Genomic DNA, 71,622 nt, shown 5'->3' with positions numbered 1-71,622 from the left:
CATATCCTACAGGTATACACTCATCTACTGCCCCTCTTGACTACATTCATAGTGATCTTTGGGGTCCCTCCCCTGTACATTCAGTTGGTGGAGGGAGGTGCTACTTGTCTATTATTGATGATTACACTAGGAAGTTATGGGTGTATATTTTGAAAGATAAGTCAGAGACTTTCTCTAAGTTTAAATTGTGGTGCAAAGAGGTGGAATTAGAGAAAGGCAGGAGTGTGAAGTGCCGTAGGACTGATAATGGCTTAGAGTATCTATCCTCTGAGTTTGATTTGTTTTGCAAGGAGAAAGGGATGAAGAGGCACAAGACAGTCCCTTGCAACCCCCAACAAAATGGGGTTGCAGAGAGGATGAACAGAACTATCGAGATGCCTGCTTCTAAGTTCTGATTTTAGCAGCAAGTTCTGGGGAGAGGCAGTGTATACTGCTGCCTATCTTATCAACAAGTGTCCTACTACAGCTCTAAAGTCAGAGACTCCAGATTACATGTGGTATGGAGCTCATAGTGATTATTCAAAGTACAAGGTGTTTGGGTGTGCAACCTATGCACATACTAGACAAAGTAAGCTTGAAGTTAGGGCTCTGAAGTGTATAATGCTTGGCTATCAGAAGGGTGTTAAGGGGTATAGGCTCTGGTGCATTGAACCTGGAAAGCAGAAGGTGATTATCAGCAGAGATGTGATATTCACTGAGTCTCAAATTCCCTATCTGAAGAGGGATCAAATTTCTGATGAATCTGACGGGGACTTCTTTAAGGTGGAGTCAGGTGGCCAAGATGTAGGTGGAGTTAGTGATTCTGAGAGTGAGTCAGAGGCTGAAGATGTAGGTGCTTCTAGTCAAGGTGGAGGTACTTCAGTGTCTACTAGAGAGTACCAGATTCCTAGAGATAAAGGCAAAAGAAATGTGGGACCTCCTAAGAAATTCTCTGATGAGGTCTATTATGCTCTATGTGCTGCTAAAAATATTGAGCTCACTGATGCTCTCACTTATAAAGAAGCTATGAGGAGTAAGGATAGAGAAAGGATAGAAGTTATGAATGATGAAATTGAGTCTTTACTCAAGAATAAAACCTGGATTTTGGTGGATAAATCTCAGTTGAAATCTGATGGGAAGGAAAGGAGATTAGTAAGCTGCAAATGGGTGTTCAAGAAATAGGTTGAAGCTACTGATAAAGAAAAAATTAAGTTCAAAGCTCGTTTGGTGGCTAGGGGGTTTACACAGCAAGAAGGTGTGGACTTCAATGAGGTGTTTGCTCCTGTTGTGAAGCACACTTCTATCAGAATTTTGCTGGCTGTGGTAAATCAGTTAGATTGAGAGTTGCAGCAGCTTGATGTTAAGACTGCTTTTCTCAATGGTGATCTTGAGGAAACTATCTTCATGGATCAGCCTGAGGGGTATGTGAAGGTTGGAGATGAAAACAAGGTATGCTTGCTTAAAAGGAGTTTGTATTGACTAAAACAAAGTCCTAGGCAGTGGAATAGAAAATTTGATGAGCAGATGGTGAGTATTGGATTCCTAAGGTCTAAGTTTGATGATTGTATCTATATAAAGATGAAAGGCAATACTCCAGTAGCCTATTTGTTACTTTATGTAGATGATATGCTTCTTGCTGGACCATCTATGGCTGAGATAAATAAAGTCAAGGCAGATCTTATGTCTAATTTTGAAATGAAGGATCTAGGTGAAGCAAGAAAGATCCTGGGGATTAATATTCACAGAGATAAAGGCTCTAAGAAATTGTGGCTGCTTCAGACAGATTATATTGAGAAGGTTCTGAAGAGGTTCAAGATGGACAATGCCAAAGCTGCCTCAACTCCTCTTTCACAAAGTTTCAAGCTATCTAAGGAGCAGGCCCCTAAATCTATGCAAGATGCAAAGCAGATGGAGTCTATTCCTTATGCTAGTGTGGTTGGAAGTGTTATGTACACTATGATCTGTACCAGGCCAGACTTGGCCCATGCTATCTCAATTACTAGCAGATATATGGCTGATCCTGGGAAGGAGCACTGGAATGCTCTTAAGTGGACTGAGGTATTTGAAGAGCACTAGTAACTGGGGTATTGTGTTCAATGGTTGTGATAAGGAGGGTGAGGAAGTAGTGGTGGGCTACTGTGATGCAGACTATGCTACTAATCTAGACAATAGAAAGTCCCAAACTGGTTATCTCTTTACTATGTTTGGAACTGTGATCAGCTGGAAGTCAGGGCTCCAAAGTGTTGTTGCTTTATCAACAACAGAAGCTGAATACATGTCTCTCACAGCAGCTGTGCAAGAGAGTTTCTGGATTCAAGGTGTAATTTCAGAGTTTGGCTTGGATCAGAAAACCATGGTGGTACATTGTGACAGTAGCTCAGCTATGTGCTTAGCTAAACATCAGTATTTCTATGAGAGGAGCAAGCACATAGATGTGAGACTACATTTTATTAGAGATGAAGTTGAGAAGGGAAGAGTGAAGGTGGTCAAGATTGACACCTTGCACAATCCAGCTGATATGCTCACCAAGTCCCTAGGTAGGGACAAGTTTGATCATTGCAAGGAACTGATAAAAGTTTGATGTAAGGTCTGAGATGTGTACTCAGGTGGAGAATTGTAAGAATGGGTGCACATTCAGATCTTAGTTCTAGAAGAGTTAAAGAATGGAAACAGAAATCAAGACTAGAAACTAGCCGTTAGGAGTTAGTTATTCTGTTATGAGAGAGCAGTTATTAGCTCTGATTCTTGTTTTCTTGTTTCAAGTTAGTTAGTGGCAGTTTACCACTCTTATGCCAGATAAAAATAGCTCGGCCCTTGTATCTTGTAGATTTAGAAATCAGTCAATAAAGAGAATAGCCTTTCTCCAAGAAAATCCTCTCTACATTTTCATCAAGAAATCAGTGTGTGTGTTCTCTGTGTGTTTGTGTGTGTGTTTGTTCATGCTGTGAGTGTGTGAGATAATCAAAGAGTGTTAGTCTTGCTGAGTTAACAGGCATACTTTCAACACCAATCACACAAAATCATCAAAACTGCCAAATTCCCAAATCCATGAACTCTAAATTTTGGCTCCAACAAAATCCATCAAATTAAATCTAATTTCATACTTAAACATAGAGAAAATCAATAATTGAGTACTATTTCATCAATGCTTTCAAACAAAGATAGTTCTCCTTCTTATTCATGGGACAACAATTCACTTCAATTATCATTTTATAAACAAGATTAAAGAGCTTAGGGAAGAATCTAACCTCTAATTTCAACTATTTTGAAAGTAGGTGTGAAAAATTCAACTTCTAACATTGAGAAGAACTAGTGGAAATTGGGACTTGGGGTTGATGACATGGGCTGTCGGAGACAGGGCGACTTCGACGGCAACTTCCAGGCTGCAGTGTACGGCTGAACGGAGAGAGGGTAGGGGTAGCGGTGGAGTAGAGAGAGCCGTAGGGAGATGGGAGAGATGAGTTCTAATTTGATTTCTATTCTAAACCTTTTGATGTGGATCCATGTATTTTGTGATCCATTTCCCAAGAATTTACCCAATTTGTAGGTGATTGATCTAATATTTTTGTGAAGTAGATTTTCTATTGTGTCAATAATGCCAACCCAACAACAAATAAGGAAACTAAGATGAACAAAGAAGGAAATAACATTGGATAGGGTGGAAATTGGGATACATAGTCATTGATGAAGCAAGCTAAGGCACTTACAACATAACTAACATGCATCCATGGCTAGATCTTCAAGGGAACCACAAACCTCAAAGCATACCTCTACTTGATCCATGCTTGAACTAGCAATTGATGGATTCAAGCAACCTAAATCTAGGAATTGGATAGAAACCCTCTCCAAGAGGAAACAAAGCTCTCAAGCATCTAATTTCATCAAAATCTAAGAAAAAGAAATGACATCAAGAGGTATTTATACTATGGGTCCAAAAATAGAAAGTTGGCCCACAAAATCTAAAAATCGGCACAATCGCCCGGTCGGGCGTTTTTCACATGCCAAAATGCCCAGCCCGGGCGTTTTCCCTGTCCCCGGGCGTTTTGCACAGTAAAAAACGCCCGGCCGGGCGTTTTTCCCGAAGCTCCCGGCCTTCTCTGCGCGACTTCCGTAAAACCACCATAACTCCCTCATTCGGACTCCGATTGGGATGTGCAAGATACCCACGCGAAGCCGTTTCCAAGACGAAGACAATGGTTGCAGTTTCATAGCTTTCGGTTATCATCTATATAGGACGGTTTTCGGTTGAATCCAGCTGTAGCTGAAATCCTCGACGCACGGCCTACATGATCGTATTATCCTCCCCTTCTTGGAAAGGATTTGTCCTCAAATCCGAGCCTTCTCTATTCCTTGCACCCTCGGGAGGCCCTCTAGCTTTATTGGATCCTTGGCATGTCTTCTCTTTCATCCTTGGGCCCCAATCAACCCATGGTTCACGCCGAAGGGAGGACCCTTGACGTCGAACACCCGTGGTCATATCATTCTCCCCTTCTTGGAAAGGATTTGCCGTCAAATCCGGATTCCGTACACCTATAAAATAGCACGAGATCAAATCAAATATCCATGTAGGATGATTGAGATTAAGACCACTAACTACTCTAATAGAAGTCACCATACCACGACGGTGGACACACTCTAACAAGCTCAAAACTAATACATAAGCTATGTTGAAACAAATACCCAGGCAATCTTTTACATTGAAGTCCCAAACAAAACCATGTGATGCATAGTCTTTGACAAAATGACAATAAAAGATACCAATCCCACTAAACGGCTTGATTGTCATGCAATGAAAACAAGTATTATGCCAGATACAAGCTTCACACAATTTGACTCTTTTTGCCTCAAACATTTCCACATTATCTATACCCATGTCCTTCAACATCTTCACAAAAGATTTGGCATTCTCATCAAGACAAGGCATATACAAGAAAGGGTCCTCATATGGTGCAAAATGGAAAGTTATCAAGAGAGGCCTAAGCACAAAAATCTTATTCTCACGCTCATGCAACGAACAATCATTTTCAATCATTAACACACCATTCTTGCTCAAATAAGAAGTTCTCTTCCATAAATTGACAAACTCTAGGTCAGGATATAGAGGAGGTTTATGATAATTCACATTAAGTTTGCAAGAAAGTGTCTCAACCAACAAACCAAGTTTATTACAAGGGATCTCACTCAATTGTCCCAACAATTTCAAGAAATGATCAAAAATATATGAGCAATGCATCCATATACCTTCATGCACAACATGTAGAGTAAGAACAACATCATGCATGGGGAACTTATGAGAAGCAACATCAAGTATCAAGAGAAATGTTTCCAAATTACCCCCACACAAATGCTCCAACAATTTTAAAATAATATCACAAACATGAGAACGATGCAATTTTATGTCATTAATCACAACACCATCCACAAGAGACATATGAGTGGAAAAATCCTTCACAAAAAGGCCATAGAACACTCCAATCCCATTGAAGGGTTTAACCACTTTGCAATGAAGACATAGCAAACACCAAGTTCTAAAGTCATTATCCACGTTACTCTTCTTGGTCTTACTATCCTCACCCACATACACATGAAGCTCAAAATTACCAACAAATGAAAGCTTAAGCATCTTAGCATACAAGGAAGTCACTCCAACATTCAAGGTAGAAGCCACAAGAGAAATGTCATGTCTCTCAATGCTTGATTTTACCAAGAAAGGATCAATATATGATGCAAAGGTAGATTTAGCATTCAAAGTTTCAAGCTCATGAGACCACTTTTTACACAAGACATCAATAACAAATTTATCAACACAAAGGGGTTTCTCTAATATAATCTCATTCATTTAAACATCACAAGGAGATAAGGATAGTGCACTTGAACCTTGGGCAAGGAGTTCATCCACTTGCCCTCGTTCCTCTTGTTCCTTCTCCGGGTGAGTAGTTTCCAAGCCATGTACAACATGATGCCTCACTTCCATGCCTTCAATTAAATTTCCTACAAATTCATGAACACAAAAAGACATAGAAGAAATGTTAGTGGGTAAGGGTTTAGTTTCCTCACCAAGGGCAAGAGGCAAAGGATCATTTGGTGCCCACCCAAGGTTGACCTTAGAATCTAACAAGCACCCTTTACTCACTTGTGCTTGTGGTTTTTCTCTCATTTGATATTTTTCTTTTCTCTCACCCCCACCACTCTCTCTTGACTTTTGCACCTCACACTCTTGTCTTTTGTCACGCTCTCTTGGCTTTTTAGACTCACATTCACTCTCAAGCCTTTTCTCTCTCTCTCGTTCTTTTTTTCTACTAATTTGGATTAAGCTCTTCGAAGAGGAGACATTTCCATATACATCAAGAGACTTATGTGATAAATGGAAAGAAGAGGGTGTAGCCAAATTACTTGATGAGTTACCTCTTTGGTTTGTGTCAACACCACCATGTGGGTAGGTAGGCCTCAATCGAGCTCTATATGAGACTTCTTCTTCAATTGGCCTCTCAAACCCCTTATGGCTAACTTGATCTCTCACCCTCCTAGAATACCACTCTCCATGAGACTTGGGAGCTCTTTTCCCACTATATCTTCTATCAAGCCCATCTCCATGGTACCTTGATTCATAGTCACCTTTAAAACGGCCACGGGCACCATTTCTTCCCCCAAACCGATCATTCTCCATGTGATTGACTCTATTTCTATCATTCTCCCTTTGTCATCCCTCATACACCACTTCTTCCATCATCTCCTCCGGGGCAACATTAGGTAGATTGTTACCCCTAGAAGTAGGAGTCCTAGATGTGCGGCCTCCCTTCAAGGTGTTGAACTCCTCAAATAAAGTGTTTTGGGCGGCAAGCATGCGGGCTTCGGATTCTTTTGATTGAGCAATGGATTCTTTTGCTCGCACATCCATTTGGATCATCATCTCTTGTTTGAATTCCATCATCATGCGGGCCATCATGCTCACAAGGTCCCCATCGGGTATAGGGTGAGTCATGCTTGTTTCCTCCCCTTCCGCACTTGTCCCCGCCATTTTGTTGGACCGGGTGCGAGGAGGCATAGAGTAAGTACCTACAAATCAAACAAACACTAGGAACTAGTCCTAGAGGTTAGTAATAAAAGAAAGTAGAATTTAAGAAGATGAACTCAACCTTGATGTCCCAAACCCCCCTCAAATCACTCCCCAATAACTCTCGACAAAGGCTTAGAATATTGTGAGAAAGGTGGATTCACTCACACTCACAAATCCAATTCCAAGATTTAAGTGCTTGAGGTGGATCAATCAAGGTATACTCCTTGGTCAACAAAATCAAGAAGACAAAGCCATAAACACATATTAGCAAGATGCAAGTCAAAGAAAAACAAACAAGGGGTGACACTTTTGCTGAAATTTGGCTGATCTTTATGATTTTTTTTGGTATTGATTCCCGCGCCCAATTTGGATGAATTTTGGTGGATAGATTCCCAAACAAGTCTAGATCAAGGGAAAAATGGCCATATATCGTCAGATTTGATGATTGGATATGTTTTGTATGGTTTTCCCCAACTATGCCAAAACAGGGCAATGATGTTAATCTCCACGGTTAACTAGGCAAACGAACGACGTTTTTGATGAAATTTTGCAGGTGCATAGGTCACATAACATAGATCATACCCACCAAATTTCAGCTTAATCTAAGCACAATTGATCAATCCGATCATCCCAACAAAACAGAGCAAAAACAAAAGACAAAAGGAAAAATAACCCAACCCAAAGCAACAATAGATCAAACACCTAGTGGGTACTAGGCTCTAGATACCAAATGATGTGGATCCATATATTTTGTGATCCATTTCTCAAGAATTTACCCAATTTGTAGGTGATTGATCTAATATTTTTGTGAAGTAGATTTTCTATTGTGTCAATAATGGCAACCCAACAACAAATAAGGAAACTAAGATGAACAAAGAAGGAAATAACATTGGATAGGGTGGAAATTGGGATACATAGTCATTGATGAAGCAAGCTAAGGCACTTACAACATAACTAACATGCATCCATGGCTAGATCTTCAAGGGAACCACAAACCTCAAAGCATACCTCTACTTGATCCATGCTTGAACTAGCAATTGATGGAAATCCCATGCTTGAACTAGCAATTGATGGATTCAAGCAACCTAAATCTAGGAATTGGATAGAAACCCTCTCCAAGAGGAAACAAAGCTCTCAAGCATCTAATTTCATCAAAATCTAAGGAAAAGAAATGACATCAAGAGGTATTTATACTATGGGTCCAAAAATAGAAAGTTGGCCCACAAAATCTAAAAATTGGCATAATCGCCCGGTCGGGCGTTTTTCACATGCCAAAATGCCCAGCCCGGGCGTTTTCCCTGTCCCCGGGCGTTTTGCACAGTAAAAAACGCCCGGCCGGGCGTTTTTCCCGAAGCTCCCGGCCTTCTCTGCGCGACTTCCGTAAAACCGCCATAACTCCCTCATTCGGACTCTGATTGGGATGTGCAAGCTACCCACGCGAAGCCGTTTCCAAGACGAAGACAATGGTTGCAGTTTCATAGCTTTCGGTTATCATCTATATAGGACGGTTTTTGGTTGAATCCAGCTGTAGCTGAAATCCTCGACGCACGGCCTCCATGATCGTATCATCCTCCCATTCTTGGAAAGGATTTGTCCTCAAATCCGAGCCTTCTCTATTCCTTGCACCCTCGGGAGGCCCTCTAGCTTTGTTGGATCCTTGGCATGTCTTCTCTTTCATCCTTGGGCCCCAATCAACCCATGGTTCACGCCGAAGGGAGGACCCTTGACGTCGAGCACCCGTGGTCATATCACCTTTTTTTAATTTCTTTTTCTTGTTCTATTAATTATCACAAAGACATGTACTTTTCAACTTTGAGTCACCATTTTCTATTCTTTTTCTTTCTTTATTTCAATTCTCTTCCTATTTTCTATTTTTCTTTTTCTAATATACAACTATTGAAACCAAAACAAATAACACTACTATAACATAATTTCTAATTCTAATTCTAATTCTAATTCTAATTCTAATTCTAAATTTTATCATTTACAAAATTAGGATAATACAGATAACTATGTTTTTGAAGTTCTTGAAAGTTTCTAAAATTTGTAAGGCATGTTATAGTGCATGCTTGAAAGAATAAAATGATTTTTTGATATAGTACTTTCCCAAATAGAAATGAAGAAATTTGTTTGATTGCAAGCGAATTCGATCTATTTTCCTAAAATTTCTCACTATTCACAACACTATTCATGGAACAATTCATCTATACTTTTACCGTGTAGAAAATTACCACGTATTGATTGATCTCTTCATTTGTAGGTGCATGCTTGGGAATTGAAGCTTTCAAAAAATGGAGCACCAACTGTCATGTAAAAATCCATAACTCTTCTTTGTAGTAGCATAGATTAAATACACTAAGTGCGTTTCCCACTTGCAGAGAAATGACTATTATCTGTATATGAATATTTAGTATTCATTTGTGTTATAATTGTACATTGATAATTATTGGATATTTTTTTTATACTTTCATTGCAATCAAAACTCTTTGAGCATATCATTTTCTGGTAAAAGTATTTGATTAGCAACTAAAACCCATCAACGATTTCAAACATAACTAAACAAAACGTTAAATAAAATTAGCATGAGTCAAAAGAAATAATGACTTGATATACAAACCTTTTGATAAACTTTAAACATCATTAAGAGAATGAGGTGTTTCATGTAAAATATCAATATTTACATAATATAAGATCATAATTACATGTTATACATTCAAAACGAGGTAAATCTAGGCCTTAGAATCATACAATTAAATTCCGTATATATCAATCCGACAAAATTAACTATTTGTTTGGCCCTAAACTAACAAAGAGAAAAACTAAGAAAGAAACATGGACAACAAATAAGTTTATCAGGACATAAATCAACTCAAATAAAGTTATTAGTGCATTTTCGATACTAACTCATGTATCACAAGCGTGTGGATGTATGTTTATTAGTGACGCTTATAGTGCATATAGAAAAAAAAAATGCATGCTCTCAAGATAGCGATATGAAAAAATTAACCACAAGTTTGCCAAAAGTCTAATCCATTATCTACTTATGTGGTTGAAAATAAAAAATCGAAATGTCTTGTATTTGTTCGTGATGTAAGCTCTGGTGCAAAAGTATAACTAATTCAACCTAAATTATAGTAGCAAAGATAAATCAACTCATACTACTTTCATTTAGTGTCATTCCCAACAATTCATTCAAAACTTAGTAAATACTCTTAGATTTTTTCTAGATTTCTTTTCACTTCCCAACTTCTTAAATCTTCTTTTTTCCATTCGAATCTTATTTCAACCTCTCTATTTTTTTTGTGCATCCTTCTTTTTCCTATGCACAACTATTTTTTCTTTTTTTCCCCAGAAAAACATATGTCTATATTTTACGTACTACTATTTTTTTTATTTTTCTTCTTTTAATCTGTCCAATTTTTTTTTGCAAAGTATTCTATGCAACATAATTGTAAGTATCTCATTCTCATTGTTTAACTTCTAAAGATAGACTCAAAAACTTAAAATGGCTAACTATTAACATTTAAAGAATAAAGTCAAATTTAGGTGTAAACCTTGCTCAAATATAAGGATGACATAACTTCATCTTTTATCAATTTAATAACTATTGTAAATTTTGACAGACTACATGTAAGTTTTAGAAATAAATATACATAATTGTAGATAAATCACAATAAGTGAATTTAGAGTTTAAATCATAGTGAATTAATTTAAAGTTCAATTTTACAAGGTTCAATGCATGATTCAAGACAAATAATTAATTCACTACTTATGCATGTAAGTTTTATGTCTCACATATGTGACATGTGATAGAATCTTAAATAGAGTTGGATTTTTAATATAATACATAAATTTGGTATATGACACATTTTCCCTAATTAATTAGCTATTGGAATATTATATTATGAATGGGAGGATTTCTTAGTTAATTGGCAAAATATATTTCAGTCAATTAGCGCTAAAAGAATATATGAGTATAGGGATGTATTCATATCCTTCTTCCATATAATGTTCCATTCTCCTTTTTAATCTTGGCCATTTATTTTCTACATCTAATGGACGAAATTAGATGCTGATTTATACTTTTTAATTAATTAAAAAAACTGATAAGGGCTTTTAGGGTAATCACAATACAGACGGTTATGGTAAGTGCTTGATTATCTCAATCCAAAGATTCTACAAAATATTTTTTATCTTCTTCCGGTATTCTTCAATCTTTCTCCATTGCAGAAAATTATACAGATTGCAGCGGTTTTATTTCTCGTGGTCGCCATATTCGAGCAGCCCCGTATCGTGCTGGCCATATTATCGTTTTCGTGTTCTTGAACAATGGAAGAAGGTAATTTTAGACGAATTTATTTTGTGATTAAACTGATTCAGCGTGACTTGAAAAACCTTTGTGGTTTTTTTGTTAAATCAATAAGAAATAAGGTTTTCGCATGGTTTCAGCATTAGTTTCGAGTTCTTCTAGGGTTGAGTGTTTATTTTTTTTCGCAAGGTTTAAGCATTAGTTTCGACTTCTGCTCGTCGTCGCCATATTGGAGCAGCCCCGTATCACGCCATATTATTGTTTTCGTGTTCTTCTAGGGTTTGTTGTTTATTTTGTTTTATGTGCTGCTGTGTTGTAATTCTGGATTTATATAATGTACGAATAGTACTGTGTAATGCATTCTTTCTTATATTTAATGTATGGTTCATATCATATAATGAAACTAAATTCTAATATGCTTGTTGTCTTGATTTTATGTATAGTGTTTGTTATACCTGAATTTTCTCCACAATTGAAGCCTGTGGTTGGTCAGAAGTTCCAACCCCTTGATTTTGCTTTTGCGTTTTATGATGTGTACGCCCGCGCCGTCGGTTTTGATACACGAAAACAAGGAATGAGGAAGGCGGCGGACGGTGTAACTACTTGGTATTCTGTCGTATGCAACAGGGAGGGCAGCAAGAGGTCGAACGAGGAAGACGATGTGAATGCACGATCTGGTTTTACTATTAAACGCAGGCGGCTGTCCAAGCGATGTGGTTGCAAAGCAAGTATATCCTTCAAGTTCTTTTCTGAAGCAGGAATTCCGGGATATATTATTAAGGAGTTCAGAGAGGTTCACAACCATTATATGGTGGAGTCAGAGCATCAGCAGTTCATGAGAACGTACATCACAAATTCATTCTGGACTGTTCCAAAGCTAATATAGGCCCCACACTTACCTTTAAGGTATTGAACGAAATTCTCGGTGGGTTTGAACGTGTCCGTTGCAATGTCGGGGATATTAGGAACACTTCGCGAGACATCAAAGCATACGCAAACGGTTGTGAAGTGCAGATGGTGTTGGACGACATGGCGAAGAAGAAGGAGCTGTCCGATGCGTTCACATATCACTACGAAGTAAATGATGCTAACCAGTTGGTCTCCCTTTTTTGGTGCGATGGTTTGATGAAGAGGAACTACCATATGTTTGGTGATATAGTGGCGTTTGACTCCCCTTACAACACAAACAGCCTGACACAAGTAAATAATGCGTGAATTATGATTTAATAAAGCAAAAACCTCTGTATACAATGCGTTGTAAACTTTATAAAAAATAGCAACACCTTCATGCTCACCTCCAACACCATCATCTCCTGTCTCCTCGGCATTAGGGTTTTCCTCTTCCGGAGAACAACCCTCTGTCCGTTGTTCTTCTTGCGTAGCAAAAGGGTCCGGACACTCAAAGCCATCCAAGACGAACGATGGCCTATCAAATCCTCTGCTTATTGTTTTCTTTTCGTCGTATGCCTGCATCATCTTCTCCATTTCAGCAATCCACTCGGGACTGTACTCTTCCTCGTCTTCCCTCGCTTGTGTTAGTGTTGTCACGATTTCCTCATCTTCCACAGGCTTTTCATCTTCCATCCCTAACAACTTCAACCCAATCTGAAGCCCCAATCGGAAGCACCCATCGTCAAGCAGTTTAATAGGTATCTGCTTAAAATCGTCGACCCACCTTGAAATGTCGTGTCCCATCAAAGAAATCGAAGCAACAAAACGATCTCTGAGTCTCTTCGCCTTGTACCTGCTGGGTGTTCCACTAACATCCCTTTCCACAGCGTCCACTCTCCTTGCTTCCTCGTCGGTAAGATACTGATGTTTGTCAATGCGTCCCTCTAACCGCCCAGTTCCGAACTGATCAAGCTCCACATCTTCCCTTTGCTTGAGGGTCTCCGCTGTCCAACCCTTTATAGTTGGCCAGGCACGCTCGACTCGCCTCCGTATGTGAACCACACGGTCCACGTACGCACACTGACACAAAAACAATGCACAGTAAAGGTTGTTATAATGCAACAGATTGGGTTCATTAATGCAGCAAAAAGTAATGCATGTACTCTAACATTTAATGCACTGACACTATTACCTACCAAAAGAAAGTGGATTGGTCCGGTGAAGTATGCAGTTTCCCCCTGGCCCAGCCCGGATATGTGACTTCCAGAATGGATAAGATGTAACCGCACCAATTCATGTCACTGATAGCCTCCACATCGTCGATAAAGTGTAGTATCTTTGGCTTGCAATTGCCGTCTGACGGAGTCTCCATCAAGGCATTCTCGAGTAAGAACATGAATAGATGCATGAAGATCGGACCACCATCAGTTTCTTCCTTAATCATATTTGCAACATCTGTCGCGTTCAGCTTGTACCGAGACTTTTTACACCGCGCAGCAACCATATCGTTGAACTCGAAGTTTGATTCATATTCTTCTTTGCGTGCAATCTGAATCCGCCCTCTCAGGAAGCCCAATGTAAGGTGGACATCCTCCTCATCTAGTGTTAGGCGGTCGCCACCAGATAATGGAATCTCGCACCGAGCCAGATTTAACGACTTCAACACCCGGTAAGCTAGGTAACCTGGGAACTCCCTGATGTTGAACTCTAGGACAGCGCCGAATCCCAGTTCGATCACGGCTTCCTTCTGCCGGGGAGTCAGGTTTTGTATGCATGATATGAACTCAGTTGGGTTTTGTCGACAGTACAGGTGATCGGCTTTCTTCCCCCTGGGTTTCTTTTTCTCTAAGTCTTCATTGTGTGAACTTGTTGCAGCCTCTTCCTCGGCTAACCTTTGCCGAAGTTTCTGAGCTAATGCTATGGGAATAACATCGTCTACCGCTTGATCAACTCAGTCCGACGGTGCTTGGAGCCTGTCCAGAACAGGTAAAACCATGGTTTAGAACTTATAATCTATGCGTTTAAGTAAGTAATGCATGCCATCTATTTACCAATGCACAGAACTGAAGATGCAATGTACAAACCCAAACATACCAATCAATCACTTGCTAAAGGGATGCATCCAAGAATTTCATGCCAAACTCCCACAGAACAAAATTTCCAACAATAACCTATGCGTTACAGTATGTAATGCATGACATCTACATATCAATGCACAAAACCGAAGATGTAATGCACAAACACAAACATACCAATATATCACTTGCTAAAGGGATGCATCCAACAACTTCATGCCAAACTCCCACATAACAAAAATGCCAAATAACCTATGCGTTACTGTAAGTAATGCATGACATCTATATATCAATACACAGAACCAAAGATGTAATGCACAAACACAAACATACCAATATATCACTTGCTAAAGGGATGCATCCAACAACTTCATACCAAACTCCCACATAACAAAAATGAACAATAATCTACAAAAAAGATGGAATGATGCATAACCTTCATTCTGTTCTGGCTGGCTTTTGTAGGGCCGTTGTCTTTTAGTCATTCTAGATCTGCGCGACGAGAGGGCAAGAATCGGTAAGTTTTCAACCATAACTCAGTGTGGTATCACCCAAAGAATGATGAAAATTGTACATATTGGCCAGAAATCCAGCATACAGTGAATAGAATGCTTACAATACCAACGTCTCCAACAAAAAAACAACTACTTTTGTGCATTACACCTACTGTAAAGTAAAACGATGCAAAACCCAGATCCAAGGAAGAGAACTAATTGTGATAGCAAGGATGAACAAAACCCTATCTCTAATAACTGCAATTTCATCGTTTCCAACAAAATCGAGCCAAACAATTTTGTGAAATATTTCACTTATAAACTAAAAATCGATGTTTAGGAGTGTTTGTGCCTACCAAAGAAAAAAAACAGAACAACACCTTTTTTTTTGCAGGAGATGTTTCGACTTTCAACGATTCAGAGCGCGTAGTGATTTCACGGCGGGAATGGTCCACCAACGTAGATTCCACGGCGGGAATGGTCCACCAACGGAGAGTTCACGGCGGGAGCGTTGGTAGAACTTGATTTCAACTTACTCGGCGGCGGCTAGGGTTTTGGGGAACTGGGGGAGAATATTTGTGAAGAGAGTGTGGATGGGATGGAGTGAGAGAGAGGGGAGTTGAGAGGTCAATGAAAATGCCGCGTAAATTTCAGACCTGCCGTTTTGAAACTGATTGTGTAGTATGCTGTTTTACTGCTTTATCCTTTTAATGCACGAAAATGCACAAATAATGCAACACGGGATCAGATTGGCCCTTCTAATCTAGTCCATCCATTCCATCAATCTAATGGTTGATATTAAGAAGAGAAAAGACACTTAGGGTGTAATAGGACCCTAATGCTCCCCCTATGAGTATATATATATAATGATTTGGTTGCCATTTATGTGTAGCCAATAAAATTAGAATATATACTTTAATTTGCTGTTACTTTAAAGAAACTGATTCAAATTAATTTGGTCAATTAGTCATTACGATTTGATTAAAGAATGATATATTTATGGATCAAATTAGTTAGCAATATTAATGCAAAAGAATCGTCCATATTATTATATATAGCCACTTTGATGGAAAGGGTTTTAAAGTTTGATAATTAGGGTTTGTCATCTCTCTGTCTATAAATACAAGTGTGGTGATCCCATCAAATCACACACATTAAGAGAACACATAAACGAGGGAAAAAAAAGAGAAACAAATCCTTGGAGTTGCACCACTACGCCAGAAAAGGTTCAAGAAAATCGTCTCCTCCTTCCTCAATCGCTTCCGCTATGGATTGCCAAGGTATATCTCGATCCTATTATACTTATGGTTTACGTGAAATACATATTGTTCGAAGATCTTCCTTTATTTATATTCAATTATGTAATCTTGAATATATGATGATAAATAATGTCCAACAATGCATTTTTTACACTAAACTTTTTGAATCATTACGTTAAGAGAATTTATGCATATATAAAAAGCAAATTTTGGACCATTTTTGAAATATTTATAAATTGTGGGCATCAATTGGAATATTTATAAGAGTGCATAATCAATGTATCATTATAAGAAAAAAAAAACGTCTTTTGTGATTCACATTTAAATTCCACAATTGATATTACCCTACCTTACATTATAATATAAAAAAAACATGTCATTATAGCTTTGACCACTAATCAAATTTTAAATTTGAATTTTAGTTATCTAACTTATTTATCATATTTAAAGTGGATGTTTATAAGTTTTGAATTTGAAAGGTAAAAGCATTTTTCTTATAAACGGAGGAAGTGAAAAGTTACGAGAGGCATCTATTTTAAATACGTTGTTAGCTAATGGATGTTTATAAGTTTTGAATTTGGAAGGTAAAAAGCATTTTTCATTATAAACGGAGGAAGTGAAAAGTTACAGAGAGGCATCTATTTTAAATATGTTGTTAGCTAATCTATACGTATATAAAAGACGAGTTTTGGCCATATTTTAAATAATTGTGAATTTTGGGCAAAATTTTAAATATTTATAAATTTTGGATCTTGATTGTAATTTTGTATTTAATTTGTGTATCATCCTATCTTGAATTCAGTCATAATATTGTAACGGCCAATTACTCATAATTGTTTATCATCATACCTTGAATTCAGTCATAATATTGTAACCGCAATCATATTAATGTGGAAATTATAATATTTATGTTGATGAGTGCATAAATATTTAAATATGGAAAGAATCGTCAATTCCTTTGACCATAAAATTTATTTCCTTTTAGCACCCACTTAAAATTTTGAGAATTTAACATAAATTTCTTAATAATAATAACATCGTTGTCTAATTTATACATATATATAAAAGACGATTTTTGAGTTAAATATTGAATACTTAAGAGTTTTGAGTGCGAATTTTAAATATTTATTGTTATTGGATGTTTCTTATCAGTTTTGTAATATCTCGGTACAGGACGTAGATGAAATATTTACATGCACAATTGTTATAAGCAATATATCTTTTATTTCGTGAGAGATTGTGTGAATGTTTTGACATTTGTATGTCTAGGAGCTTGATGCAAATAAGTTTTCTAAACCTTATGAACGAATATATTGTTATCGTAAGGTACAATTTTTTATGCTGCATACTTATATTCTATGGACTCTTTTAGTATTGATAATTATCTCTACTTTTTGATGTATATGGTATTGAAGCATTTAGGCATGTCAAATCGGGTATCCACGGATATCCGATCCGAAAATTTCGGGTACCCGATCACAAATTTCCCAAAAACTACTATCCGATACCCGATCCAAAAATGATTTCGGATACCTGGATACCCGAGTCGGTTATCCAGTCCCAAAAAATTGGGTATTCAGTCCCGATTGGACACCAGTGGTAGAGGGCAGCAACAGTGGACAACTGTGGTTGGGCAGTAGGCGGTGGGCGGCGGTGGACGGCTGAGAGCGCTGCAAGGCTGGGAATATAATTCTTTTCTGTATATGTTAGTAAAACAATTTGGTAGGCTTTTGTTTCTTTGCAAATAAAGTGGTGTAAAATGATTAATTAACTACTTCTATTACTCCCTCCGTCCCAAAGTATTAGACCAACTTTCTTTTTTGGGATGTCCCAACATATTAGACTCATTTCCTTTTTTAGCAAAAAGCATCTATCTTATTTTATTCTCCATCTACTTTTTTCTCTCTTCTCTCCCCTACTTTTTCCCTCTCTCATACTTTACTCTCTCCACTTTAACTATTTAAATATCAATTCCTTATCATATGCCCAAAAAACGTGAGTCTAATGCTCCGGGACGGAGGGAGTACCTATTACCCTAAATTAAGTAACGAAGGAATAAATATATTTAGAAGGAAGCAAAATAGCACAGAAAACAAAGTACGGCGTCTGTTTCTGGGAAACAGCTTGGAGCTGTGCTTGTTTGCACTGTAGAGATGACGAGGGTTTTTGGGATACATTTAATTATTTAATTTTTTAAATAATAAATAAATATATAATTTACTAAATTAAAAAAAAAAAAAAAAATCGGGTAATTCGGGTATACCCGATCGGGTATCAAGTATTCAAAAATCACATATCCGAACCAGATGCCGAAACCCGAAAAATTGGGTATCGGATATCCAATTACCCGATTTTTCGGGTTTGGATATTGGATATTCAAAATCCGATATCCATTTTGACACACGTAGAAGCATTTATGTTGTCAATTAATACAATATGAAATTATGATTGTTGTTTCGTGGTAGACATTAATACAATATAAAATTATGATTATTGTTTTATGACAGGGAATAAAATGGTCATTTAAATTGTTTTACACATCTGCGATTTTTAAACACTTTGTTGATTTATAAAGTTGTTTAATTATATGTTTTGGATTGTTCATTTAAATTGTTTTACACATGCGATTTTTTAACCATGAGATCATATAATTGTATCTGGATTTAGGTAATTAGTTCAAAATATGATATTGTTGTGATGAAATTAAATCGACCTGTGCATCGCACTGATACTAATTTAAATAAAATACTACTCCATGAAAGATCTTTTGTCTAATGTCTCTAAACACGTGAATTTCCAAATTATCTAGATCTAGCTTCAATTTCCTCGATTTTTTTAAACTAAAATTACTTAAACAAAAAACTAAACGAAAATAATAAATATGAATAATATAAGGTGAATAAAAAATTGAAAGTGGTGGTTATGTCACGTGAATCCATTTTTTGTTCGTTTCCGTTTTTTTAGCTGTTAATTATTTTCATCTCCTAAATGATAATTATATTTCTTTGAATAATGATTTAATTAGTAGAATAATTTTTTCGCATTTTTATTTAAATTAGGTATTTATTTTTATTAAAATATATAGTTATAATGAATATAAAAATACTTTTCCCATTAGTGGAAAATAGTCTCATTTTTTCTAAGTTGATTCGTCTTCGGAATTAGTCTCATTTCTATTCATAGAACTTTTTCCTAACTTTTTATTTTTCCATTTAACTACATTTTATTTATTTTTTATCCTCTTAGAGCATCCACAGTCATGTCTAAAAAATAAAAAATTACACTTCCGGCGGCGGTAGCGACATCATGTTCAAACGAGACATTAGGAGTGCGATTGTTTGTTGATGCGTCGCTTGTTCTGACGGCGACATACAAGAAGTGTCGGCCGTTCTAGCAACGTGCAACATTCCAAATAAAATAGATGTAGAAGAGTCAAGAGTCATTTGGTTTGGCTCGTCTTGCCCCCTTTCTCTAGACATACTAGAATTGAGAAAAATGTTTGAGAGATAGTTTGGTTTGATGTAAAAAATTTGGGTGATGAATGAAGGAATGTACAGATGATTGAATTGAGAAAAAAAAGTTTAAAAAAGATGGTCATATTTTGGGAGTGGGGATTTTTTTAAAAAATTTTCTGACTTTTTTCAATAATTTTTTAAAAATAAATTAAATGGATAAAACGACACTCATCCGCGATGTGCTACATGGGCTGGACGCGTATACCTTGTGCCGCTAAGCTAAGCTCACTGCGCGAGCACACTGCCTAATGGTGAGCTTATGCCATGCCGCCAAAGAAAAACAATATTAGACCACCCCCATCGGTGACTATGAGATGGGGGTGGAGCATAAAAGACAAAATAGAAAGTATTAAAAATAAAGCAAAAATAAAATTATCCAACCCAACCCCCATTTTCAAGGCTTGTCAGCCGGCCCATACAAAAGTGAAGGCCAAATGACACATGTCGAATTTTCATTGGTTCCCTGTATTATTATTTTTACTTTTCTTATTTACTACTATTAATTATTGATTATCACTATTTTATTTAATAATGTACATGTCTTAGAATTATAATCTATAAATATGAAATCTAAATACTTTTGAATATTTTGAATATTGTGAATTTATGAAATTTTTATTATTTTAAGTGATTAATTTTAATTTATTTAATTACTATTATTTTTGTCTTTATATATCATTTCAAACTCATGTGAATTATTCTTCCAAACATTCATGTCAGCTCCTTTTCTGAAAAATTCACGTGAACTAGTTCATTTTATTTATGATTAATTGTTATTTTTTTTTTATTTCTTTATTATTTGCTACTTTTTTATTATGCTTCATTTTTTCTATATATATCCCACTAAGCATGCAAAACTCTTCACAAACAAATAACTTTCTTTTCATTCTTGTTTTGATAAATTTGGTTTCATGGATCCAAATTATCCAGACTATCGTCCTTGTTTCTCAAACCATCAAAATTCCCAAAATTATCAACAATTATCAGAATATCCAAACTCCCAATTTTTTTCAAATCCGGAGTATTCACAAAACCTTGAATTTTCTCCAAATTTAAGCCAAATTCCTACATCTACTGAAATTCCCACGTCTGGAAATATCACCGCAATTTGTTCGGAGATGTCCAACAAGCGAACAAAAATCAGAGGAGCTCAAAAAATCTAAGTTGGGGTGTGAAAGAAGACATAGCACTTATGTCTTCTTGGGTCTACGCAAGCGAAGATAGTGTGCGTGGTAAAAATCAGAAGGAAGATACATTATGGCTAAATGTCCATAAATTGTATCATGTCTGCCAAGCAGAAAATCCAGGTGAAATTAACAAAAGAAATATGGACTCTTTGAAGGGTCGATGGAAACGACTTAACGGAAACGCCAACAAATGGGTGGCTGCTTGCAGAGCTGCCAACGCCCGAAAAAGGAGTGGCATGAGCGACCAGGATGTTGAGAATGAAGCTCATAGCATCTACAAAGGCGACGGAGGCAACGGCTTTCAAGATTTGATAGTGTTTAATGAAGTTATGAGTAAACATGAGAAGTGGAGTGTTCATGATGCAACACAGGTATTTCCTGACAATGAAAATTTTGCTAATGAACAGGATGGCAGCTGCTCAAAGAGGACAAAGACTTCTGAATCCGGCGAGTATACTATCCCTTCAAATCCGGAAACTCCCACATCTGGACATTCAACTAGTTCCCGACCTATAGGCAGAGACAAGGCAAAAAGAAAAGGAAAAGGCAAGGTAACACAATCTGATTCTATTAATGCACAATGTGATGCAGATCTTCATGCACTTAGGCTATCTAAAGATAATGAGAACAAAATAGCAAGGGCTCGACTGCAGCTAGAACGTGAAAAGCTGGATAAGCCCTCTATGAAGATGTACCAAAGAATGTTGCTTAAGTTGTTGGAGAAAGAGCACTTGTCCCCAGAAGATCAAGACATGAAAAGCAACCTAACGGAGATTGTGTTTGGAAAATAAATGCTTTTAGTTTGAGATGAGTTTGGTGTGACAACAAGTTATGTAATAGTAGTTTGGTGTGATCTTAGTTGTAGTAATATTTGTATGGTGTGCTTTTAATTATGTAATGTTAGTTTTGTGTGATCTTAATTTACTTCATTTGGTGTGATCTTTGTTTGCACTTTATGTAACATAAATTTATGTAAAATAAATTAGTGTCACAAGAATTTTCTGCAAAAGTAAGTGGGATGTCACAAACTTCAAATTTTACCACATGGATTTGCAGATATGAGTTTGATATCACATGCATTTACTAGTAAAAATAATTATTAAGATGCCAGGAACATTATTTCTCTATCACATGCAAAAGTAAGTGGGATTTCAGAAACATATGTCACATGCATTTTCTGGCAAAAGTGATTGAGAAGTCACAAGCGTAATTTCTTTATCACATGCATTTTCTGGAAAAAGTGATTATTATGTCACAAGCGTAGTTTATTTATCACATGCATGTTCTGACAAAAGTGATTGATATGTCACATGCATTACTGCAAGTATGTCTATCACATGTCTTGTTGGAAATATGAGTCAGATATCACATGCATTATACTACTAAAGTTATTGATATATCACATGCATTACTGCAAATGTGTCTATCACATGTCTAGGTGAAAATATGAATTCTGTGCCACTTGTAAATAGTATTTAGTTTATAAATAGCTTGTGAATTCTTTTTGAAGATAACACCAACTACTTACTCCAATTCCAAAAAATGCCTTCCAGTGAAAACTCATCACTTTCATCAGATTCAAGTTTTGATGATTCAAATACCATTGCACTCAATCAATGGGAAGAACGAGTTTCTCAACAAAATCATCAAATTTATACAATTGTTGAGAATATGTTATCTAACATTCCCAATCTAACTGCAGGGGTCCAAGCTTCTAGAGTAAGAAAAAGGTATTGTGAAAGGCAACGCGAGATTGGTGCTGAGCGTTTGATCAATGACTATTTTGGTCCCAACCCGACGTACGGACCAGAGGTGTTCCGACGCCGATTTCGCATGCACAAATCCGTATTCCTTCGGATAGTAGAAGCTGTGACTGCTAACGATGAGTATTTTCAGGAGAGACGCGATGCTACTGGGAGACAAAGTTTGTCCTCTTTACAAAAGTGTACAAGAGCTATGCGGGTGTTGGCGTATGGGACATCATCCGATGTCGTCGATGAATATTTGCGGATGAGTTCAACGGCGACAAGAGATTCTCTAATGCATTTTGTTGATGGTGTTATTTCATGTTTTGGTGCCACATATCTTAGAAGACCTAATGAACAAGATATGGCCAAACTTCTATTTGTAGCAGATCAACGTGGTTTCCCAGGCATGATAGGGGGTATACACTGCATGCATTGGCAGTGGTAAAATTGTCCTAACGCATGGGCTGGACAATATACAGGGAGAAGTGGAAAACCAACGATCATTTTGGAAGCTGTGGCATCATACGACTTATGGATATAGCATGCATTCTTTGGGACTCCAGGTTCGTGCAATGATATTAATGTACTCTATCGGTCTCCTGTTTTTGATGATGTCTTAGAAGGTCGAGCACCATATGTTAATTATGTAGTGAATGGTCATCAATATAATAGGGCATACTATCTTACTGATGGCATATATCCTGCATGGGCTACATTTGTCAAATCAATCACTTCCCCACAAACTCAAAAGCATAAGTTGTTTGCTCAACACCAAGAGTCCATTAGAAAAGATGTTGAGCGAGCATTTGGAGTCCTACAAGCACGTTTCGCATTTTTGCGACGGCCGTGTCTTGTATGAGATAAGATTTTGATGGGAAAAATTATGATGGCTTGTATCATCATGCATAATATGATAGTAGAAGATGAACGTGATACATATCAAAATTATTATGATGCCACTGAGTTTATTGAAGATACGCATACAAGAGTACATGAAGAAAATGTTGAAGCCTTTTGCTATTCCACTCAACGGATCGGGAGCTTGTCATCATATATGACTAATCGAGCTCAACTCCGCAATAGAGAAGCTCATATTGCTCTTCGAGAAGATTTGATTGAGCACATTTGGAATAAATTTGGCACAAACAATTAAATATGTACTAATGTTTATCTTGTTTAAGCTAGTTTTTTTTCCACTCTTCATTTGTATTTTGGTTTGTTTATTTCTATTATCATATTGTATTTTTTTAATGTGTGTAATTTATTATTATATTGTGCTTTAATTATTTGAATATCTAATATTTTTTGTTTTAAATTTGAATCATATACTTTTTTATTATAATTTGTAGACATTATTTAATATATTTAAATTAATTATAAATCAAAATATTAATATAAAATATATGAAAAAGAAAATATTGGGTTGGGTTGGGTTGGGGTCACTGATGGAAGTAAAAAAGTTGATGGGGGTTGAATTGAGGAGGATAGAGAAATGAATATTTTATTAAAAAGTTGATTGGGGTTGGGTTGGATGAGTGTCATGGATGGAGATAGTCTTAAAAGAAAAAAAAGTTTTATGTAAATATATATACTCCCTCTTCCCATAATAGGAGTCACGTATGGTGTTGACACGAGTTTTAAGAAATATAAAGAATAGTGGATTGGAAAAGTGAGTTTTAAGAAATATAAAGAATAGTGGATTGGAAAAGTTAGTGGAAGATGAAGTCTACTTTTTTATATTAATTTTATAATAGAATGTGAGTGAAGTAAGTTAGTGAAATTTGAGACCTACTTACTATTTATGATAAAAGTGAAATGTGACTCTTGTTTGAGACGGATCGAAATGAAAAAATATGACTCTTATTATCATGCGGAGAGAGTATTATTCAATGAGTAAACTATATATAAGTAAAAATTCTAATCATAATTTTAATGTTTTACACGATGAATAATCATTCAAAAAAAAGAAACATAATCTAAGTTAGCAAATAAATAACGCAGTAACTAATTAGGCTGAGGGCCATTCCATCTGTCCTGAAGCGCGTCTACCAACCAGCCCTTGAAAACTATCGAACCTCGAACTGACCACATCAATTCCTACCCCCAATTTCTCCGCGGGCACATCTCTCTAACCCTTCCCCAATCCAGCCCCAATCCCGCCAAACCCTTCAGCAGCCCTTCATACGACCGCGTCCACGCCGCATTCCTCTCCACCAGCTCCGCCACCGCGTCTCGTAGGCGCTCACTCTGACCGCCTCCAATTTCGGCACCACCGGCGGCTCCGTCAGTCCAATCAGTCCCTAACCCTAATCCCAACGCCTCCACCATGCCGCTCGGCGTGGCTAATTGTGGCACCAGAACCCTAATTCGCCTCGGATTCTCGCATAATCGACCGATGAAATGTCAATCTAGAAGCTCCGAATCTTTGCCCAGGGCGGAAATGGTGAGGATTTCCCCAATTGAATTTGAATGCTAGGGCGGAGAGGGAAATTGGGTGGGAGGAAGAAGTTATGGAGGGCGGAGATAGTTGGCGGAGTGGGATCAACGGTGAGTGTGAGGCACCAGAGAGGAGTCCAGCCATTCAAATGGATGAGATGGGAGAGCCTGACGGCGTACTTCTACTTCTGTGGGGTTGTGAAGGCGATAAGGCCACAAGGAAATTGCTGTGGATTTGGGATTATTATTTTCGACGTATCATTTTTATATACATATCAATCAATTTTTTGTTTCATTCTTTATTAATTTTACACAAACTAGTTTATTCTTATTCTTTCACTTTCATTTGTTTGATTGTCACATTTTCTTCCATTTCATAATAGTGTTACATTTTTTTTTACTTTGTTATTAAATTTCACATTTTCTTTAAAAAATTTCTTTTATATATCAATATATAAAAATATACTAATGAAGAGTTGTTAAGTTAGAGTTGAATCGGTTAAATTGAAATTGTCAAGCACGCTCCGTTCCATAGTAATAGGGGCGTTTTTCCATTTCCGTCCGTTCCATGGTAATAAAGTCATTTCTCTTTTTAGTAAAAGTCAACACATTTCTCCACACCTACTTTACTCTCTCTTACTTTTTTCTATCTTCATCTCTCTACCTTTTTCATTTTTCACTTTATTCTCTCTTTACTTAACGCACCTAACACAATTTTTTTTAATCTCCGGGCCGAAATTTTTTGCCTCCATTACTATGGAACGGAGGGAATACTATTTTCTCTCTTTATTTAACACATGTTGTTTAATGATTAATATTCCCTTCGTCCAACAATACAAGGCCAATTTTGATCGGAAACAGGTTTTAAGAATTTGTAAAAGAAAGTGAGTGAAAAATGTTAGTTGAAGATGACTCCTAATTTTATATACTCCCTCCGTCTCATAGAAATAGGTCGTATTTCTTTTTTTGTTCGTCTCACACAAATAGTCCATATCCATTTATGACAATCTTTTTCTCACTCTCTCTTAGTTTACCAATTACACATTAAAACTCGTGTTAAATCCAAATGGTATATTTCTATGAGACGGATGGAGTATTATATTAAAATGAGAATGCAATAAAGTTAGTGGAATGTGAAGTTTATTTCTAAAAATAGTAAAAAAACAAATGAAACATTTATTGGTTGATGAACAAAAATACTCCCTCCGTCCAGCAATAGTAGTCCCATTTCTCCAAGGCACGGGTTTTAAGAAAGTTTTGGAGTGTGTAATAAATGGTGTGTGATAGTGGAATTTGGGACCCACCTCAATTGTGTTAAAATATTTTCTTCCATGTTGGAAGTTTTATTGGTATGAGATGAAGGTGCCAAATTTGGCTTATTCTACCAAAACTAAAGAAGCTGCCAAATTTTTTTTTTGGAATTTTTATGTCTTGAGTTTCACGGACAGAAAGAAAGAAAGAAAAACTGAATTTAAAAATTACACAAACATTAACAAAATGCTTTCAAATGCTAATTCATCACATTCATTTCAAATCTGTTCAAAATACACTTCCAAAAGTGCTAAAAATACGAGGAGGGAACTGAAATGTTCAAATTTCTCTCTACAAAAAGTTTGAGGGAAATTTGAATTCCAAAAAGTACAACTCCAAACATCAGCTATAAATACACCACCTACACTCATTTAAGACACTCTTACCAACCCCAAAATCTGAGAAACTCCAAAAAAAACTCCCTTAGTTTATGTAAATTTAAATCCCTCAGAGAAATTTCATCATAGGGATGGACAATGGGCAGAGGCAAACCAAACACTTGAACAGCAACATCAAGAACAATGTGGTGCAGTTTCTACTCAAGCACAGCCATGATGGAGTACTTGCAAGAGGGGCTGTAATGGAGGCAGCAGAGACATTTGAGGTCAGTAGGAAGACCGTGTACAGGCTATGGAAGGCAGCCAAGGAGCAGATGCAAAGGGGAGAACCTGCAAGCATGGAAGGAAAGATTAAAGGATACACACATGCTGACATATTACAACTTGATGAAGAAAAGGTTAGAAACTTATCTATTCTTGAGAGAGCTTCATTGAGAACAATGGCTGTCAAATTGAATGTTAGCAATAGCACAGTAGGTGTATGGGTGAAGCAAGGTAAATTAAGGCCACATACGAATGCAATCAAACCTGCCCTCACCAATATGAATAAGCTAGCAAGAGTTAGATGGAGTCTTAGTCAACTTCAGCCACAAATTACTCAAGGTAGAGTTCAATATCAGAGCATGCACAATGTAGTGCATATAGATGAAAAATGGTTCTATATGACCAAGGCATCAGACAGGTACTACCTTTTGCCGGATGAGGATGAGCCATATAGATCATGCAAATCCAAGAGATTCATCACCAAAGTTATGTTTATGTGTGCTGTCAGTAGACCACATTTTGGTATGGATGGGCAGGCAACTTATGATGGTAAGGTGGGAATATTTCCCTTCACTGAAGTACTGCCAGCACAGAGGAAGTCAAAGAACAGGCCCAGAGGGACCATGGAAACCAAGCCATTACATTCAGTCACAAAGGAAGTGATGAGAGACTGTCTTATCAACAAGGTATGCAACTTTTTCCATTCAATCAGATCTTAAAAACTCAACAAAGATCATCATTTAGCTATGTTATTGTTATTCATGCCAGATTATACCTGCAATTAAGGCCAAGTGGCCAATTTGGGCAAGCAAAGACATCTACATTCAGCAAGATAATGCAACCCCACATATAACAGCTATGGATCCAGAATTTCAGGTTGTTGCCAACTCAGATGAATTTAAAATCGAACTGATTTGTCAACCACCTAATTCCCCTGACACTAACATCTTAGACTTGGGATTTTTTAGAGCAATTCAGTCACTGCAGTATGAGAAACCATGCAGCACTGTGGATGAACTTGTGGGGAATGTGTGTAGCTCTTTTGCAGAGCTTTCACCACAAACTCTCAATAAAGTTTTCCTAAGCTTGCAGGCTTGCCTCACTGAAATCCTACAGTGCAGGGTTGGAAATGGCTACAAAGTTCCTCACATCAACAAGGATAGGCTACAAAGAACTGTTGGATTGCCTAAAGTGCTGGAAGTGGAGGAGGATCTTGTGAGAGAGGTGCTGCATTACTTACAAATGCCAGAGAACAATGATGGGTCAATGTATGATATTGGCCCTCTGTCAAATGCATTTGGCTTCTAAGTAAGCCAAAGTGATGGTTATGAAATAGGGTGGACTGATCTTTTTGGTGTGTTGGTCAGGCCATAGTGTTTATGGAATAGGGTAGTCTGATTTTTTTGGTGTGTTGGTCAGCCCCTATTATTATTTGGGTTAGGGTCTGATGTTTTTGTTTTTTTGGTGTATAGAAATAGTGCAAATCTAATGTGATGCAAATATGCAGGATGATGCTATAAGACCCTCAGAAAAATTTCATCATAGGGAATGGACACAAGCCTCCAAACCTAATCAAGGGGTGGCTTTTCACACAATATAAGCACCACAATTCACCACAGCACCACCCAACAACAAATTGCAGCAAGTATAGCAACAATAAACCATCATAAACATCCCTCAGAAAATTTTCAGCATAGGGAACCAATAAAAGCCTCCAAACCTAATCAAGGGGTGGCTTTTCACACAATATAAGCACCACAATTCACCACAGCACCACCCAACAACAAATTGCAGCAAGTATAGCAACAATAAACCATCATAAACATCCCTCAGAAAATTTTCAGCATAGGGAACCAATAAAAGCCTCCTAACCTAATCAAGGGGTGGCTTTTCACACAATATAAGCACCACAATTCACCACAACACCACCCAACAACAAATTGCAGCAAGTATAGCAACAATAAACCATCATAAACATCCCTCAGAAAATTTTCAGCATAGGGAACCAATAAAAGCCTCCAAACCTAATCAAGGGGTGGCTTTTCACACAATATAAGCACCACAAATCACCACAGCACCACCCAACAACAAACTGCAGCAAGTATAGCAACAATAAACCATCATAAACATCCCTCAGAAAATTTTCAGCATAGGGAACCAATAAAAGCCTCCAAACCTAATCAAGGGGTGGCTTTTCACACAATATAAGCACCACAATTCACCACAGCACCACCCAATAACAAATTGCAGCAAGTATAGCAACAATAAACCATCATAAACATCCCTCAGAGCCATTCAGCATACAAATAAGCACCACAATTGGATTAATCAGCCAAACATCAGAAATTTCAGCATATAGCAGTAGAATGCACAAATTCCAGCAACCCACAACAAATTCCAGAGCGACCATCAGTCAAACATTACTAATTCCAACATATAGGGCAAGATTAAGCCTCCTAACCCAAAAGGGGGTGGCTAAATCAACACAAAAAAATACTGTAACCTTAAATACAGACCAAGTCAGAATCTCCGAACCCTAGATAGGGGGTGATTCTTACAAAACTCACAATATTAGAGGAGATCTTTCATGCCGGGCAAGAGAATCAGGAGGAACTCCTTGAACCACTCCTCTTCCTCAACAGGACGCCGCCGCCTCTTCACCCGCGGAGTTTCAGGTACCACAGTGGAGTCGGGACTCTCATAACCCGGCGTATCAGGGACGATAAGCTCCGAATCGAGCATGGTCTCCGGCGTATCAGGGACGATAAGCTCCGAATCGAGTATAGCTTCCAGATCTGGGGTTTCAAGGAACATAGAGGGCTGAGAATCGGTCCACGGAGGGACTTCCACCATCGGCGTTTCAGGAACTACGGTGGACATCGAATCGGCCGAATCTAGCCCATAGATGGGGGATAGGGTTTCAGAGGGTACATAATCTATTTAGGCTAGAGTGGGGAAGAGGAGGAGGCGGCGATTGGGAGGAGGAAGAGGAGGCGGCGTCGAATTAGGGTTTCAACAGAGCGAATTTTGGTGAGCGAGAGAGAGAGGGAGAGTTGTGTTGATGTTAGTGAGCGAGAGAGTGAGAATTTTGGTGAGTGAGAGAGTGAGTATTGGTGATTTTAGGGATAGATAGAGTGAGAGAGATAAGTTAATTTTGGGGGAGGTGGTGTTTTTTAATGGCAATGTAGTAAATTATTGAGAATTGGGAGGGTAATTAAATTGTCCAAATATAGTAAGTAGAACCGGGACTCCTATTGCCGGACGGACAAAAACGGAAAAACGAGACTTCTATTGCTGGACGGAGGGAGTAATATCCTTGTCTTTCCAAGATAAACGAGTCATATTCTTTTTTGAAATGTCTAACTATAAATGAGACATTTCCTTATTTAGCAAAAAATAATAATTCTTCTTACTTTATTCTCCACCTACTTTACTTCTCTCTAAACTTTTAAATATTAATTTCTTAAATCTCGTGTCCATGATAAATATTTCAAATGGAAGAGTTAAAATAGACCACTTATTTTAGTGTCTCAACTTCTGCATGCCAATAAAAGATTCATTAACACATGATAGCTTTCTGAATGACTTAATAATAGAATCTCAACTTTTATAGTGTAACTATTTTGTAATAAAAGTTTGATTAGCAAATGAATAGAATTGTACGATGCATTTGATCTAAGATCTTCAGCCTCGAACGGTAATTGTGTTACCACTATATCAATTCACGCACATAATTATTCTACAATAATTATATCATTTTTTTTATAATAAAAATCAATTTATCTAATATGTATTCTTTTTTAATTCATAATTATTCTACAATAATTATGTCATTTTATTTTATAATAAAAATCAACATATCTAATATATTTTTTTAAATCTCTATTTTTTTTCTCTATCAACATTTATCTACTATACTCAAATCACCAACTTTCTTCTCGCTAACACTCCTCCCTTAATGTCGGTGCCAAAAAATGGAAATGCTATCATTGTCTTGTTTTCACGCAACAGTAGATAGAGAAAAAATTAATGGGCTATTGAGATAAGCAAAAAAGACTATTTTTATAACAAAAAATAATGACCCAAAAAAAGAACCCCATTATTTATGGGGTTGGGCCCGTCCTAATTGAGAATCTATGAGAATAAAAAGACGTGAAGAAAGTCAAGTATAGCAAAAATGGATTTGGATGTTCATGTGTAATAAGGAGAACGATATCTAACAACAATACAAAAAAGTTTAGAAAATGAAGATTCTTTGGTGAAGAGTGATTCAGTTGAGTTTGAGAGATGATGTGCGCAAGCTCTCCAAGACCTGTCGAATTTGGTCCGATATATTGGTATAAAGTGATCTCTGTGCAGCCTCATCCAATCCACACATGGTCTTGGGCCATCCAGAGTGAGAGAATGATAAATCCCTCGACGTTTCTACCGCCTCTTGCTTCAGTTTCGGGACATCAAACACAATTGGCTCGCCTACATGTATCCGAACATCCTTGTTGCACAAAGGGAAAGGTGGCCTTCTGCCAAACATATAATTCTCAGGCATAACCTGCAGAACGCTACATTCGTTAGTTAACTTCATAAAGGAAGTAGTGAATCGTGGTTGCAGATTTCTGGAACAGCTACTACCATAAACAACAGATATAACTGTAACAGTGTGATCAACTTTTAAAGTATTGCCAAACTCTTCCCAAAATTATTTTTAATAGACAACTATGAGAATTTACTTGAAATCACAGTAATTGGCCTAACCCAAGCCCTTAATTTGCTCAATAAACTTCTTCATAGAGAGAAGAAGACCCAATAAGTGTCAAAACCCAAATAAGCTCAAAGTGATCTTCGCAAACAGTCCAGGAAAGTTGTACATAGTATAGGTTGGTAACTTGCTCAATGCTCATGACTTCTACATATATTAAAAATCATTACTCAATCTGCCTAGATCACCAAGCACGAGAAAAAGCAAGATCAAAATTGGCTAACCTTCTATGGTAGTACATCATATTAAATTGATGACAGAAGGAATACCTGTTCAAAACCCTGATGAACTATTGGCAAAACTATCGGAGTGACGGGGGCACGAACAATGAGACTGGCGGTTCCCCACTTCAACCTTCGTATAGGTGCATCTTCTTGATACACTTTTCCTTCTGGAAATGTATGCAACTGTTCATTTGGCATAAAAGTAAAAACAGATTCTTCAGAGCAACTGCATTTTTTCTATATGTGGGAAACATATAATTTTCTAATCATAGCATAGGATCATGGTATTGACAACACAATCATAATTAGTTGTTTGGGTTTACATAGGACAGTTTTCTTAAAATCTATATTCACCAAACAACATAAAAAATGCATGAGAAACGTCTACTCTAAATCACAAGCTTTGATAGTAGTTTATCCTGGTAGTTATCTACATATTGTCATAGTTATTGTGTTCCAAGGTCATGAAACATTTAGTACATAGAATTTTTTTCTGAGCAGATATGGGATTGCAAATAGAAACTATATAATTGAGCATCAATATTTATTAGTATATCAAATGAGTCTTTAATTGATAGTGGCTTAAAATAGTTATCTGGTTGCAGAATCAGACAAAACATGTGCTATCTTCTAGTGTAAGATCCTCAAAACATGTGAAACCACAACAGATAATTGATATAATCTAGCATTGCTATTTACACCATCGAATGGGTGTTTGACTGAAGAAAAAACTCTTAAGGACGGTCACTTAAAATTTGGTAGTTCGGAAAAGACGCAAAGTTAACAAACATAAATGGTTTTAAACACACTAGCCAATAGGTAATGTGAGACAGAAATGAATGCCTTTCCCGAATAGCAAATGGCCACATCAAAGTTTCAAATCTGTGTATTACAGAGGTGAAGAGTAAAATCACAAAACGTTCAAAAAATGTAGTACTAATAAAATTGATAGGAGTGGTAATTCCTACCAATATACACACAGGCTAAGAAGAAACACACGAGCGCACCACATTCTTCCAAAATTTAAAAATAAGTAAGACAAAGGAAAATACCCAAGCTCCATCAGCCAAGCGATCAAGTGCCTCATTCATGTGCTCCTGATAGATTCCACCACCTCTTCTTATAGGAATACATTTCCCTGTTAATTCCACACTCATTGTAACTTCAAGTAACTGTTATTTTAGAAAAGTAGTTTATAACTAGATAAACAAACAAGCAGTATTAAATACTACCTCCGTCCCCCAAAATTTGCTACACTTTTACCCGACACGGGTTTTAAGAAATGTAATGGAAAGTGAGTTGAAAAAGTTGGTGTGATGTGGGTCCTACTTTTAAAGTATTAGTTTTATAATAAAATGTGAGTAGGAATGAGTTAGTGGAATATGGGGTCCACTACCAAAAATGGTAAAAGTGAAGTGTATCAAATTTTCAGAGACGGACCGAAATAGTAAACTGTATCAAATTTTCAGGGACAGAGGTAGTAACTATTAGCAGCATTACTCAAAGATCAAGCAAGTGACCACAATGTAACTCTAATCCCAGTGATGAAGTTTTGCAAAAGGCTAAAGTTAACATAAACGCATTAGATGATTTAAACGGTTACTCTGTTGTGTTTCAAGATCACATATAATCATATATCCATTGAATACAACACTAAAGAAGTTATGCAGAACATATATGAACTAAGTAATGGAATAAAACATACCAAGTCGAAAACAATATGAATAGAGTGGGTTTTTGAAGCATATATCTTCAGCTGCAAGTACCCATCTCCCTAACTCAACATCCGTTATAGGAAAACCCTTGAATCCCCACAATACTGGGTCATCCAACCTGAACCACAAATTATTCAGCTAAAACAATAAAATGCAATTGCAAAATTCACCATTACCCAATGAATAAAAACAAACAAATAAAAATCTTTTCCAATCTCATGGAAATCCCCTATAATTAATCACCATTCTCCGATTAACTTCCACAAAATCCGAAATCAGTACAAAATCAAGACGATGAATTACATGAGAGGATGACTGACGTGGACATGTGATTGCTGACAGTGATAAGGGGGACGCCAGAGGGGCGGTGCCGGACAAGGCGGAGGAGGGTTTCGGCGTTGTAAACGGTGGTGGTGTTTAGCAGATTGGCCACAGCCTTGGCGAATGCTCCCACCGCCATGAAAATCATTTTGCGAGGAACTCCACGGAGGTGATCTCTTCTCGCCGCCCACTCCATACCCTGTTGATTCCGATTTCCGATGCGACCTCAAACTAAAACCACAGATAAAGAGTTATGGGTTTAATCCATCGGTCCAGATTTCCAAAATTCCATATTTTAAAGTGTAAAGGTCAATTTTGGTTCTAAATATATGCTCAAAATACGAATTTGGTCCAAAAATATTCACTTTATGAAAAACGGGTCCATAACATACGAAAACATTGTAGGTTTGGTCCTAAACATACGAAAACGCTGCCGGTTTGGTCCTTTTTTTGACGATTCCGTCAATTTTCTGACGGTCATCTGTGAATTAACAAAATTTTGACCAGATTAGTAATTAATTAAAATAAAATAAAACAAAATTAAAATTTAAAAATAAAATCTCTCTCACATCTCTCTTCCTCACCCCCTCGCCGGCAATACCCAATTCATCACTCTCCCTCATCAATTCTAAAATTTGAGATTTGTAGTTGTAGGCCTAAACCATTAATTCCATCAAATTGCTTCGAATCTCCGACTCTAGTTGTTGATTCGTCAATAGCGTTTCAACGATTTCCACATCCTTCCCCATGATGCAAGGATTCGATAATCCATTCTACGAATTCAGCGGCTCACCCAAACACCTCGCCACCTCCTTCATCGACAGCCTCCTCTCTCTGCACGACCTCACACACTTCGCCGACACCATATTCCTCACTCTCGCATCCCTGGGCGCCGGAACCCTAGGATCGTACTCGCTCATGAATTTCTGCTTTCTTATCAGCGGAATCGCCCAATCCACCACCAACGGCGGCGAATTCACCATATCTAGCTCTGGCGGTCTGGAGAGCTAATCGGAGGTGGCGGGGCCAGGTTGGGGGGCGAGGATTGGTGTGGAGGAAGTTGTACAAAGTACCATTACTCATGAATTCGACTAGGAGGCGGCTGTCGTGGGAGTTGGTGGAGAAGTCGAGGAGGTTAACGAGGGAGGGGCTGTAGAGGGAGGAGAGGATGTCGATCTCATTGTCGAGGTCGTTTGCAGAGGGCTTGTTGGAGTCGGAGAAGTTGGCGGTGGCTAATTGGAGGTCTTTGTAGGTAAATGATTATTCTCAAAGAATTCTTGGGTCAGGTAAAATAGGAACAAAATTTTATCCGTGCACTGACCTAGGGGATCTTGAGAATACTCATCTGCAGGTGTAAATAGTTTAATCGCTTATTCTAAAAAAAAAAAAAATCAAAACAAAGAAAAAAATTAATCTTCCAAAAATATTTTCGAAACACCAAGCTCCTTAGGAAAATTGTTTTGTCATTCATAATCCTCGACCTGGTACTTTGGTGTTTCAACTTTATTTTTGTGTGGTATTGAGAATTGCATAGGGGAGACAAAATCTTGAAGCAAAACTTTTGGAGGGAAATTGGTTGCTTTTCAAATTTCAAAATCCGCCTCTTGAGGAGGCGTACAGTTGCTTACATCACCCTATAACCGTTCGCATGCCTTATATAAAAAAATTAAAAAAAATATAGTTTTCTTTTTCATTTCAAATCGAAATTCCAACCGACATTCTCTATCTCATCTCTCCCAAATACTCTCTCGCAATACCCAATTTCTCTCAAACCCTAACCCACGTTTTACCCTAGTCTTCGTGAAATCTGTGCAGAAAAGGCCATGGAGAAGGTACAAGCTACCACTTTAAGGATGGAAAACCCCACCACAAGGCCGCCTTCCGGCGATTCGTCTAAAAGGCCGACGGATCTGACGGCACAGCCACCGGTTCTTGTGCAAGTAACTTTTCCGATGCACGATATACAATCCGAGTGGCAGGCGTCCTCAGTTCTAGAACCCACCGCCGCAGAAGACCCTAATGAAGCCGCGTTCTTGAAGGAGTTGGAGGAAAGTTTGGCAGCAAGGAGGAAGCCAAAAGGATTTTTGGCCTATTTTCGGCGATGCATCAGGGAAAATCTGTCGGAGCCGCAGCCGCAGTGCCACAACCGCCAAAAAATCCTGAGGATATGATAAGGCTAATTTCATGCATCGGTTATGTGGTGAAAAACACTTTATTTTACTGTGTCTAACGCAGTTTTTAAGCCAGGTGTGTGAAGGAATCGCTAGATCCAGGAAGAGCTGGAGGCAATGGACTAGCGAAGGAAAGCGAAGGAAAGTGAGCAGAGTTGAAGAGAAAAATGGCTAGGCGAAGGAAGTCCAAAGCCGAGGGTAACGAAGACTATTCACACCCTGCTGGACCCACTTCTATGCCTATATAAAGAGGAGCATGCAACACACAAGAGAGATGATTTTTGCTCTCAGCTCACACACTCACACACACTTGGGAAAAAGGGGAATTCTGGGGTAGTTAGGGGTTCATCTTCGGAGAAAGTTAGTGGTAACACCGTCCTCACGGAGGGCGAAGATACAATCAGTTTACATTCAGTTTTTGCACTTTTATTCCGTCGAAGTTCAACGTTTTGGAAGTCGATTTGGTTGATGGTGTCACACCCCAACCCCTATGACTTATACACTTACTATAAATAAATTCAAAATTTAGAATAAACAATCCACACGTATTATATAATTTCAAAATCCAATGATGAGGAGGAGAAGGTTGACAAAACGCGTCAGCCGCCGACCCTTATAATAACTGTAACTCACATCAACCCACGCATCATTGATATCTTATTCCTGAAAAATATTAGTGGTTTATATGAGCCACAACTTAGTGTATATAAATCTTACCTTTAATTCCACAACCCAAACAATCAATTATATTCTTTAACCAATATATATAACAATTATCAACAAATATTAAAATATTTCCATATAAATATGCATATGTCACTCTGTTCAGTTTATTATTCTGTGATAGTTCAAGCATGGTATCTGCCCGGGATTTCCAATATGCCACTATGATTTGACCCGTAGGTCCCACTGTGAATTGACCAGTAGGTCCCAATATGATTTGACCCGAAGGTCCCATTATGATTGACCCGAAGGTCCCAATATGTCCACTATGATTTCAGATCCAAGACATGACTATCACAGATCCTCTTTAATCAAATGATTCAATTAATTCCAATACCATATGCAAAACATATCTATTGCACCAATCACATATCCACATCATATTTCACCATCAATATCAAATAACACATAATTATATCAGAGCCACATCATATAATTAAATTATTCACTTTATTTAACACCTAGCAAAGAAGCACATAAAACATGTAAAATTAAAAGTGTGATTTATACACACCTGGATAAAAACTGAACTCCTGATTCTAATCTACTAATTTACTCCTCGATCTTCAATCTATTTCCATCCCATTTGTTACATCTCTCGTTCGCTTTTTTTTAAGAACTTTTGTTTCTACCTCCACAAGAAAAATATCACTCGCATGAAAAATATCACTCACATGTATATGTATATAAGGTAAGTTTCTCTTCTGCCGACAAAATCTATATGACTAAAGCGGTGTAAAAATAATAATAATTATAACTTGGCTTATCTTTCCCTATGCTTATCACACGTGCACTACTAATGATATACTATTATTTTATTAACTAATAGGATAAATATAAGAAATTAAGATCATACTATTCCATGCACACATTCACGGTATTACACATGCACACACTTAAAATAAATAATTTAGTATTTAAAGTACACCTACACATACAATTTATATGTGTGTACGATATATAACTATTCAAATAAATATTATAATTATGCAATGATAAATAAAATTATATCAGGATACAAAATGATGCGAGTTTCGGGTTAGGGATGTTACAATTCTTCCTCTCTTTAACAATTTTGTCCGCAAAATTCATTTCTTCCTAACATCTGTTTCTGACTTACCATCTTTCTGATGGTGAAAAACATTACTAAATTATAATCATGTCTCCATAAAGGATAGAATACCATATAATCGTGCTGCATCTTTCGCGTACTTTTCAGCTAAGTGATATAACAAAGAAATCCAACGTATAGGTAAGAAATATGCTAACTTGGTCAGTTTTTCTACAATCGTCCACATAATATCATACGGCCCAATATAACGAGGACTCATCTTACTTTTTTGCTCGAATCGCATGACTCCTTTCAGAGGTGAAACTCACAAAAAGACCATATTAAGACTGAGATAGTAAACCGCAGATCTCTGTCGATATATAAGATAACCATATAAGCGTTCCTACAGATAATGATGCCAAATCTTCAAAGAAAAATAATGTCGCTAATAACAGATTTTGATCAGAATAAAAATCTTAATGGTTGGAGAAGATGATGTCGCTGTTAGTTAGTACTTTAGTTAGTTGTTGTCCAGCTTTTCATCCGTATTTTACCTTTTCAGAAAATGGTCCCCACCGTCAGTTGTTTTCCCAGGTCTAGGTAATTTAGAGGATAGTTTCTTAGATCTAGTGATTGTCCCGCTCGTTCCAGTTTATATGCATGATATATGTTCTGCCTAGATCTAGATGTTAGAGTATCATGCTCAATTACCAAGTTTAGTTTAATTTCCTCAACCCAAAAAAATTGCGTGGCAGCAGCCAACCAAAAATAGTTCCCAAGTCCTTGAATCTTTTTATTGCGCATTCATCTTTGTGGGATCGATCCCTACTTCCCTGTGCTAATTTTAGTATACGTGGTTGAGGGTTTTGAAGAGGTATTCTGTGTGTCCGACGACCGAGATCTTCCAACGATCCGTGAGTTCCTAGAACCTGTGATCTAGTGGATTCGCTGGACCTAGGAAGCTTGATATTACTTACTGTGCACACGGTCTAAACCTAGTAGCTTCAGGATACAACAGCCAAACCCTCGATTCCACACTCGGAGGAAACCCATGCCTTAATTGCAGAGTCTACCCAAGATCAACCACATGCAGAAACTGGGCCGAGCCTCAACATAGAAGAGCACGAGGGCGTTGGTGGACTTGAGGTGGAGCAGGAGGGCGTTAGTGGTTTTGCGGAGGAGCTTGACGGAATGACGGTGGACGATTTTGGGAATGAGGATGCGAGGGAAGGTAAAATTTCTGTGGAAAAGTCTGTTGAGGGGGAAACCCCTATTTTAAAATCTACTGTGGGGGAAACCCCAAGGAGTGCCGAGGGGGTGACCCCAAGTATGTATATTGAGGGGGGGACCCCGTTTGAATCTGTTGTGGGGGCAACCCCGAGATTGTTTGCTGAGGGGGAAACCCCAAAACTCACTGAGGAGGAGACTCCGAAACTATCTAAGGGGGAAACCCCGTCTATGTTTGCTGAGGGAGAAATCCCTGAAAAGTCTGTGGGGGATGAGGTCCCCGTTATTGCTGAAGAACAGGAGCCCATGGAAGAAGGGCCACGTGAGATTGTGTATCTGGTCAATGTGCCAGAGGGAGAAGACTCGCCGATCAATCTAAGGGAGTCAAGAAGAGTGGCGCGAAGGAGCGTACTAGACGTGGTAGATGATGGCAACCAGTCTAGGGGATCAGGATTCCTTGCCCCAGGGGCAGGGAGTGTACAGGAAGGGGAAATGCCTGGGTCAGAAGAGGAGGTAGATACTGCGGAGGAGCGCCGCATGGCAATGGAGCGTAAGAGAAAGGGCAAGAAGGTGGCCACTCCTCGGGTAAGGAAGTCGCAGAGAATCTCTTCCGTCAGGGAAGCAGTGACGCCGCCCCGTGCACCATCTAAAACTCCTGGACCCGGTCATTCAAATGCAGAAAGTGAATCAGAGGAGGAGTCGGAGGAAGAAGAAGTCCCCAATTACAAGCGGATCGAAGTCTGGGTCACCAAGAAACTGTTGGGATCCATGGCTAAGTTTGACGACGCCAGGAGAGCACAGACTTACAAGAAAAGGAGCGCGGTTGGGAAGTTGGCTAAATCTGGCAAGCGTTATGATCCAGAGTCTTTAAGGCAAATTGAGTCAGAGGAAGAGTTCCTCGGCCATATCAAGGACATCGGTTTCGAGTGGTTACTTAAACACAGCGAGCACGAGGTACATGTGGTCACGACAAGGGAATTCTTCTCCACGTTCCGCTTCAAGGCAACCACCGACCAAGAAGCCGATTCGATTTCCTTCTGCCTATTCAATATCGAGCATTTGATGAGTGTCCGAGAATGGTCTCTCCGCCTGGGATCGTTTACTACTGCAGAGGACGAAGAGGGTATATGGGATGACAGGATGTTTGGCCCACCAAGGAACACTGATGCACTATTTATTAGCACTAAAAATACCTGCAAGTATACAGAGTATATATAGTATAGCTAAAGGTCAGTACCGGGATATCGAACACGGGGAAGGCAAACACAAAGTGTCTATCCTTTACTAAGACTCAATTACTATCTGGAAGAACATAAGGTTTTGGAAAACTTTGAAAACATAAAATAATAGAAAGCAATTAACAACTAAATGCGAATAAAACACAGAGACAATCGATAGAGATAAGGGAATCCCAGGGATGTGCGTTCACAGTTATGGTTATACAAATTGTGAACTACAATACCCTAGCACAGTTATTACTTTGATAGGACGAGTCACCTAGCTTATGCTCATGCGATGCAAACGTTGATTACAAGAATAGGGTTGTCAATCCTAACACGTAACTCCAAATAGCTCCTATGACTGTTGAAAAGTCCTCACTCTCAATTAACAGTGCCGTTTTAAGGGAAGCTAACTGTAGCGTCTACTAAGTGGATCTAACTCGCTAGAACTCTCTCACAGTTATGAAGCAAGTTATATTAAATCATACACGACTGTGTCACTCAATCATGAAGTATCAAGATTAACTTAGGGAAGAAACTAAGTAAAAACAAAACGAATATTAAATAGAAAATTGGAGTTGTATAACCAAAGTCGTTACTAACACATCCCTAGAATCCTATGAGTTTAGTTACACATGATGAAATAAGCTAAACACATAGATTGAAGGGAAAACAATTGGAACATAAAACTAAAGCAAATAAAACCCGTAGGTTGAATCCTTGTCGTTCTTGATGTTCTTGAAATCCTTCTCTAACTCCTTGCACAAGTGAAATACTCTAGCTTTTGATCTCTATGAATTATTTTACAAGTAGAAGCTCACTCTTTTTCATGAAGCTTGAGGTCTTATTTATAGGGGAAAGCCAGTCCTTGTTGTAGAAGGAAAAGATCTTCATAATATGGCAAATCTTGGAGCAAATCTAGGGCATCTCGGATTCGCCGCCTTTCTCCAGCGGGCCGCCCACCTTGGCCGGCGGTCGCCGCGTTGGAGTCCAGAGAGTCTGTTTCTCCGGTGGCGGACTGCCGCATGACTTCCGGCGGTCGCCGAGCGAGACTTCTCTTCCAAGCGTATTTTTCTGAGGCGGACTGCTGCATTGCTCTGCCCGCCGGGCGCCGGCGGTTGCCGCACACCTCTGCGGCGGTCGGCGGTCGCCGTCTGACTCCAGATTTCCAGACTTTGCGTTTTGGCTCCCTTTTTTGGCTCAATTATGCACATTTCTCACAAAACACGTCAAAATACCAAAATAGACAAAATACGCAAATAATGGACATGTAGAGTGACTTTGACATAAAAAAATGGACCAAATAATGGCCTTAAAATAGTGCAAAATCCGAGCGTATCAAACACGGCCGAATTCGCACCGCAGACTGCATGGGAGTCTGTCACACACGCCAGGAGCGGAACCTTGAAGACCAGTGTGTTGAATGGAATCCATATTACAGATCACCTCCTCCGGTTTGCGCAAGAATTCATTGGTTACAACTTGATGGGCACGACCAGTTCAAGCCTCACCACCACCGAGCTGTATTTCACATGGTGCATGTCGAAGCGCATCAAAGTCCACCTTGGCTATTGGTTGGCCTAAGCCTGCCACCAAATGACAGCCAACCCTTCCCGCCATATGTATACCTGCCATCTCATGGGCACCTATATTGAGCGGAACTTTGTGATGAAAATTGGGAAGGCAGAGCCCAGTGTGACGATGTGCGAGCCCCCAGAGCTGTTCAGTCTGGAATATTTCTTTAATAAGGGGCTCCTATACATGGAAGGGAATGAGGTGTGCTTCTACAACGTGGGAGCAGCTGTGGATAAGGTGAAGCGGAAACCAGAGGAAGAGGTGGTGAGTGCCGATGTGGAGGAACTAAGGAAGGAGGTCGCCGTGATGTGTGAAGAATTAGGCGGGGATAAAAGGGAGTTGCAGGCTATCAGAGTAAGTATCGATGTCCTGGCCGAGAGATCGTCAGCTCGGAACGAAAGGATGACCGACACGGTCAAATTAATGAAAAGGATGGCAGAATGGCTGGAGGAGAAGGTTTCCCAGACCCAGTCTAAGCCCTTGGTAGCCCCTCTTGCATCGCCGTCCCTTGCGTTAGTCTCTGCGAAGAAACCCCTGTGCAAACAAACCATGATAGCTGAAGAAGAAGCGCCAGCGTTGCCGGCTAAAAAGAAGTTGAAGTTGAACCGCCCCAACGTACCATCCAGGTCTAGCTCCCAAGGGGGCCAGACACAGAATTGATACCCCCGTTGACCAAGTAAATTTTACAATTCAGTTTTTTATTTTATTTTATTTTCTTTCTTTTGTATTACTGTGTTTTATTTGTGCTGAGAATGTTTTAGTTGTTGTTGTGTGCATTCTCCCACTTAGCCCAATCCTTGGTCTAAGTGTGAGAAGTTTTTGTTTAGGTTGAGCATGCTGTTTTTCCATTATATTTTCGCTTTCTCCCACTTAGCCCAATTCTTGGTCTAAGTGTGAGAAATTTATGTGTATACTCAAACTTGATGTTCTTTTTTTATAGTTTTTACTGTGTGTACCAACATAAATCTGGTTGAATCTGGGTGATCGGAGATGGAATTTGCTGTGGTATGTTGTGGATGCCTTGGATCCGGAGTGGATGAAGCGTCCAGAGTTTAGATCTGTTCATGTTTGCATGGTTTGATGTTTAATTTCTGTTTTCGCTTTCACCTCGTCTAGAGATAGTAGATCTGCTTGAGTTTCAGCAGTTAATTGGAGTAATCAGTTTGATTTAGCTTGCTCTGTTTTCATTTCGTGTTTTGCTCTGTATTTCCTCTGCATTTCGTGATCAAGGTTTTTGAGAAGATGAAGTCATTGTTATTTAAGCCTTTAGTTAGTTGATCTGCAGCTTTTCGTTCGTACTTTGCTAATTTTGGGAAATGGTCCCCACGATTTATCCTTCCTCTGTCTAGGTTAGTTTTAGGAAGTCGTTTACCAAGTCTAGTATTGTTTCCACTCTGGTAAATTTGAGTACGTCTTGTTTTCGTCATGCATGTTCCGTTATTCCTGCCTATATCTAGCTGTTAGGATAGAGCATTTTGTTTCCCCAGTCTAGTACTCCCTCCGTCCCGGCTAAGATGACACATTGCTTAGTCGGCACGGGATTTTAGGAGTTATTAGTTAAAGTGTTTAATTGGAGAGAGAGAAGATGAGAGTAAGTATTAAAGTAGAGAGATAAAGAAAGATGAATATTTTAATAGGAGTGAGAAAAAGTGGTTGAGTGTAGTAATTGGAGAGAGAAAGTTACCAAAAAAGGAAATGTGTCATCTTAGTTGGGACAAACTAAAAAGGAAAACGTGTCATCTTAAGCGGAGCGGAGGGAGTAGTTAAATCTCAACCCCAAAAATGCGTGGCAGCAGCCAAAAACAGTGTCCAGGTCTCCTTACATGTTTACTTACGCCTCCATCTCTGTGGGATTCGATCCCTACTTCCTTGTACTAATCTTTTTAGCATAGCGGGTTGAGGGTTTTGAAAAAGCAAGGGGTAAGATTGTGTGCACCAACGACCAAGGTTTCGAGGGTTCCTTGAGTTCCTAGGCCCTGTGATCTATCGGATTCTCTGGATCTGAGAAGTCCGATTTTATTTTTGCCCTACACGTCTCGCTCTTACGCTCTTTTCAGTGATGTATGACTGTACTATGTTTACTGCTTAGTTAAGAATTCAACTCAATTCATAATGATGGACAAAAAGAATGCAGAAACTTAAAATAAGGATGCCCAGACATTACATTAGGATTCAAGGATTGTACATATTTGAAAAGTTACCAGCAAACTGATACCCATGAAAATTTAGCATCAAACTCTCTAGAGTGCCTATTTTATGGAGAGTTTCTCTTTAATTTCTCAAGCAATCAGGAAGAGTTACTAAGGAGATATTATAGTATTGAAAGAATGAAGAAGAAAGTTTTCCATGATGAATGTTTTTCAAATATCAATACGAAGTAAAAGAACACTAATCAGTATCCTTTATCCATCACACTAATGAAGTAAAAGCATGCTAATCAATTTTTTTTATCACATTCTTCACGGTTTATCCAAAGAAATGCAAGCAAATAACATAGCAACAATATAAGATATCAAAGATTGATTAAAATACCTCAAAAAAATTACTACTCCCTTCGTCCCATAAAAGATGTCACACTTGTGGGACGACACGAGATTTTAGGAGGTTTTGTTTTGTGTGTTAAATAGAGAGAGAAAATATAATTTTTATATTAATGTGAGAGAGAACTTTTTCCAAAAATAAAAATGTGACATCTTTTATGGGACAAACAAAAAGGGAAAGTGTGACATCTACTATTGACAGAAGGAGTATTAAACAATTGCCAAACAAATTATATTTGAAACGCAAGAAACATAGAAAGTTCAAATGACTATATGTCAAAGGTCCAGTTTGTTGCTTGATAATTGAAATTTTTCCCAAACAATCAGTTCTAACTTCACCACGAGCTCTTGAATTGATCATGACGCCACTCATTGCTCTTTTTTTTGAACGATTCTTATCAGTTTGACCAACTTTGAAGAATACAAATTGTTTCCAAACAAGCTCATTGTTTTTCTTGTTCTTTTTGCTACTACATGATCTTGCGCTAAAACCAGCATCCCGTATATACTGATTGTAGAATGCAAACGCATCATCTACGGTTGCAAATCTCATTACAATTGCCGGCTTTCGATCATTTGCAACTTGAGGGATATATAGATCATCGTTCGTATTTTCCCTAAAAGAGTTGATATCCGCTTCATCATTCTTTGTAGGTAAATAAATTGTGCAACTTAGTTTCTCAGAATGCATTGAGATAATAACATTCTATAAAATATACTCCCTCCGTCCCGCTTAAGATGACACGTTTTCCTTTTTAGTTTGTCCCAACTAAGATGACACATTTCCTTTTTTGGAAACTTTCTCTCTCCAATTAATACACTCAACCACTTTTTCTCACCCCTATTAAAATATTCACCTTTCTTTCTCTCTCTATTTTAATACTTCCACCCACCTTTTCTCTCTCCAATTAAACACATTAACCAATTACTCCTAAAATCCCGTGCCGGCTAAGGAATGTGTCATCTTAGCCGGAACGGAGGGAATAATCTACATAAAAAAATATAAAAAGTTGTACAATTAATAAAGAAGAAATGAAAGGCTAAAGTAATTACATGAGCATCTTCTTCCATAACTGCATGATATCAAATCAAGAGATAGAGCAGTATTAGTAACTTAAACAAAAAAAACTAATGTCTGTAATTTCTTGATCCAATAAAGAAAAACAAGTCATGTGGCCTTTACTCGTTTATATATGTGAATTTCAAAACCAGAGCTAGTGCAAATTTGACTAACTAATTCTTGACGAGGAAGATTTGAGAAAATTCTTGGAGTGGACGTCGAAAATTTGACATAAATGATCAACAATGTAATCTCAATTTTTTTAGAAAAAAGGCGTAGGGAGCATAATTCTCGTTGAAAAGGTAAATATTAACGTACTGTGAATCTAAGATCTATATTGCGCTAAAGGAGAGTAGACAGAATTTTATATAAAAAAAAAAAAAAAAAATTGTTGACCTGACTGGCGCTCATTCTCCCTCACAAATTGTCCCTTATTTAAAATTATATAGCTTTAATATTAAATACGAAATAAAAAAATTAAATATAACTTTTAAATAATTTTAATATACTACTCCCTCAATTCCATAGCAATAGAGTCATTTTGTCATTTTGGTACGTTCTATAGTAATAGAGTCATTTCCCTTTATAGTAAAAGTAATATATTTTTCCACACCTACTTTACTCTCTCTTACCTTTTTTCTCTCTTTATCTCTCTACCTTTTTCATTTTTCACTTTATTCTTTCTTTACTTAACTCACTTAACACAATTTTTTCTTACGGAGGGAATATTAAAGAGAGCATATGTTTCTCAAATTCAGTTTAGTTGTGCTGATGTCCAAATATTTCTCCCACGATTTGAAATCAATTCAGCGAGCCCTCTTAGTCTTGTATCACCAATGCTCAATTCCTCAACTCAAGCAAATCCACTCCAATTTAACCGTCACCGGCGCAATCCGCTGCTCCTCTTTCTTCAGAAAACTCATTGCTCGTTTCGCGATTCTCGATTTCTCTCATGCGGTGGCCCTGTTGCGCGTCTCTCCTCATCTCTCCGCATCCGGGTGGAACACTGCCATCAGCGCTTCATCCCAAAATCACCCCCCAGGAAACGCGTTCCTCCTCTTCAAACACATGATCCATCACGGCTTCTCACCCGATAATTACACATTCTCCTTTATTTTCCGTGCCTGCGCTCAGTTTTCCGACGTTGTTCCGGCGTTGATGTGCCACACCTTAGTGATAAAATTGGGCTGGGAGCGTCACGATTACGTGCAAAACGGGTTGGTGCATTGCTACGCTAGCTCTGAGTCCATTGAATTTGCGCGGAAGGTGTTTGATGAAAGTCCTGATCGGGATGTAATCACTTGGACTGCGCTCATCAATGGCTATCTAAAGAGGGGTGAGCTCAGGCACGCGCGGGAGCTGTTCGATGAAATGCCTCACAGAAATGCGGCTTCTTGGAGCTCCATGATAAATGGGTATGCACAAATGGGGATGTTTGTGGAGTCCTTGCAAACTTTCAGTGCAATGCTGATTTCCGGAACACAGCCTAATTATTCTGCGATAGTCGGAGCGCTCTCGGCCTGCTCGTATCTCGGTGCACTGGCGCAGGGCGTGTGGATTCACGCGTACATCGATAGGAGAGACATGGAGTTGGATGGAGTGTTGGGGACAGCACTAGTCGATATGTACGCAAAATGTGGATGTATCGGCATGGCTCGTGATGTCTTCGACAAGATTCCATACCGAGACGTATTTGCTTATACCTCTTTGATCTCTGGATTGGCTGATCACGGGGAAAGCAACGATGCTCTGGAGGTGTTCAGAAGAATGGAGGACGAGGGACATCGTCCAAATGAAGTGACGTTCGTATGCGTGCTGTGTGCGTGCAGCAGAGCTGGTTTGGTGGAAGAAGGGTTGAGGATTTTCAAGAGAATGAAAGATGTGTACGGGATCGAGGCGAGGCAGAAGCATTACGGCTGTTTGGTGGATCTTTTGGGACGAGCGGGGATGGTGGATGAGGCGGAGAAGGTGGTGGCGGATGTGTGGAGCGAGGGGGACGTGTGCATGGTAGGAGCGCTAGTGAACGCGTGGAGGGTTCATGGTGGTTCGAGTTTGGAGAAGGCGTTGGTTGTTGATGGGCTGAGTGAGCAGAGCGGGACTGGTGTTCTTGTTTCGAATATATATGCATCTTTGAATAAATGGGAAGATGTGGAGAGAGTGAGGAAGGATATGGCGGAGAGAAAGGTGAAGAAGATTGGTGGATGTAGCTTGGTTGAATTGGATGGTGTGGTGTTGGAGTTTGGTACTGGAGATACCTCTGCTATGTTTTCAACCTCTTAAAATGTAATTGTAGTAAAATACTAATGTCAGTAGAGATTTTTTTTAATCAGTAACATAAATCTTTCTCTGATTTTGAAATTGTTTTTAAGGGTGTGTTTGGGAACATGGAATTGGATGTGTGGAATTGGAATTGGAGCCTTCAATTCCAAATCCAATGTTTGGCACCACAAAAATGTTTGGATTTGGAATTGAATTCTTCCAATTCCACAATTCTAATTCCATGAAATCACAAAAGAATTCTAATTCCAATTCCATAAATTCCATGTAAAAACGGGTTGGAATTAAAAAAACGCGGACCCTAATGGGTCAAAATAGAAACGGGTCATATAAAAACTGAAATATGCAGCACTTTTTCGTTTCTCTCTCCTCGCGTCTTTTTCCTCTCTCCGGCTCTTCGCGTGCCCTAGCTCTTTCTCTCTGCAATTGCGCCGTGCCGTGCCCTAGCCGCTTCATCTGTGTGATCGATTGATGGATAATCAGGTGAAGAATCAAATTCCTTATCATCAATTTGATTAGTTTTGTTTCGTATGTGATGGAAAGCCACGGTGAAGTTCTTAATTTTTTGTTTGAGTTTATTTGAAATTTTGTTGTTACGAATTAATTTTACTTGCTCATCCTCCGATTCTTGCTTCGATTAAGATTAATTGTTGCTAAATGCCAACCCTTGTTTCCCTAGATTTTTTTCGTGCATTGGTTGTCTATCTTGAATTTGTGCGTTTATTAAGTGCTTTTCCTTCCTTTTTCTGCTGCCATTGTTGTGGTTAGTGCTTACTATCGTCCATCCGCACTTCATTTTGGTTAATTTTTGTTCGTTTGTGATCTTAAAGTTTTCGTAAATTCATCCGGTCTACGGAACTTCAATTTCGAAGTTAGATGTTGTCAGTACACTGTTTTTTTTTTGTCTGTGATTTGTGTTGGATCTTTCTCAGAGATTGGGTTTATCGATTCTGATCTTATATGGTATTCTAATCTGATCCTCATTTCTGGTTAATTTTTAAGCATCCCAATGGTACTATTTGTTTGTTGTATATAGTAGTACTTGTATAATTTGGTTTTCAATGAATGATAATGTTGTTTTCTTATAAATGTGTTTCTATAGTTTCGCTGAATGATAGCTTGCGGCGTGCAGCAAAGAACTAGTGCCACTGGTGGATCATCTTGAAGAGGTTCTTGGTAGTAATCATGTTAGGAGGAGTAAGTTATGGAATAATGGAAGTTGGTTTGTGCTGATAGAGCACGAGAGGAAGAGGCCGTGCTGCGTGATGGAGTGCCAGAAGTTGTTCGTTGATGAGTGTATGCGCACACTGCACAGAGTGAGGGTCTCTCTCTGAGAGTGGTGGTGCAGGTCCTCTTCTCTGAGCAGTTTAAGATAAGCAATCCGGTTTCCATGAAAGAGGGTGGGGAGTCACTGTACCAGCCCATGGTGCCAAACCGGAAGACATTTTTGGAGGGAACTCCTCAATCATTTCAAGAAGGATAGACAACGGCAAAGAAGGACATCAACACTCTCAAGTTCAAGCTGGAGACTGTCAAGACCAAGTATTTGGAGCTTCAGAACGACATGGAGACATTGCAACGTGACTTCAACAAGCTGACCAAGCCCAAGCAGACGTCGGCATGAACATCCGGATGGACAAAATTCAACAAAAGCTTACGAAGATGGCAGACGGCAATGACAAAGGATCCCAACTGCCAACTACTAGAAGATGGAGAAACTCCATTCCTTGAATTGCTTTGCTAGTGCTGCTGCTGTTATTTCTACATGTGATTTCTGTTTAGACTGCTTAGAGATGCAATATTGACATGATTTTCATTGTTGATAATAGAAATTAATTATCATTGCTTAGTTATTTTTTTACTTATATAATAAAAACTTTTGAATTTTAGAATATGAAAAAAAAGTAAAAATATGTTATTTATTAAAAAGTAACTATTCTAAAAAGTTTATTTTAAAAAAATTGAATTTTAAATTGAATTCTAGTTCAATTCCAATTCCTTTGTTTTGAGTTACCAAACAAAGGATTTGGAATTATAATACAATTCCGTGTCAATTCTATAACTATACCAAACAAAGGATTTGGAATATAATTCAATTCTTTCCAATTCAATTCCATAGAATTTCAATTCCAATTCAATTCCAATTCAATTCCAATTCCGTTTCCTAAACGGAACCTAATAGAAATTTTAATATAGATTAATTAACCCACCCACTTGGTGGGTTAATTTAAACATCAAACATAAAAAATGGGGCTGGCCCGAAAACTAACACATGCTAAATACATATTTTAATTTATATACCGAACAGCAACTAGACCTAGGAAAGTATTACTCCTAACATAACTACCAAACGGGTATTACGTCATATATATTATGTCTAAAATTCATTTTCCTTTAATAATGACGTGTATTAAGCCTTTAATCTACCGAAAATTTCGGTTGATTTTTTTTCATATTGAATTTTCAGTAAGATATATGGTATAGTTGTTTTAGTAAGGTTTAATATAGGGCTGCAATTTTTGACATGATACGATAATCCAACACGAATCCACACGAAATTATTGGGTTGGGTAAAGCCTTATTGGGTTGACCCGTTAAGAACGTGATAATTCCGGGTTTGGTTCGGGTTGGATGAGGGTTGGGTCGACTTACCCATTAAGAAATAATATTATTATTTATAAAAATATATTTTACTTTAATTTGTTAGTTTCTTACAAATCAGATTTTAATCGTACAAAATAGATTTTAATTGTGTAAATTATGTTGAAAAATAAGGTTTAATAGTGTAATATTAGATTTAATCGTGTAATATCAAGTCGTAATGGTGTAATATCAGATTCGGGTCGTTATCGTGTCCTGTCAACCCAAATTATATGGTGTCATTAACGGGTTCGTGTCAGATGCGGGTCGTGTTCGGGTTTGAAGGTAGCAGGTTGGGTTAGTGTTCGAGTTTAGAGTTTTCTTAACAGTTCGGGTTATGCCTTATTGGGTTGGGTCGATAGTAGGTTGACCCGATAACGACCCAATCTGCATGATTTGCTACCCCTAGTTTAGTATTAGGAATTGGAATTTACCTATTCTTGACGGTAATAATATAATCAAGTTCCCTCAAAAAATATCATCAAGTAAATCAGGAAATATAATTTACCTGGAAAAATATACATTTTAATTATATTTTATATGTAATTTTTTAACATATCGGTCCTAACGCTAAAATTGACCAAACTACGCCAATCTAGGTAAAAAATCTTCAAATTTATTGATGTTAATTTTTTATACCATAATAATTTGCTTAAACAATGTTAAATTTTTAAGGTCCAAAGTAAATAAACCAACCTAATATTGAAGATTTGCTGCATTTGCACGTAGAATAACGAAGTTTCATTATCTTTTCCTTTTTAACAAAATATAAGCCATAATTAAATTACGAAATGTAAGGGTAGCTGAAATAAGAAATGGATTCATTACCAAAAGGGAAAAGAAACGGATATATAATAGGATCAATATTCTCATTTATACTTGGCAATAACCTTCAAATTTTTCTCGCCAATATTTAAAGTAAAATGGCGACTCCTCTGCAAAATATATTGGTATTTATTGTTTTGGCATTTTCTTTAGGTTTTACAAGTGAATTAGAAGCTGCCAAAATAGTGTATGTGCCATGGAGCTTCTCTACTGTTCAAGCAGCCATTGATTCTGTGCCATCAAACAATAATAATTGGATCGTCATCGATATCAAGGCTGGGATTTACAAGTACTTTCTTTTCTCAATTTGCGTTTTTAATTATTAATTGTATTTGTGTTCTTCTCCTTTTAATGATTTTTCATCTTTTATTCCATGGTTTCTTGTTTAGGTTAATGTGTTATATTGGTGCTAGGGATAGAGCTAGGCTTTGATATTCGAAAATATAATTCCGTCCATCGAATTAGTACTCTCTCCGTCCCAAGAAAGATGACCCCTTCCTTGTGTGTCATGGGATTATATGCAATTTTAGTATTAAGTGGAAAGAGTAAGGTAAAAGAGAGAGAAAAGTATAGATAAATGGGCATCTATTTTTAGGAATGAATCATCTTGATTGAGACAGACTAAAAAGAAAAGTTATCATTTTCGGTAGGACGAAAATAAAATTGTAATTTTGTCCACCAATAGTTACAATCGTATCTCCATATGCAATATGCAATGGACGCAGAAATTTGTTTCTGGTAGGGCCTACATATATATTCTGAATTTTGATTTTAAAGTTTTGAAAATAATTTTCATATATATTCTTTTGATGATACATTTTTGCACGACAATTCACATAAAATACTGGAAATTTAACAATGTAATGCTAGTAAAAAAATGAGCTTGATAAGGGCTTAAGCCCCTCGTTATCACCACGTGTGTTCGCCAATGCATATGTATATATATCAAGAAATTAGAACTAATTAAAATCACTGTATTACTAAAAACACGTAGAATATCAAGCAAGGTTTACCAAGCATTTCTCTATTCTCCAATAAAATTCATTGTGTGTAAGTGTGTGTTATGTGTGCAGTGAGAAGGTGACAATCCCTTCAGACAAGCCATTTATTCATCTAAAAGGAGAATATGGAAAAACTTCAATTGTTTGGGGTGCAATCGACTCTATATTCGATTCTGCAACTTTTGATTCCTTGGCTGATAATATTCTTGTAACGGGTATCAATTTTGTGGTAAGAATAGGAATTTAATTTATTTCAAATTTGTTACTAGTGAATGACTATTCTATTCAACAGAACTCCTACGATTGTCCATTGAGAAAGGGCGGGAATCCGGCGAAGATAGCGTTGGCGGCGAGGATCGCCGGCGACAAATCGGCTTTTTATGATTGTAGTTTTTCAGGGTTTCAAGATACATTGTACGATTACGATGGCCGGCATTATTTCAAGAGATGCAACATCACCGGAGGTGTTGATTTTATATTTGGGAATGGACGATCTTTATATGAGGTACCAAACCAAATTCTAAATTTTTATTTAATTTTTTGCTTGATTGAGTTTTTTTTCTTTAATGAAGTATATACATGCATGATGATTTTACTTTTCTAAATTGTCGAATTTGTTAAAAATTATCTTCATTCTTTACTAGATTGAACCTACTAAAGACCAAATTGTTAGAGATCATATATACCAATAGTGTGCTTGTTTGGTAGCTTAGATAACTCAAAATGTACTCCCTCTGTCCCATTAAATATGCAACATTTGGGAATCGGCACGGGTTTTTATGTAGTATTGTTTTGTGAGTTAATGAAGATAGAGTAAAATAAGAGAGATGAAAAAGTAGAGATAAAGATGTTTTCATTTTATGAAATGTTTCATTTTTAATGGGACAAACTAAAAAGGAAACATTTCATTTCTAACGGGACAGAGGGAGTATGAGTTATCTGGGTTTATTGAAGTGTTTGGTAGATAAGATGGTTTATCTATATGGCCCATGTTTGGCTCTTAGGCCCATTGCAGCCTACCAAAGCCGGTAATAAATTAATTCACTTGTCTAGTTAATTCATTAGCCGAAAAGGATGGCTTAACATCTCATAATTTTTATCTTGATTCTCATCTTAAAGTTCATCTCTCTTTAACTATCGTGTGTTATCTTAACATGTCTAACAAATTAGCATAAAGAATGCCCCTTCCAATTTCTTTTTTTTTTCTATTGTCAAATTTGTTAGAAAATTATATCCAAACATTATACACTAGTAGGACTAGTTAATGATATGTTTCCCATTGCTGTAGGACTGCACCATATCAGTGGATCCTGATTCACAGCTAGATGACAACTTTGTAGGTTACATCACTGCTCAAGGAAGAGAAAATCCAAATGATAATACTGGTTTTGTTTTCAAATATTGCAATGTGATTGGAAATGCCAAGGTGTATCTTGGGAGAGCTTGGAGGCCTTATTCCAGAGTCATATTCTACTACTCGTATCTCTCAGATATCATCCTTCCTCAAGGATGGGATTCTTGGAATAATGATGTGTAAGTACTTTTCCTCAATTTCCTATCATTCAAAATTCCTAGATATTCAAAATAACGATGTTGAACATGCTAACTCTTCAAATACACAATTATATATACATATTGTTTTTTGGTTTCGGCTTTGTTGCTTTTGTACTTGCTGTATGTCGTGGCTTTGTTGAGTTAAGGTGTGCTCTGTTTTGCTATATCATTTCTTTGTTTTGCTAACGGTGTTGCTGGTGTGCCTTCTTTCTCCTTGGTTGAATTTTTGCTCACTATTGATTTCATGTTCGTGCATTTTGTATGAAATATGTGACATTTTTTCAATTCCATTATTGTTGTATGTGATGCAGATATAAGTTAACCTTCGTTGAGGAACAATGCCGTGGATTAGGTTCGGACAAGTCGAGCCGAGTGAAGTGGGAGAAAACATTAGGCCAAGGGGAGTTGCAATATCTAACAAGCATTTCTTACATTGATAATGAAGGATGGCTGTCCAAACTACCTTCTTATTAACTGATTAATTAATTTTAAGAATTTCTAACAGTTCATTAGACTTAGGTAGGTTGTGTTTTTGAGACTTTAGTTCCCAATGAATTTTTAATATTGTGGGTAGCACTTGGATATAGGAGTAATCCTATTTCAAGTGCACTACATTAGTACCATGTTTTCACCCTGTTTTCACCCTATTTTCACATATTTGTCATTAGAGGGCATATGAGTTTGTTACTATACTTTATTATTCAAAATGTATTTTTTCACCCTCTTTTCACATATATATTTGTTCTTTGATATTTCACAACAATAACCCTTATAACTACATTTTATAGTGGTGTTTCACAGGCAATTAATTTGTATAGTGTGTGGTAACTGGTAATTATATCATTCATACAAAATGTTTTACCATTATTTCAAACTAATCCAAAATATTTTAATTTACATAAATCATATAAAAAATTTCATTAGTATTTTAAGTCAAAACATTTCATTTTAACACCGTTAATTTTAGTAACCTAATAGATGAGATATATATATGAAAAAAGAATATCACTGTTTACCATTAAATTAGCAAATATTAAACTGTTCAACGCTATGATCTTACAAAGGAGAAATGATGAGTGTGTTTATTAAAATTTTGAAAATAATCATATCAACTTCTTCCACATTAAAATCCCACTGTAGAAAATAGTAATACTAAGCTCATAACTTATTCCATATACTACCTACGTCCAAAAAAATAAATAAGTTTTACCATTTTGGACCGTCCACCAAAATTAGATTAATTTTAAAAATAGAATGTTTTAAACCAATACTAATCCAACACAAATGTAAACCCCACAGTCTACTAATACTATTTTCATCATATTTACTTTACCAATTGTGTATTAAAACTCATATTATTTACTTTTTAGACAGAGGCTTAAGAATGCAACCTAAAGTATATATTCCTTGAAAAGAAAAGCAATGAACAAAATTTTAGCAAATGCAATGTACACCCTCCGTCCCAAGGAAGATGACCCCTTTCTTGGGCGGCACAGGATTTTATGCAACTTTATTTTGTGTGTTAAATGGAGAGAGTAAAGTAAGAGAGAGGGGATAAAGTAGAAATAAAGTGGTTTTCATTTTAAGTAATGAGTCATCTTGATTGGGACAAACCAAAAAGGAAAGTGGGTAATCTTTAATGGGACGGAGGGAGTATTTAATACTTGGCTTCCTACACAAAAGCGGCCAAGTTACAAATTAAGATGAACATATTTGTCTAAACAGTGAGCGCAAGATTATATTCGAGTGGATCAATGGCTGAAAAGAATTGTTTCAGTGTTCATCTTCTTCTTCAAGGTGATAAATTGCATTAATTCTCTAATTCTTTTATGATTTTTCTGAAAAGTTGGATATTTAACAAACTTAACTAGTACATTAAAAATATTTAAACAGAATGTATTAACTTAAAGCACAAATGAAACATTTTTATAATTTATGTAAACTTAATTTTTTTATACCAATTTAAAATATTGGTGGAATATTTTATTTTGTTTAATGTATTTTCTGCCATAAGCTTTATTAATTACATATCGAAAGTAGCAAGTGCAAATTTGCTGCACTAAAAGAAAATGCTCGAAGTAATTTATAATGGTATTTCACTTTTGGCATAAAGTACGTCATGAATAAAACTACGCCACACATTACTGGTAGTATTTCACATTTTCGACCTCGAATTATTTGATGAAATAATAGTAGATAGTAATATAAGTAAATTACTAAATTAGGGGCGAGTAAAATAATCGTAATTTGGAAATATGATTAAATTTTAAATTCTATCTAGAATTTTCAGATTTTTGAAACGGACTAGATCTAAATTTTTTAAAAATTTAGTTGTTTGGATCGGAAATATATTTTGTATTATAAATATCAGGTCATTAGCTTATAGCATCATATTTCAAAACTAAGACTAAATTACGCCTTTAGATTTTCTTAGATTTTGAGATGAGTAGATAGGATTAAACTTCACGAATTTCAATAAATAATAGATAAAATAACAATAAAAAGGTAAAAATCATCATTCTTTTATCATATCATAATTTTCATGGTTTTTTGATATCAACATAGTGTATTACAAATATCAACACAATAACATGCGTATTTCAACACAAGGGCACGAAAATATCAAGACAGTTTTATTGATATTTTACATGCATTATATTGAAATTTTTGATGCATTTGTTTAAAATATGTTTATCAACAGATACAAAAGCTAAAATAAAAATGATCAAATTTCATTATCCGAATGTCGTCGGAACATATGCAATTGATATCTCGTTAGAATCTTTATAAAATGCAATGAACAAAGTTCCAGCAAACGCATTAGAAACATAAATCATTTTTCGGTCAAGGTCGAGCATCATAACACATCATATCAACAAAGTCGAGCAATTCACAACCACTTAAAAAGCTATACATTGCAACACATGGCAATCTCTTTCACTGTAAAACACATAGTATATCACATACTCATGGAATAAAATAATACTTTCAAACACACTTAGAAGGAATTTCGTGACTTAAAATGATGCTCAAACCGATAAATCGAAAGCTCTAAAAAGTACTTTAGTTCGAAAAGCTCACCTCGTTCGTTTAATTTTCTGAATTTGAATTCCTTATTTCGACTTCAGTTTGTTCACGGAGAATCCCTTCCTTGAGAATTACTTTCCCCTTCCTTGAGAATTACTTTCATCACCTAAAACCTTTGCTTGGAGATGTCGACTGAATTCAAGACCGATGCTGGCACCATCGCTGCAGTAACTCCTTCCACCATGTCCTTTGCTTGGAAGGTGTATATAATTCCTGTCCAACCCCAATTAGTTTGAGGCCTTTTGGGAGTGACCCAAAAACAAATCCGTGCGGGCTTGACTCAAAGCGGACAATATCAAACTAATGTTGCAGTCGACGATACTAACAAGTGGTGTCAGAGACCAGGTGGCTTTGGGTCTTGCTTGGATGAGCCCCGGTTAGGGTCGGGCCCAGAAAGACTTGAGTTAGAGTCGGGCCCTGGATGACCCAGGGACCAGGACTGGAATGACCCATGTTCGCGTCGACTGCGTTCTCGATGTGGTCTCGGTTTGAGGGGAGGTTTGTTGGATACAAACCCATCTCACGTCGGATGAGTAAGGAAAGTTGGAAGGTGTATATAATTCGTATCCAATCCGAATTAGTTTGAGGCCTTTTGGGAGTCACCCAAAACAAATCCGTGCGGGCTTGATCCAAAGCGGACAATATCAAACTAATGTTGCAGTCGACGGTCCTAACAAGTGGTATCAGAGCACGTGTGGCTTTAGGTCGTGCTTGGATGAGCCCCGGTTAGGGTCGGGCCCAGAAAGACTTGGGTTAGAGTCGGGCCCTGGATGACCCAGGGGCCAGGGCTGGAATGACTCATGTTCGTGTCGACTGCGTTCCAGATGTGACCTCTGTTTGAGGGGAGGTTTGTTGGATACAAACCCATCTCACATCGGATGAGTAAGGGAAGTTGGAAGGTTTATATAATTCCTATCCAACCCCAATTAGTTTGAGGCCTTTTGGGAGTCACCCAAAAACAAATCCGTGCGGGGTTGATCCAAAGCGGACAATATCAAACTAATGTTGCAGTCGACGATCCTAACACTTCGGGAATAGGACGACCATTGCGGGCTCTATGCCCAACCAAAGTTTTGCTCCGTCAAGAGCAACAGGATGGATTCATTTCATGGACCAAGCTCGGGATCTATAGCACCACGAATGATGCCACCCGCCGAGAAGCCACCAGAGTTTGGAGGATAAGACTTCAAGAGGTTGCACCAAAAGATGTTGTTTTATTTAACAACATTAGGCGTCGTGAATTTTCTCACAAAAAACGATCTGCCTGCGCCAAGTGATCGAGAGACAAGGATCGAGAACATGACCGATTATGAAGCTTGACGAAAAGGAGATTATCTTTGTAAAAATTTCATTATAAGTGCTTTAGATGATAGTTTGTACAATATATACTCCGTTGTAACCATATCTAAACAAATGCGGGAAAACCTAGAGAAGAAGTATCGTACTGATAATGCAAAAGAATTTTAGTAGCCAAATACTTGAACTACAAAATGGTCGATGATAAACTCATGTTTTAGTCGGTATAATTGGTCCGTTGAGGTTCTTAATGTTGAGTTTTGATGCTTGAATTGTCGATTTCCAGCCAATTATCCTATCTTTTGGAGTTTCATGTGTTTGTTGAGTGTTCTAGGATAAATAGATGAAAAAGAGGAAAAAATCCGGCCGATTGTGCAAAGGAGGCAGCAGGGCCTTCAAAGGCTACACCCGCCGGGTGAATTTCACTTTTATAAATTCTACCCGGCCGGGTAGGACTTTATGACCAGAAAGGGGCCGGAAAATGACACCCGGCCGGGTGAATTTCCAGCACAAATATTCCACCCGGCCGGGTACTGCAGTCTGACGCGTCTGAAAGCTGAAAACGCGAATTTTGAAGTGGAAAAATGAGAAGAAATGGCTAGGGTTGGTTTTTGACGAGATTCATTCTACCTTACCGCCTCCAACACTCACACACACCTCCAAGAACACTTTGAGAGAGAGAATTGAAGATTGAAGACTCCGGATCGGAAGATTGAAGACTTCATTCCATAGATTCGTTCCACAGGAGTTCTTAGTATCTATCTTTCATGTTTTTGTTCGGATTCTTTGTGTTAACCTTAGTTTTCTCCATGAATGAGTAGCTAAATACCCTTCTTGTAGAATTCTTGGTGATGATGCACTAATTTCATAGTTTTTATCCAATTAATTTTGTCCTTACCTTGCTCTTGTAGTTATTTGATTATTCTTGGGTTTATTCCTTTCAATTGCTTGATCACCACTTGATTGTGTAGGATTAATTAGATTAATCGGGAGATGAAATAATTAATCTGGAAATAGGAATAATTCACACCTTAATGCAATAAAACTCAGGAGAGTTGAGGTTTTGAGTGAGGTCTTTGACCTAATCGAGCTTTTGGGAGTTAGGGGTTTTAGGATTAGAAGGGGACTTCCATCCTAGCACCTAATCTACAGGTTTCTCACCTCGGGAGGGGGTTTAATCTATAATTGTGGTCGACTTAATAACTCTAGGGACACCAAAAGGTAAGACAATTTGATTGGATAAGAGCTTGGAATTGTGCACCGGATCCTTGAGTTCTACAATCACCGTGAAGGTGGCTGCGCAGCAGCGGCGGCGACCGGATGGCAGTCGACATTGAAGCAGACTGGAGATCCTCGTGAGTCCACATGCAGCAGCGGCGATTGGACAACAAACGCACATCAGCGAGCGCTGGAGACGATGCTGACGCTGACAGCAGCTGTGTGAGTGGGAGCCCTTTGTGGGCAGTTCCCGGACTTGAAAGACGGTCGATGGAGGCAAGAGCAGGCTGTTGTGAAAGCGTCGACGCTCGCGTGGGTCTTCGTCCCGTGACTGCAGATTTCAAAATTAGTTAGGGTTCCCTAAACCCTAGGAATTAGTTTTGGAGATAATCTAAAATTAGTCAGGGTTTTCCTAAACCCTTTAGATATATTTCAAGATATGATTTAGAATAAGTTTTTAATACATCAATTTAATTGGATTATCTAAAATTTATTTATTTTAATTAAATTATGGATTAGTTGAATAATATCTTTGTTTTATGGATTTTGATAGATTTAATTCTATCTAGATAAATCCTAGATAAATTCAGATACTAGTAATTAATTTTATTTTGTCTTATGGATTTATGTAGGATTTAATTCTATGTAAATAAATCCAAGGTAGACTAAATAAATAGTTAATTATATTTGGACTTTATCCTTATTTTATGGATTTAGATATATTTAATTATATCTAGATAAATCATAGATAAATTTGGATAATAATTAATTTTATTGTCTTATGGATTTATATAGATTTAATTCTATGTGAATAAATCCAAGATAGACTAAGATAAATTTTAATTATGTTTATCCATATCTTATAGATATTGATAGATTTGTATCTATCTAGAATATATCTTAGTTGATTTGGATAATTAAAATCCATGCTTATCTTTATCTTGTGGATATTTATAGAATTAATTCTATTTAGAAAATATCCTAGTAGATTTAGATAAGTAAATTAATCTCTATCTTATAGATATTAATAGATTTAAATCTATTTAGAATATATCTTAGTAGATTGAGATAATTATTAAACCAGTAATGTTATTATCATTTGGATTTTAAGATAGATTTAGTTCTATCTAGTTAAATCCTAGTTGAATTAATTAATATTAATTCTAGTTTATCCTAATTTTATGGATATAAATAGATTTACTTCTATTTAGAAAATATCCTAGATAAATTAGGATAAAGATAATACAAGATAATCCTTATCTAATTGGATTTTGATAAAATTAATTTTATCTAGAATAAATCCTAATAGATATGATATATTCTGGTTTCCTATTCTAAGTAATCTAAGATTTGTTTAATCTTAGAATGATTGGGCTTTATCTTCATCTTATGGATTTTGATAAATTTGTATCTATCCTGAAATATCCTAGTATGATTTAGATAATGATAGTCCAAGGTCAGTATTATCTTGAAATTTAGGATTTGATTTTATTAATATAAAGTCTAGAATATCCTAATTGGGTTTAGATGGATTAAATTCTATCGAGGTAAAACCTAAATTAATTTGGATAACCATTATCCAAGATAAATTTATCTAATCTTCTATTTTGGAATAAGATAAGGAATTAATTATTTAATTAAATCTGCCTAGATTTATTAAATAATTTAAATAATTATCAAGTGTGATTAATTACCATGGATTAAATGGATTTATCTGTTTATTTGGTGTTAATATGCTTTAAGTGGATTATCTGCCTTATCCGCTTAATTGATAATTATGCAAAAACCATGTTGATAATTACAACAGTGCGTTGTATACGGTGTCCATAAATTGGTCCATATATGAAGCAGTTTCTAATATTATCGCGACCCACCTTAGTGGGAGCAATAATCCTATGAAATAGCAAGTTCATTAGATTAGACTTCTTAATAGTAAATTGTTTAAACTAGAAGCGTGTTTCTAATATTATCGCGACCCACCCTAGTGGGAGCTATAATCCTGTGAAATTGCAAGTTCGTATGTTTAAACATATTTATAAGATAGCTATGAAATTTTGTTAGTGGCGTACGACCTTCCCTAGAAGGAGTATCAAAACAAAAATGAAATTTCTAGATGCTAATATTTATGGTAAAAGCTTAGGCAATATTTGGCGGCCATGCCACCTTAGTGGTCTCTGGACTATTCGTCGATATTGTGACCAGGATTGTTGGAATCCGAATTTGTATGACCTCCCTAGAGGCGTAATTATTTTGATTTTGGCTGTTGCGAGATACATAAATTGTTTTGTGGTTGTTTGCGATTATGTATCAAGCATAGTATGTGATAAATAGTTTTATTTCTTCTTAGCCAAAATTCTTAATAATGTCTGCGAACCTTAAAGAAATCAAACTCGAGGCCAAAATTATGTAGACTGGAAATGTAAGTGGATAACATTCTCACTGCTGAAAACATAAGGTTTGTATTCACCAATTCATGTCCTTCATTTCCTTGACAAAATCCTATAAAGAAAGTTCAAGAATGCATTTCATGCATGTACTTGACAAGTTCTTTGAGATAGAAGGCCAAACTACTTTCTTTTAAGTAGTAACACACGTCTTGGTTTATATTGATTAAAGAGGGATATCCAATGAGGACGTTGTCCAGATTCTATGGAACATCTAAAAGAGATAGAATGTTTTGAGGAATCTTTTGATTTAGTTACTCGAATAGTTTCTACACTCAGTTCATTGCCAAATGTAATAGGAAGTGATTATATGAAGGTTGTTACTTAAAAGTTGGAAACCTTGTACATGATATTCACTTTATTACTAATAGAGGAAGATAACATGATAGATGACAATTTCGTTAAAGCTACATCTTTCCTATGTCTTAGTTCAATCGAACATAAGACTAGTAATGGAAAGAGGGAAGAGCTGAATTGTCATCAATGTCTGCTGAAAGCAAGAAAGACAAAAAATGTTTTGGTGAAAATGCAAAGAGAAGATACATTGTAAGTTGGATTGACCTTTTCTAAAGAAGGACAATGACTTAGAAAACAATGCAACTTCTAAAGGAGAGATCTTAATCCAGTTGGACAGTTGTTGCAGTGGTAGCTATTTATTTATGCTCAATTTATTGTTTTGTTTTGATGTTAGAGATTTTGTTTTATCGGTACAGTCTTGTTTAGAATGAATTTATATTCAGTTTCTAAACTTGTTTATGATTAAGCGATGTTCGATGTCATTTTATAATGCGTGCATTATTAAGAAATGTGATTCGAATATCTATCATTGTACCATAGAAAAACAAAATATACATCATAGTATCTAAACAATATAAATGCAACAAGAATTGAGTTTTGAACAACAGTTCAACTTCTTATACAATGAATGATAAAGAATTTATGGCACTTAGACATAAGGCCAAGAAAGTACTTAGTAATTGTTCAAACTGACTTTGTCTAACTCATGTGACTACCGAGATTTTGACAACTTGCTTGTTAAATAGCTCGAAAGTCAAGTAAGTCTGGTTGATGCACTATAAGTAAGGATCCTTTGGTGGTTCAAGGGATTTAGAATACTTATAGAGATGCAACATAGAAAGACTAGCAAGTCTCAATGGTCTACACCATGGGAGACGAGCAATGAGTTAAGATCAGTAGTGGGAGTTAAATCCTAGTTGAATACTCCAAGCATTCTTCTAAAGAATGGGATAGTCATATAAGAAGATATCGAAGTCTCTCTAAGACAAGTTCGATATGTGAACAGTTTCACTCAATAACACCTTATCATTGATGGGATATACGCTGGAAACAACGAGTTATATCTTAAAGAAACTACTATAACATCAGTACCTTTTACAACACACGAGTTGTGGACTAGAGGTGAGTCTATTCCAGCACATCTCAAGGTGTGGAGTTATTCCAACACATGTTTTGGAAAAGGTATCCAAGTAATTGGAGTTGTGTACTGAGGTATGTTTTAAGATTGTCCCAATTGATAGAAAAGGTACGGGTTCTATAATCTTCACGGCAAGATAAGTGTTTGTTTACATGAATACTAGATTCTTTGATGAAGATTATGAGAAGAACTACAAGCCTAACAAGAATGATAATTCTCAAGATAATGAGAATATCTATTTTCCATCTTAACCAAGAAGTCATACCATTAGATGCTTATGCACTTAGAAAATCAACATTTGTACCTAAGATTATAAGAGTCATGTCGTAGTGGGAGCGTTCCTTGAGAACATAACAAGTTCATGGGTCTAAGAGAGTTTTTAGACTCAGTTTTAGATCAACTTGAATCTAATCCCTGTAACTACAAGGACGCATTGATTCATTCAGATAATCATTCTTGATAAGATGATAGATTCTGAATAATAATCTAAGATAGACAAGAATGTTTGTAAGACTTGCGATACTACCCATAGACTATTTTAGCCAGTAGGAGCTAGTGGATCTGCAAGTGTAAACATGGATTTTAAAAGGCTAGAATAATGGCTAAAGGGTTACACCTAGAGAGAATCATATTCTCGCCCGCCATTCTGCCTAAGTCGATTTGTGTCATATTGTCTATTGTAGCGCCTACATTTTTAGGGTGTATGCATTATGATTGTCAAGACAGTTCTCTTTGGTAGAAGTCTTGAGGAGATCACATGCATGCAACATCTTAATGGTTATGTGCTACAAGTACAAGAAAGTTAAAAGTGCACTATATATGGTATTCTTGGTACTCTACGATGATGACATCTATAAAAGTTGATAAACAACTCAGAGGGTTATCTAGCGTAGGAAACTTGTCGTCTACCCAGTTTAAGGATGATGGATTTAAGATAAACTAGTTACATTCTAAGCATCTAAGTCATTAGACTGCTAGAAAAAGAATGTTAAGTTTTATTAAATAATATCTACATCATACTTAGACACTTTAGCATTGAAAATTCCAAGAAAAGGTTTTATTTCTCTAGATGTAATTATCTTGTCTCTAGTCAAATGTTTTTCGACACTGAATGAGATTAAGAAGAGTGAGACAACTTCTGTAATTGGAAGTCTCATGTATGCTATGATGTGTATTAAGTTAGATATTAGCTGTGCCATTGACATAGAAGCATGATATCATATTAATCATGGCCAAGGACATTGGATTGGTAAAGAATATACTATAGTACTTGAAGAAGACTAAACGGTTGAAGTGGTCGGTTCTCTGTCCTCGATGGTTTCGCATGTGAAATTGGAGTGTATCCAATTGATCAGGAAGAGATTCCCAACCCAGCTGAGTCGTTGATACGACGACCGAGACCTGACTTCAAACAAATTTCCTCAACCCATTTCTACTGGCTAGTATAATGGAGGTAAGGGTCGAATCCCACGAGGATGGACACGTTTTGATAACTGTGGTGACTTTCCTGGGTGTTTTGGTTAGCTACCACGCTTGGGTTGAGATTTTACCTAGACGGGAAATAATGGTGGTACTCTACTGACTAGTAGGCGGGAAAATAACAGACACGTGGGAGTGTTCGTGAAAATAGGGGACAAGGTGTATCAGAGACATATGGAAAGTAGACAGTTGCTAAAAGAGGAAAGTTAGACAACAAGGTGTATCTGATGGCTGGGGGCTTTCTGACAAGTCTGGATAGTACCTCTGAAAAGTAGGGAACAAAAGTAAAAAGTAACTTAAAAGTAAAAGTGGACCAAATAAAGTTGATTTCGACGTTTTCTTCTTCACCAAGTATTGAAAAAAATCATATGAACACAGACACCATAACTAAACTTCAGATTCATGAATTCAAACTCAAGATCCATTGATTAAAATGCTTACACTTAAATTAAACGGTAAACTGCAAGTTTTACTTCTACTGACTGACATGCAAGGTGGTAATCACGGCTCAGAAAAGAAACTCATGCACGAAAACTTGACTAACTTAGCTACAACTTCAAATCAACAGCTCTCGACAAGAAATACTTAGAAATTGAAAGCAATAACTAAATCTAACTTCCCTAGGCAGAATGAAGCAAACTCAAACCAGAGTGACATGCGAAATAGAAACTTCATAATGTAAAAGCTGGAAATTAACAAGGTACTTCAAAAGAGCAACAACGATGAGTGTTTGAAAAATAACTAACGATGAAAACAAGTAAACTTTAACTAAGAAAGCGATTAAGATTGTTTTTGCCACTCCGGGCGATGATACTACTATACTACTGCGATAACTGGCTGGAAAGGCGAACTGATGACTTCTCCGGCAGACTCTTGAACGTCAAGTGACCATAGCTGTGGCGAGGAACGAGAGGTAAGATAATGCTGAAGGATGGATTTTCTAGAGAGAATTCTACTAAGTATGACTGTCGAGCTTCGCTTCCCCCGCGTGTACGCTTCTCTCTCCAAATGGCTTCTTTTATAGGGAGGCTTGCCCTTGCTTTTAGGGTAGACTTCTCCCGCATTTTGACCTTTTTGCCCTTGTAAAATAATCATCCCAGCTATCCTCCTTCTCCATCTCGAGCCTTTTCTCTGGCATGCATTCTGGTCAGTATCGCACCCTTCTAGTGCCCTTTTCAGTTGCGTCACACGAATCGTCACCTACTGACTTGGATCCTTCAATCCTGCACACTTAAGCAACTGTTTTGCAGATAATACATGTATTTCACGACATACTGACCAGTAACCAAGGCTTAGAATACGACTTATCAAACTGCTCACACTTACCACATGCTTGTCCTCAAGCGTGAAGACAAACAAAAAGAAATAAGTCGAATTCGAGCCTGGTTACTCCCCCTGACCGACTCTACCTAGCTAGACTCAAGACTCTGACGCAAAAGAAAAGAAAACACTAACGACACAAACACATACACATATAGTTAACTTAAACACATAGAACATGCTATATTTTCAACCACCCTTCCCCTTGAGATCAGGTGCAATCCGGCCTTAGGCAGCCTTGAACTTCCGCCGCCCCCCTTTTCTTTTCCAGTCAGTATATCTGCTTGTCAAGATCACCCAATCCTAGGCCAAAAACTGGGTTCACTCAGTCACTCATTCCTCACAGGGGATGTTAGGACTATTTTCTCTCAATGCTAAACCACAGATGTTTCGGACTCAGATCTCACATGCAGCTCCCGAAGGTCTTTAAGGCTTGTAATGGGGCTAGTGGCTTGTAGCGTTTGGGGTAGTTGTCCCTAAGGCTCTAGGGTTCAAAAGCTAACTACTTATTCTATGAGGGAGAACTGTGTGCATTCGGGCTTCTGGCTAGGGCTTCTTCTTCGGCCAGACAATTTCTGACATTGGCCTCCAACTGGTCAGTAGCTTCCTTGTGGCTTCGCCACCCTTATTCCTTCTTCCTCCTTCGTCTTTTTGTGGTCAAGTATCTGCGACCATTTTCTTCAATTTTGTTCTTTGTGGCTTTGCCACCCTTATTCCTTCTTTATTGTTTTTTTTTTGGACCTGGAAATTCCAGATCGATTTTCTCCTTCTTTCTTTGCTTTTCTTTCCTTCAGCTGGTTCCTTTTGTATGTCCTCCTGGGCAGTTGCCTCCTTGTCTTATGCCTTGCACGCACATAGTTCCAGTGGCTGATGGGTTATTTCAGGGTATAAGTCAAGCTAGAAAATGGGGTTCTAAGTGTAGTTTTTTTTTTTTTTTTTTAATGTGAGGGGGGTTTCCTACTGCCTTCAGGGTTTGCTACACGCGGTCACCTTGCCCTAGACATCATGTGGTAGCCTCTCTTCTTTTTTTCAGTATTTAGTGGAAAGTGGTTCCACCTTAGGCCTTTAACTCACCTTTTAAGAGGGCTTTCGTGTCTGACCTAAGGGTTGGGTTTTTCCTTCATACTCGCATCATCTATACTGCCTAGGGGTTACTGGAGGGGGTGGTTTCTGTTTTCCGGCATGCCTTATCTCCCTCAATTCCCCTCACCGTCAGTTCGAGGCAGTTGAGTTTTAAGCCCATTCATAAAACATAACACATAACACATATATACATGTACTGACTCAAATAACATAAAACATAGCACATAATTCCTAGACCTAACAAACCCTTAAAAAAAAACTAACATGTATTGACTCAAATAACACATATATACATGTCATACTGGCCATTTGCTCCCCCCTCTCACTTCACAAGTGTCTGCCCCAGATACGGGCTGTGAAGTGGAAAGTGGGAATGGCTAGTATGACAGACACACACTTATAACAAACACATATTATATCTAAAAACTTCTCACACTTAGACTATGCAATAGGATAAGTGGGAGAGTTTCAGATATAAACATAGATGTACAAAACAGAACAATATATTTACAAACATGATATATAAACATATAAACTCCTCACACTTAGACTACGCAGTAGGCTAAGTGTGAGGTAACATGCTCACGACTAAACACAAAGAAAAACATAATAACATAATAAAAGAAACACTAAAAAAAAAAATTAAAAAGAAAAACTAACTGGTCAGTTGGGGTGGTTCGATCAGATGTTCCTCCTGCTCCTTCGTGGTGTAGGGGTCTGTGCAGGTGGGTCCGTTGGTTCTTCCTCCGCAGGTCCGGGTTGGTTGTCATCGTCCTCCTCTTGCTCATCACCTTCTTCTTCCTCAGGTCCGGTGATTCCAGCTTCTTGTCCTCCATGTCCGCTTGGTCCAGCTTCATTGCTTGCTTTTCCTCTTGCCAACTCCTTTAGTACGCTCTCCATTAGGGCTGTCAATTTCGCCATCTCTGCCCGCGATTGTCTATTCTCCTCAGCCAGCTCAGTCACTGCCCGCTCCAGATTCTCTTGCCTCAGCCTCTGCGCTTGGTCGATCAGGGCAGCTTGCACCTCCTGGCCTTGTTGTTCCCTTCCCCCAGGGGCTTCTCCCATTGGGTAGAACTGGGGTACTCCTTCTCTGTAGTATACCAAGTTGGTGCGGACAAAGAAGGGTACATCAAATAGGCCAGGAGCGTCGACCATGTACATTGGAGACAGGTCCTCTGCCTCTGTTATGATTATGTTGTTGCGCACGAAAGCTCCTAAGATGTTGCAGAGGGACAAGTTTCTGGCTGGGTAGGTGGCTATTAGATGGCATTGGTAGGCTGTCCAAAATCCCGAGTGTAATTTTCTTCCACGCTTAGCACACCACACTAGGTACAATTCTGTCATGGACGTTCTGGCGGCTGAGTTACTCTGCCCCAGCAGGTTGTAGCCTAAGTAAAGCTGCACCAATCTTAGCATGGAATTGTTGAAGTGGGTGGATCTGGATTTTGTGGAGGCGAACTGGCCAGCGTTGGGGTGGGTTAGCTCCTCCCAGGCTTCCTGGGGCTCAAATTCTACATGTCGCCTCGGTACCCCCCTCTCACGGCTTCTCCAGTCTGGACCTATAGCCTCCTCCAGGCTACACATTCCCAATCTGACAGTCCACTCTATCAAACTCATCGACAGTTCACCACCGAATATCCTAAAGGAGATTGACACCTCGTCTAGGTCTGTGGTTACTTGGAACCTAAACGTGGTGAAAAACTCCTTCGCTAATCTTACAGATATCTCCGGGTCCCTATTATCTAACAGCCACTCAAAGCCCAATGCCTCTATACTGGCCAGGAAAGAATCACGAACAGACAACTCATCCAAAGAGGGTATATGGAGTACCTTTCCGCATTTGACTTGTTTGCTACTGTCATCCTTGTCGTCAAATGCGTCCTGAAGCTTTTGGGTGTCGAAGTGCTTTATGTCCTCCATAAGCTCATCAGTGAGCGTTACCCTCCACCGCCGGTACACGATCCTTTCTACCGGAGGGTGGACTAGTTCAAAGTGGTTGCCTGGGAGCTGTTGCTCGTGATAGTCTTCTCCTTCCAGAGAGATATCACTCTCTGAGTCAGAATCCTCGCTGGAAGTGTAGTCTGTGTCACTCGATCTCTCTTTCTCTTCTGGCTCTCTGATCACAATGCTTGCATTGGCAGTGCGCTGCTTCTTCTTTACTTGTTTTTTCTTGACAGGGGCCTTCCCCTTCCTCTTCCTTTCTTGAATGTACTTAGTCTCTTCGACATCCATTGCCTCTGCCTCCTCGTCGGCTTGTGTTGAAGTGTCCTCCTGGGCGGTAGGCTCGGCCACCATGCGGGTACTAGTATCACTCCTTGCTGCCTCCTCCCGACCTACTGACTCTGATGCGAGGTCCAGACCCTCAGCCACCTTGTCAGTATTCTCCTCCTGGTCAGTCGGCGTTGCTGATACTGTCCCTGTTGCCAATTGGGTGTCCTCCTGGCTAGCATTCGAGGGCTCCTCCCCAGGTTTTGTAGGAGTAGTCTTCTCGTCATCACTCGAAACCTCCACTGCATCTGCTGCGGTGTTTGCTCCTGCCTTGTTGGATGTCTACTTCCCTAAACATCTCTGTGACACTCTTTGGGGTTTCTGCCTTTCCGTCTTGGGGTTGTTTTTCAACACTAGCCTCCTCTTTACTGGCTTGGGTTTAGTCACCACTGAGGCTTCCTCTGGATGTGTTTCTGGCTCTTGGCTTTCCTCCTTAGGTTGTTCTGCCTTTTCCCGTTGTTCGTCTGTCCTCTCCTCCGCTGATTTGTGGACCACCCCTTCCGACATTTCCGCTTCTTTTGTTACTTCCTCTTTCCCTACTGCCTGGGATGCGAGGTCTAGTACCTCAGCCACCCCTTCAGGGTTCACCACGATACGATCCCCTTTACCCAAAACCGCTTGAAATTCTTCCTCTGTCATTATCCCTTGCTTCCTGGCCGACTCGTTCAGATCTATCTCCTCCTCCGCTACATCGATTTTTTTCTCAGTGGCCCTAATCTCCTCTGCATCACCTTTCTCGCTCTCGCTTGCTCCCCCTCCACTCTCCTTGTCTTCTTCTCCCCAGTTGGGATCTTGATAGGCGGAAAGAGGGCTGACGTCTAGCGGCTCTGTTTGGTGTATGAGAGAAGGGTGGGAGGGTTCTGCTTGTGCAGCAATTGTTGGGGAAATATTTTCGGACGTTGGAATTGAGGTTTTTGGGGTGGTGGTGGGTGGATTTTCTGTGGTTGTGGTTGGGGTAGGGTTTGATGTCGCCGACACTCCTCCGGTTAAGCCAAATCCGGCTAGGGTTGCTGTCCAGTCTCTGTTGGGGTCCTGTTGGCTTAGAAACGCCGCCAGTGCGTCTAAAGGATCCATCGGCGGAATTTGTGTCGTCGGCAGTGGTTGTGATCGTTGTGGGCTTGGCGGCCTCGATTTGGCTGCTGGCTGGGGTTCAGACGAGGCCCCGCCGGCGGTAGATGCTCGGTTGATGGTTGCCTTCTTCTTTGCCATGGCTGTACCGGTGGTGGTTTGCGGCGGTTTCTTTAGCGTGTGGTAGTTTTTCGGAGTGGGGGTTGCGGTTGTGGGAGAGAGAGTGCAGGTGGGGGTTTGTAAAGTGAAGGGGAGTAGGCGGTGGGGTGTTTTATAGGGTGGTGGGCAGTTGAAGGTTTTGACCGGTTGCAGGCGGTCGTTCGGTGAGACGCTTCGTTTGGGAGGTGGTTGTGCTTGCTGGCAGCCGATTGGACGTTGCTTGCCACGTCCCTGCCTCACGCGCCTCCCAGTCTCTGCACTCGCCTGCAAAGCTGCAACACACCCAAAATTCAAACTTTACTCAACTCCGTCCTCTCAATTAGCTAGAAATAGAAAAAGTAAATAAATGGCTCTTTAATATAATTCAGAGTTTCACCCAAGTGGCATCTTTGTGGTCAGTACGAACTCCGAATTAATATTTAAGATCCGAAAAAAAAATCTTTTTGTTGTTTTTCTTTCTTGACTTAAATTTAATTACCAAATATTTACAATATTTACATCATTACTAAGGGTATTTGAAGTTTTACCTGGTCAGTAAGTACATTACATATGACGTTAACCAGGTGGAACTTCAAATCCCTTTCCTACTGGTCATTTAGATGCTCCTAAAGTGTAGTGAAATTTCTTCCACTACACACACTTCTTCATTTTCCCTATATATTTTTAATCTATGTCCATTAACGACAAAAGGTTTAGAGTTAGGGATACTCGCCGCTCCATTAGCACGTAATGCAGTGATAATATAAGGTCCTGCCCATTTGGATTTGAGCTTCCCAGGCATCAGCTTCAGTCTTGACTGGAAGAGTAGTACTTTCTGACCAACCTGAAGATCCTTGGTTCTCAGATTTTTGTCGTGCCACATCTTTGTTTTCTCCTTGTACCACATGGCTGAGTCGAATGACTCCAATCTGAGCTCTTCCAGCTCTTGCAGTTGCGGCTTCCTTTCCTCTTCACAGGCCTTAGCATCCACATTAACCTGTTGTACTGCCCAGTATGCTCGGTGCTCAATTCCCACTGGCAAG

At 38.1% G+C, this 71,622-nt stretch overlaps 7 protein-coding genes across 8 annotated transcripts; 5 read left to right on the top strand and 2 right to left on the bottom strand.

The window, feature by feature from the left end:
* The first annotated feature begins 11,365 nt into the window (after positions 1 to 11,365).
* On the top strand, positions 11,366 to 12,231 carry LOC125195988 (protein FAR1-RELATED SEQUENCE 5-like). Its single transcript, XM_048094318.1, has 2 exons — positions 11,366 to 11,375; positions 11,789 to 12,231. The coding sequence occupies exons 1-2, from the start codon at positions 11,366 to 11,368 to the stop codon at positions 12,229 to 12,231; spliced, it is 453 nt and encodes a 150-aa protein (XP_047950275.1).
* Positions 12,232 to 20,370: 8,139 nt separating this feature from the next.
* Positions 20,371 to 21,779, top strand: LOC148932495 (glutathione S-transferase T2-like). The gene has a single exon (XM_089063406.1). The coding sequence runs from the start codon at positions 20,772 to 20,774 to the stop codon at positions 21,555 to 21,557; it is 786 nt and encodes a 261-aa protein (XP_088919532.1). The 5' UTR covers positions 20,371 to 20,771; the 3' UTR covers positions 21,558 to 21,779.
* Positions 21,780 to 26,788: 5,009 nt separating this feature from the next.
* LOC125195984 (uncharacterized) lies at positions 26,789 to 28,171 on the top strand. The gene is made up of 2 exons (XM_048094305.2): positions 26,789 to 27,549; positions 27,632 to 28,171. The coding sequence occupies exons 1-2, from the start codon at positions 26,842 to 26,844 to the stop codon at positions 28,169 to 28,171; spliced, it is 1,248 nt and encodes a 415-aa protein (XP_047950262.2). The 5' UTR covers positions 26,789 to 26,841.
* A 2,735-nt stretch (positions 28,172 to 30,906) lies between these two features.
* LOC125208635 (Phospholipid/glycerol acyltransferase family protein) lies at positions 30,907 to 34,148 on the bottom strand. Its single transcript, XM_048108290.2, has 5 exons — positions 33,879 to 34,148; positions 33,549 to 33,676; positions 32,896 to 32,981; positions 31,889 to 32,026; positions 30,907 to 31,412 (listed from the first exon to the last, which is right to left on the bottom strand). The coding sequence occupies exons 1-5, from the start codon at positions 34,073 to 34,075 to the stop codon at positions 31,134 to 31,136; spliced, it is 828 nt and encodes a 275-aa protein (XP_047964247.1). The 5' UTR covers positions 34,076 to 34,148; the 3' UTR covers positions 30,907 to 31,133.
* A 12,063-nt stretch (positions 34,149 to 46,211) lies between these two features.
* LOC125195974 (pentatricopeptide repeat-containing protein At5g06540-like) lies at positions 46,212 to 49,576 on the top strand. 2 transcript variants are annotated; one of them, XM_089063681.1, is made up of 2 exons: positions 46,212 to 48,206; positions 48,856 to 49,576. In XM_089063681.1, the coding sequence occupies exon 1, from the start codon at positions 46,218 to 46,220 to the stop codon at positions 47,724 to 47,726; it is 1,509 nt and encodes a 502-aa protein (XP_088919807.1). In that variant the 5' UTR covers positions 46,212 to 46,217; the 3' UTR covers positions 47,727 to 48,206; positions 48,856 to 49,576. The 2 variants fall into 2 exon arrangements, with proteins under 2 accessions (XP_088919807.1, XP_047950249.1); XM_048094292.2 differs by having other exon boundaries at positions 48,826 to 49,576.
* Positions 48,195 to 54,217, top strand: LOC125195966 (putative pectinesterase 55). The gene is made up of 7 exons (XM_048094281.1): positions 48,195 to 48,206; positions 48,842 to 49,019; positions 51,342 to 51,477; positions 52,262 to 52,418; positions 52,482 to 52,694; positions 53,478 to 53,722; positions 54,055 to 54,217. Exons 1-7 carry the CDS (start codon positions 48,195 to 48,197, stop codon positions 54,215 to 54,217), a joined length of 1,104 nt encoding a protein of 367 aa, XP_047950238.1.
* A 140-nt stretch (positions 54,218 to 54,357) lies between these two features.
* LOC148932494 (uncharacterized) lies at positions 54,358 to 69,025 on the bottom strand. Its single transcript, XM_089065127.1, has 2 exons — positions 68,129 to 69,025; positions 54,358 to 54,387 (listed from the first exon to the last, which is right to left on the bottom strand). Exons 1-2 carry the CDS (start codon positions 69,023 to 69,025, stop codon positions 54,358 to 54,360), a joined length of 927 nt encoding a protein of 308 aa, XP_088921253.1.
* Between the last annotated feature and the right edge of the window lie 2,597 nt (positions 69,026 to 71,622).

The sequence above is a fragment of the Salvia hispanica genome, chromosome 2 (genome assembly GCF_029641045.1).
Source record: "Salvia hispanica isolate PSC_SH4W2 chromosome 2, Shi_PSC_v1, whole genome shotgun sequence".
Taxonomy (NCBI): domain Eukaryota; kingdom Viridiplantae; phylum Streptophyta; class Magnoliopsida; order Lamiales; family Lamiaceae; genus Salvia; species Salvia hispanica.
Note: the sequence above shows the minus strand (reverse complement) of the source record. Positions and strands in the feature narration are given on the sequence as shown.

Bases quoted from the DNA above. Each gene is read 5' to 3' on its own strand.
- LOC148932495 (XM_089063406.1), top strand. From the start codon at position 20,772: ATGTCTTCTTGGGTCTACGCAAGCGAAGATAGTGTGCGTGGTAAAAAT.
- LOC125195984 (XM_048094305.2), top strand. From the start codon at position 26,842: ATGGAGGCAGCAGAGACATTTGAGGTCAGTAGGAAGACCGTGTACAGG. The intron at 27,550-27,631 runs GTATGCAACTTT...TATTCATGCCAG, and splicing joins GAGACTGTCTTATCAACAAG to ATTATACCTGCAATTAAGGC.
- LOC125208635 (XM_048108290.2), bottom strand. From the start codon at position 34,075: ATGGAGTGGGCGGCGAGAAGAGATCACCTCCGTGGAGTTCCTCGCAAA. The intron at 33,677-33,878 runs GTCAGTCATCCT...TTTGTGGTTCAG, and splicing joins GTCAGCAATCACATGTCCAC to GTTGGATGACCCAGTATTGT. The intron at 31,413-31,888 runs GTATTCCTTCTG...AGCGTTCTGCAG, and splicing joins TTCATCAGGGTTTTGAACAG to GTTATGCCTGAGAATTATAT.
- LOC125195974 (XM_089063681.1), top strand. From the start codon at position 46,218: ATGTCCAAATATTTCTCCCACGATTTGAAATCAATTCAGCGAGCCCTC.
- LOC125195966 (XM_048094281.1), top strand. The intron at 52,419-52,481 runs GTAAGAATAGGA...TCTATTCAACAG, and splicing joins TAACGGGTATCAATTTTGTG to AACTCCTACGATTGTCCATT. The intron at 53,723-54,054 runs GTAAGTACTTTT...TATGTGATGCAG, and splicing joins GATTCTTGGAATAATGATGT to ATATAAGTTAACCTTCGTTG.
- LOC148932494 (XM_089065127.1), bottom strand. From the start codon at position 69,025: ATGGAGGACATAAAGCACTTCGACACCCAAAAGCTTCAGGACGCATTT. The intron at 54,388-68,128 runs GTGCAAGCTGCC...ATGTGAAAATAG, and splicing joins GGGAACAACAAGGCCAGGAG to GGTGAAAACAGGGTGAAAAC.